Below are 72,089 nucleotides of genomic sequence, written 5' to 3'. Positions count from 1 at the left end.
CATCTACAGTTCCATCCAAAACAGTATGTTGTGAACCCTCCCCAACCTCTACTATGGTGGGCTCAACAGTGACATAGAGATCCAAAGCAAAAAATCCTTTCACCACCATTTGCTCAACAATTTCCCACATCATCTTCACTTGGGTGCCACTCAATAACTGTAGTGAATTGTAGAAAACATGGGTGTCTAGAACCCGTTGAGGTGCTCAATACACGATGGAAATGTTATGCCTAGAGTGGTCTAACCTCATCACCTTCAATATTCTTCGTTGCAATTTCATAAGGCCTATCCCACGCTTCACCCTAACACAATTTTGCTTTTGGTTTGAGCCTTGGTATGACAACCCATGCAAGTCATGATAATACATCTCTCCATCGTAGTACACATAGAAAAAGTGAAAATCCATCACCGACCTATTATTAACAATATAAAAGTTGTCATAATGTAAAACCACTTGCAACAGATCTTGCGTATGATAAAAACAATTTATATTCAAACTCAATCATAGACATATAAATAATTGAATAATTGAATAATTGAATTTATAAAAACAATTAATAGTATATCGAGTTCTACGTTCTAGTTAACTCAATTTATAAAATTTCTCTCATAAAAAAAATTATAAAATATATTATTGTCAAATAATGGTTTTTAAAATCAAATCACATCTAAAAAAAATTATTAGTGTTTTGACATAATTGAGAACCATAATCAAACTGACAATTCAAATACAATCATATTTACATTTTAAATATATAAAAAAATTAATAATAAAGTCAAGTTAAAACAACATTGTGTTATGAGTTATTATTACCATATAACTAAGGCGATGGACTACCACACAAACTGACATCATGTTCATGTCCAACAATCCTTAGAGGTACTGCAATGTGATTGTAGCAAAATAGACCATACATTGCTCTTAAAAGGATCCAGTTTACTAGTGTTGGTGTGCATTGGCTATGGTTAAGTTTTTTTTTTGATACATATATAGTTGATGATTTATGTATTTGAATCTTATATATTTTTATTGGAAATAAAAAAATGCAACAATAAATTAAGTTATAAGATTCTTAGCAAGTTAAATTTTTTATTACAATAGATTAGTTGTTTAGAGTAGCACAACCAATTACTTTTTCATCTGCTATTCACACGGTGGTTCTGAATAAAAAAATCTTACTATGCATGCTCTCTATTTGCTATCATATGGTCAACCTTGATTTTTTTATACTTGTGCTCCATTTATTTTGACAAAGATTTTGGGAACTTTTTTTTTTTGTTTTTTTATATCAGTTTGGGGGCATCACTAACCTGTAAATGTCCAACAGGGGTGCATTATTTCTTTGTGTGAACCAAGTGGTGTGTTCATTTTGTCTTTATAGGTAGGCGGTGACTTGTTCTGTTGACGAATATATGTGACATATGAGTTTCATTAGACACCAAAAAGTATTAGCGTCTTGATCAGGAGTATCTAAACCCATTTGTTTCTTTACTTTATTAAACTCTTTTGGTGAACATAAGGACATTGACACAAAACTAGGATAGTTTGATGATACTTTTTTCTTTATTCGAATAATGGAGGTTTGAACTTTGAAATATTACTATTCAAAGACATTAAAGACTCGTGGATTTTATACATCGAATAATATGTACAAAAGATGAATGTGTTCATGATTTTATTAAAGATGAGTACAATTGCAATTTTATTATTATTATTATTATTATTATTATTATTATTATTATTATTATTATCATCATCATCATCATCATTATTATAGATACGTTATGGTTTAAAATCTATATGCCTTATTCCATGAGTTTATTATAGTCCTATTAGGCCAAGAATTTTATAATAGACATGGTTAAGTAAGATTAAAATAAAGTATATAGAATTTAAGTTTACAAAAAGTAGAAACCTAGATGAAAAGAATACATGCGAACGATTCTATTTAATATGTCGTACATCTATAATTGACTAGAAAAATTTGGAATTAATGTATGTTTTTGTCTCTACTATGATAGGGTTCAAAATTTATGGTATCTTACACAATAATTGCATGCCTTTCACTAAGTTTTTATATTTTGGTGTAGATAAAATCCAAACGTAAAAAATTTCTTATTTGAGTATAAAATACTATATTAGTTGAGTTAATTAAAACACCAATTGCAACTATTTCTATCTAACATATAAAAATTGTGAATATAAAAATACATTATTGCTCAAATACTATATTAGTTGAGTTAATTAAAACACCAATTGCAACTATTTCTATCTAACATATAAAAATTGTGAATATAAAAATACATTATTGCTCAAATACTATATTAGTTGAGTTAATTAAAACACCAATTGCAACTATTTCTATCTAACGTATAAAAATTGTGAATATAAAAATCTGGACTTGCTCACTCCATATGGCAGATTAAATATAAAATATATATGCAGCTGATGCAACATAAGAAGAAATCTATTTTATTAACTAAGTGACATTATAGTCCTATTTGGTATGTCAAAAAATATCACTTACAAGAGCATTTTGTTGAAATTTTAGATTACTTTTGAATTTTATGTTCGTGAAGACAAGCTTTGAAACTTAAATTCAAATGTGTAAATATCAGCAGTTGTACATAGTTAAAATTGAAAAACTAGAGGGCACAAAAACGCCTCATGCATAAAAATCTCATACAAACAAAGCATGTTGGTCACACAATCTAAAAAAAAGCACTTAACCATTACCTCTACGTACTGGTCACAGCAGTGTTGACCCAAACGTTAAATGGACAGCACGTTGGTCTTGGATGGAGAACTGACACTGAGACTCAAAGACTTGTAGATGGTGACCCAACTACCAGTAACTTCAACTTCTTACACAGTAATAGCGTTCTGACTCGAGTTGGAAAGATAAGTGAGTAGAGTTGGAAAGATGGTCACAGTTGGTCAGCTTCTTGCAGAAATTGGAAAGATAGGTGAGTAGAGTTGGAAAGATCCTTACTAAAAATAGCTGAAAGCTGACGGGGAAGGCGTTGTGAAGAGGTACTCGAGTTCCTCAAACTTGAGTACCATTCATTATGCATTCATTGCGTTAGTTGTAGTGGTTGCTGCCAGAAAAGTCGGTGTACGTAATAAGTATGGAACTTAATACTCGAGTTTATGGGACTTGAGTACTGTGTTAAAGTACCTGAGTCCTCCAAACTCGAGTATGGCTTGGGTATGGCTCATTAGATGCGTGTACAATACACAGCGTAGTACTCGAGTTTATTTGACTCAAATACTGTGTTACATTACTGGAGTCCACTAAAATCGAGTATGGCTTGGGTATAGCTCATTAAATGGGTACAAATCATACAGCTTAGTACTCGAGTTTGTTGGACTTGAGTACTTTGTTACAGTACCCAAGTTCACAAAACTCGAGTATGGCTTGGGTATGGCTCATTAAATGGGTACAAATCATACAGCTTAGTACTCGAGTTTAGTGGACTCGAGTACTTTGTTACAGTACCCGAGTCCACAAAACTTGAGTATGGCTCGGGTTTTTTTGTTTTTGTTTTTTAGAACTCTCGAGTTTATAATATAAATGAATGTCATTTTGAAAAAAAATGTGTATCACAGAGATCACTTATTAAATGGATTGGTAACTCTTTCAAGGCTACTCAACTGGTACCACTTTAAATTGTATCTTACAAACTTTTTAGCAGTCTACAGAGTTCTACCAAGCTTGTACGCACTGTACCAAAAAAAAAAAAAAAAACCCCCAAAAACACGCTCAACCTCGTATGCACTGCACTTTATGTAATGTGATTGGTTACCTCCAATCCATGCTCATTATATTTGAAGTTACACGATTAGATCTTGAATGTCAAATTCAAACAAATGGCCTCTCATGATCCAAGATGATGTAAAATTGGAAACCAATGAAAAATGGAAAAAAAAAAAAAAAAAAAAATTAACATGAGACTTACACAGCGTTATTATTACAAGAAGATGTCTCAAATGCCATCGGAGCAAAAGCATACAAACATGCTCTATACAAATATCTATTATGTTGGGCTGGGTTTAGGAAATACAACATCATTGTTTTTGGTGGGACTTGAAAATATTATTATTTTCTAAACAACCTCCATTGCTGCAGGGGCAAAGCACTTGAAAAATCCATAAGCTCTATGCTTGTGTACAGTTGTGGTGAAGAAGACTCTATACTTTTGACAAACTTCTTAGCCTGTCATGAAGGCCCATGGTGGTCACACAGCGCACACACTTGACCCTTCGGCATTTTCAGGTCTCTGCATCTTTGAGAGTAGTACCTTGACCAGTGTGTGTTGACAGAACCAATGAATGTGTACCACCTCAGAGCAGCATTGTGCACATGGCATGGTTCCATGCAATGCAAACCAAATCCCCAGAGTTGAATGCCTGAAGGATATAGTAGAGCCACTCAACCTTTGTCCCTGGAAGACTCTTAATCTGCAGAAGTTGTTCAAAGATGTCATTATCCAACATAGCAGGCAGCTAAACTGAAGCATATACATACATACATACATACATACATACATACATATATATATATATATATATATATATATATATGTATGTATGTATATATATAAATAAATTTAGTACCAAAAAAAGCCAGTTTATTTTAAAGATGAAATACATACTGCTTCAAATGGTGAATGTCATGTCAATGATTCTTGACCCTTTTATTCAGCTTGCATATTAATTTACATGACACCACGCACACACAAATTTCTCATCCTTGTATGATCTAACTATACGTGCCTCTTGCTTACATGTAGATAGAATTCTTGGAAAAGCTTCTTTTTACTGAACCAACCACGTGACTAGTAATACTATGAACTAACAGAATAGCCAGACATATATACCATTCTTTTTCCTTCTTTTTTTCGGGTAAGGTGGGGGGTGGTTAAGATATATACAGTTCCCAGAACAATGATTTTTAATCATTTCTTAGTTGTAGTTGTAAACTCTATCTTTGAATTTATATCCTCTTCTGTATGGCAATGAGCAATACGGCAATAATGGGAGAAAGCAGAAAAATAATATATGGGAGAACTTGATTCAGAGAACCCTCTTCAATCTCAGCTTCTTTAAGTAGGTAGTTGGATTTATTTTCAACAAACGCTTCAAAAAAATTCTGGTAACCTGTGTTCTTTAGATAAAAAGGACTGCTCGTTGTGACCTTCATCATCTCCATGGCCTGTAAGAGTTGTAATTTTCAGTTGAAAAAAAAAAAAAACAGGTACAGAAGAAAAGGAGGAAAAAAATGTGATTTTGTTTTGTAATGTGAAAGATCAATTCTAAAGAACCCGTAACACATGAGGAACTGGTGCTGGGAAAATAAATTTTGAAAACCATTAATTTGTCATGATTAGGAAAAGATTATACCCGCATAGCAAATAGCTATTTAGGCATTGAAATGCTGTCACTGTTCATGTTTGTTGAGGCTTCTTTGTTAGCTTTCACCCATAAACATAGACACTATATTATTCACACAACGAATTGGTGATTACCTGAAAGCTGAACACGAATTGTCTTGCTTTCTTGTTTACTTGAGCATTGGGTGGGACTGAAGCTTTTCATACATTAATTGGGCCTCATTCGACCTGTCAACAATTATTACAACTGTTAACATCACTCAGCACTTTCCTTTGCTAGTCAAGAGGCTACAAATACAATCTAACATACATCATTACCTGAAATTTTTTCAACTCATGCACAGAAAACTTTGATATATCCATTTAGGTATTGCAATCAATGGTATGTAGCTTTCAGGAAAAACTATGTTGTAGTGATAGTTGTCAGGCTTGCAAATTAAATTTAACTTCCACAATTCTCAATCCTGTTTCTGTCATTGTAATTTAACTCCATATGAACTCAAGAAGTATAATCCCATCTACCCTGACTTGGGAAGGACCAAAGTGATCAAAGTTTGACTAGGACTCTTAACAATTCATCTTATCCTTATACATTAGGCCATATAAATTAAGTCCTCCCATCTACTACACTTCTCTCATCTATATTTGCTTTTAAAAGTGTTGTTGTCTTTTTTTTTTTCTTTCTTCGCTATTCAATCTTAGTAAAAAATATTCACAGAACTAATTAATATAAATCACCATATGATGCTACCTTTTCTACTGTCATAACTGAACCTCCAAAAGTGCAGCAGCTGATTTTCAAAACTAGCAATTCCTTTTTAACAAAGATACAAAAATAAGCACCAAACCATCCCATTCAACATTGCAATTTCAAATACCTTATTCACAAAAAAGGTTTACAACGACTAGAGCAAAGCCTTGTCCATTACAACTTTTATTTTTTATTTTTGGAAGCACCATTACAACCTTCACACCAAGCAAATATAGTTTAAATATTTTTATATATCTCAATAACTCAGAATTTATTACAATGTTTGTAAGCTTGCAAATGATTCAATGACAATGGAGTATAACACACTAGCTGAAACCTGAACCACAACTTATATGTGACAAATGACAATACTTATGTATTCAAAAATTAACATGTGATGATGTTTGCCCCGTCAAAGATCCAACCTAATTATTTTTTAAAAATCATTTATAAATAAACCTACAAAATTTTGTGATGTACACATAACAAAGAAATTTTAATCAGTGCATGACATGTGTAAGATGGCATTAAATGCACATCACAGTGTGGGATGAAGACACCACAGTAATCCCAAAGATGGAAACAAGCTTATAAGTTCAATAGAAGTTGCCTTAAAGACAAAATGATGACAAACATATCTTTATTATGCATCAAAGGAACAACAGACTCATTCAATATTCCACGTAAAGCGCAATGAACAAATCCAGTTTTATGGCATGTTAAGGGATGTCATAAGGGGCATCTAGTAAAATCTCAAAAGACATATATACCTACTGAGCGAGTCCTGACAAATAGACCATTGTATCGCAGCCAACCCATGAAGGTCACTCTGCAAGAATAATATGCATGAAACAAAGCACAAAATATTCAGATGCTGTCATTCCTAAAGAAACCATTTCAAAAAGAGGGGGAAAAAAACCAGATAGATAAAGGTTGTACAATAACCTCACTTAAATTAGTGTACTTGCAAATAAAGCTATATTTGATTTTTAAGTTGACAAAAAATCATGCAGTAATTAATGAATCTTCCAAACCTCTAGGCAAAAATAGTTCACATATATTAGATATGAGTAAAGAAACCTTCCCCCTGGATGCAGAAGGGAGGATACAACTAGAGCTAGTAAATTGTAACTGGAAGTTCCTGATTCCCAGGAACACTTCTTTTCTTTCCTTTTTCTAGTTTGATATAAAAATGTATAAAGATATAGGAATAAAAAAGGAGGAGACACCCCTAGGAACCAATGTAGTCAAAGGCGAGCCGGGCGCTCGCCTTGGCGCCCGGGCAAGGCGAGGTGCCACTAAGGCGCCTCAAAGGCTCTAAGGCGAGGCGCTTTTAGTGAGGCACTCGCCTTTAGAGCCTAGGTGAGCAAGGCAACCGCCTTAAGCCATGAAAAAGGCGCTAAGGCAAGAGCCTCAAGTTTTTTTTTTTTTTTTTTTTTTTTCAAGTTAAAATTTTTTTTATAGAAGTTTGTTGTGAAACCTATTTTTAGACTATTAATTTCAAAAGGCATGTTATAAAACCTATTGTTAGTTAAATTAATTTACAAATTTTTTTTGTAAGACTTATTGTTATATAGAAGCTTATTGTAAAATGTATTGTTAGAACTAACTAATAGAGCCTGTAAGGACACAATTCGAGCTCCCGACCCACAATCAAAAGGGAAAGGGCTTGAAAGGCCTTTTTACAATAAATTTGTAGAGAGTGGGCTTGAAATCTAGATTTCAAAGGTGGTTTAAACAACAAAGAAAAATGGGCTTTGGGCCTAATGACACAAATAGGGAGTTATCTATAAGAATATGAATGAAAATTCCTCCTCGGACACAATCCGAGGATAGTTTATAATATTGCTTCTCAAGATAGATTACAATTATGAACAGTTAGATTTATCATATACTATTCTTTCTTTTTTCTCCAAAAAAAAACCCCTCTCCTTCCGAAGGTCCCTTCTCTTATTTATACTTCATCTTCCTCCCCTTCTTATCTTCCACCTCATGGTTATAACGCTGGTTTAGATAATTGTCCCATCCATTTTCCCTGAAGTCTTCTGGAGACAGGGGTCAAGTTCCAAACCTCATGCTCAAGTCCCATTTCTCCATTAATGCAGCCAGCATATCAGTTGCAGAGTCTTTAATGCAGGGGCGGTGGTAGCAGCTTTATCTTAGATACTCCACCACCCTTTCTATTATCCTCCACGTATACCGTGTCTTCCCGAAACCATAGGAATTTCTATCATATAGCCTAGAGATATTAAACCTTCCCTTCTATTACCTCGGCTTCAATATCGGAGGACAAAGTCTTCCGAGGACATATTTACTCAGACACTATCGCTTTTTTATCTAATATTTTCTTTATAAGGTATATTCACACACCCTTAGATCACTTGATGTCCTCAGATTGGGCTTTTAGCCCAAAAGATATTCTTGGGCCATCCTTCATAAATTACTGGGTCCAATGTCCCTTCAATAGCCCCTCGAGATTCTTATTTCTCCAATTCGGGATGAAAGGAGGATCTCGACATCTGTCTCCCTTTGTCCTGCGGACATTTGGCAATATTGCTGACAAGGATGATGATTTTTGAACTGCCCATCGCATGTTCCCGACGTTTTGGCATGCGAAGCGTCCTTGAATTAAATTCTAGCGCCTTTATGTTCCCCACGTTTAGCGATGTGACACGCATCCAACGGTTGAAAATTGCCCTTAGGCAGAGGCGGGAATTCTCCTGCTTCATAATTCCTAATGATATATAAATACCAATTTATTTCAAATCCTCTCACATATCACAACGCTCCTATAACGTACCTGCCACATTTTACCATCTACACGTGCTTTCTCATTTTACCAAATACCCTGTCCAAGGTGACCGTGCCTTCTTTTTTTTGTTTAAAGTAAGTTCTCCCGTACTCTCTCCCTTTCTTATCAGCTCTTTTTTTTTTTTCCCTCCCCTTTCTTTTTCTCTGTACTCCTTTATCCTTGGCTAGTCTATTTTCTTAGTTTTTCTAACATACCTACACCCCTTTTTTCCAAAAATAAGTAGATTTGCATCCCTATTGGATTCAAATGAAAAAATAGAGCAATTTAAGGCAAAATACCAAATTCCCTTGAGGGTATCTATTACGTACTGTACAGAAGAGGAGTATTTTGTAAAAAGAAAAACGAGAGAGGTAGTAATCCCGATGATTGCATTCATCGAAGGAGGGATGAGATTCCCCATGGGGACTGTAACTAGGGATTATCTTAGGGCTTTTAGACTAGCTCCGACCCAGTGTGCCCCAAATGTTTTTAGGATCCTAGGTTCCATAGATGCCCTAAATGAGAAGATGAACCTAGGGCTCACCCATCATGATGTAAACTGAGTTTATAACCTCCACTACCTAACGAAAAAAGATGAATATTACTTAATATCTAGGCATCCAGCAATTAGGTTAATTTAATGTCTGCCCGAATCCAATAAGGGTCTAAAAAATGACTTCCTGATCATATCAGGAGATTGGCACGACAGCCTACCCTATCCGATGAGGGAGGGGACCCCAGGTGAAGTTTTGGATCTATCTTAAAACCATTCCTTTTACATTTTTATCTATTCTTACCTTGTCTTTCTTTCTTTTGGACAACTTTGCAGACCCACACGTAGCGGATCGTCACCCTTTCCTCGTTGATTTTGGGAGATTGGACAGAATTTTACAAGCTGAAGTCTTTGTGCATATAGACGGCCAACTCCAAGCAGCTCATTTAATCCTCGACTACGATCTCATTTCCAAAGCTTTTCAGGCGCCGAAGTGTGTGATCAAAGCCAAGGACCCACGCCATCCCCAGATCAGCATTGCCGTTGAAGGTTTTCTGCTACCTGAGGGGGCTCCTATTCCTCAGGGTACCTTGGTTACCCAACCTATACAACCCCCACAACCCATCCCGGTAGGGATTCCCCTAATCCCTCTTTCAACACAACATACACTTGGTGAAGCAACCTCTTCCCAACCCGGCATAAAGAAAGAAGAAGAGATTGTTGAAGTATCCGATTCCGAGGACGAGTTCGAGGTTTTTAATCAACCTCACTCCCCCGAAGACCAAATTTCTATCCTTGGCACATCCTCTCAAACCCTACAAGACATCATCCAACAGCCTGATCCCATGGGTATCCAGCGCAAGCCAAAGCCGAGTCTCAAAGATCTGGAAGCTCAAGCAGGGACTCAAGAGCTTCCTAAGGAACCTCGCACTAGGGTCCAAGATAAGTCGCTGAAAAAGGCCCTGAATCTAGGCTTCCTCTTCCTCCCCCTCCTTCCCAATCTCAGCGTATCAACCCGGCTGACCACAAAAGAAAACGGGACCAGCAAAAAGGGAAAGAAGTGATGGAGGTAGGGAAGGGCTCTCTTCCTAAGGAGCCTGAGATTGAAAAAGGAGTAAAATTGGCCCGCACCGTGCAGACGAGGTTAGATAGACAGACCGAATCTCACGTGGCTGTACACGCTCCAATCTGGCTCCCTGATATGACTATGGATGACCACGCAGTCACTGTTGATGCATCCATCAGGAACTGCAATGAGGGAACAGCTGCTTGCGTAGCAGACGCATTGGAGCAAGCTTTGTTGTTACCCGAGGATATGGGTGAACTTAGAAAAAGAGAGACCAAAATGTCTTCATGATTTTGAAGAAGGAGCTTGCCATGGTAAGCATCTCTTCCAAGCCTTGTCCACTTCTATTCCTATTATTTTTATAAAACTTGTAACTTTGTCTTTACTATATTGTTGTCTTCCATTCATAGGCTATTCAGTCTGCTCATAGGACAGAAGAGATCGCCATTAGCTCGTACAAGTCTTTGAAGGCCAAAGAATCAAGGCGTGAAAACGCTCAAAGGATCTCAGACCTAAAAAAGAAAAAACTACAAGTGGTCACAGAAAAACTTGCTAAGGCAGAGAGTGAGAAGTCCAGCCTGGATGCCGCTCTTAAAACAACTGCGAAACAAACCGAGGACCAACGACTGCTGCTTAGGCAAACTGATGAGAACCTTGCTGCAGCGAGAAAGTTAATTGAGGATCTTTAAAAAAGATTTAAAGGAGTCTGAGAGGGTAAAAGAGGAGACCATCAAGAGCAAAGAGAAGGCCCTCCAAGAAAAAGAAAAGGCTGAGAAGACAAGAGAAGAGTCTGAGAATGCAAAAGACCGAGCTGAACAAGAAGATTATGAGGTCGGCGTGAAGGAGATCACAAAAACCTTCAAGGCCCAAGTCCCTGAGGTATGCAGGCATTACTGCCTCCAAGTGTGGAACGAGGCACTTTCTCGAGGTGGGGTTGAGGCTTCTTCTACTCTTTGGAAAGCAGAGAGTGTCTACTACCCTCCAGCCATTCGAGCCTCTGACCTTCCTCAAGTTGATGATGATGCTGACCTACAACTATCTGAGGATAAGGAAAGTGAGTTGGCTGAAGACTCTGCCTTTGCTGAAGGTCAACTCCCAAAGCAAGCTGATCCAATAGAAGGAAAGGCACTAAAGGACACACAGCCCTCAAGTGACCCCAAAGACTCTTCCAAGGACAAGCACGGTGATCAAGCAAATTCGACAACCTTGAAGGACGATCCAAAAGGCAAAGGAATAGCTGTTGAGTCTTCGGCGCAGCCTCAACTTCCACAAGACCCTAAAGGCCCTTTGAAGATAAAGTTGAAACAATGACTGTTCTCCTCTCATCTTTAGCCTTTCCTTTACTTCTTCCTAGTGTAATTTTGATAACTCGCAAATACTTTGTAATTCCAAAGAATTTTGAATTTAATGAGAACACAAGTTCTACCTCCTTTGTTTGATGTTTTTGCTTTTGTTTTGCCTTGATCATACTGCTTCATACTTGTTTTGCTATATTTAAAGCAGTAATCATTTTACCCTTATTAGTTTACTAAAGCTAAAGCAGCAACCTGGATTGAATTTAGGCAAATAACATGTACAACATGTCTGTAAATGCATTAAGTGATGCTCATGGATTTCTATCCATTTATCACCATCTTAGGGAGACTTTAAGATATACAATTTGAACGTAGTTGAATTTCATTTAGATGGGGCATGTCTAAGGACCAAAACGTTATTAGGCTCTATTCAACACTTAGTGAGATATCCATTTAGATAGGGCATATGGTCCAATGATCTAGGCATACCAAGCTTCAGTTTGATACTTAGTGAAAAGAATTGAAATGTTAATTTCCCCAAAGTAGATGATCCGAGGACCAGACATAACTAAGGTTCTATCTAACGCTTGATAAAAATGTCAATTTAGACAAGGTACGTGGTCTGAGGATCCAGGCCTACCAAGCTTTAGTTTGATATGTATACAAATGAAGATAATGAACGCAATATAATGTCAGTAAAAATGGCCGAAGTGCCTTACATTTAATAATAGTACCTTCGTAGGTTATTTACATTCCAGGGGTGTTGTACAACATATTCATTTAGATCTTCAAGATAATAAGCCCCTATGCCTGCAACTAAGGTAATACGATAAAGTCCTTCCCAGTTGGGCCCCAGTTTTCCCCATGCTGGGTTCTTTGTTGTACCCAAAACTTTCCTCAGTACCAAGTCCCCAGGTGCAAGAGGCCGTAGCTTTACATGAGAATCATACCCCTGCTTGAGTTAGTGTTAATAATAAGCTAGTTGAACCATGGCATTCTCTCGTCGTTCTTCAACTAAGTCTAGACTTCTCTCCAATAGATTATCGTTGTTGTTTGGAGTGAAGGAGTTCTTCCTTAGTGTTGGGAACCCAATTTCTAAAGGTATTACTGCCTCGGCTCCATAAGTCATGGAGAAGGGTGTTTCTCCTGTGGACCTTCGTGGTGTAGTTCGATATGCCCATAAGACGTGTGGCAGTTCTTCCACCCATCTTCCCTTAGCGTCACCCAACCTTTTCTTAAGCCCATTAACTATCACTTTATTGACGGCCTCAGCTTGCCCATTCCCTTGAGGATAAGCTGGAGTGGAATATCTATTCGTGATGCCTAGATCACAACAGTATTTTCTAAATGCCTTACTATCAAATTGTAGACCGTTATCTAAAATGAGAGTATGAGGGATTCCAAACCTGGTGACAATGTTCTTCCATAAAATCTTTGTTGCTTCCATGTCTCTGATATTTGATAATGGCTCAGCTTCAACCCATTTGGTGAAATAATCCGTTCCGACGAGGAGCCACTGCCTATTCCCTGCTACTTTTGGGAAAGGTCCAACAATGTCCAAGCCCCATTGAGCAAAAGGCCAAGGACTAGACAAAGGATTAAGAAGACCTCCTAGTTGATGTATGTTAGGAGCGAATCTTTGACATTGGTCACATTTCTTCGCATAATCCTGTGCTTCTCTCTGCATTTTGGGCCAACAATAGCCCTGAGTAAGGGCTCTATGAGCTAAAGACCTTCCTCTAGTGTGGCTTCTGCAAATTCCTTCATGCAACTCTTCCAAAAGTAACTCTGTTGCTTCTGGATGCATACATAACAAATATGGTCCTGAAAAAGAGCGTTTGTATAACTTCTGATCCTCGAAAAGCCAGAGCCGAGGTGATTTCCTGCGAACCTTATCTGTTTCGGACTTTTCTTTAGACAAGATATCATCTTTGAGAAACGTCACAATTGGATCCATCTAACTAGGCCCTATCCTAATTTGAAGAATTCAAGTGGCGTTATTACTCGTCCTATTGGGTTTCCACAGATCTTCAACAAGGATGACCCGAGGTAGGCTTTGCACCGAGGATGTTGCGAGTGTGGCCAAGGAGTCAGCATGAGTATTCCCACACCTGGACACATGTAATAAAGAAAAGGACTCAAATTTGGATTGTATATACCTGACCTGGGTTAGTTATCCTTGCATTCTTGAATCTCTTGCCTCTAGCTCTTCTTCCACTTGGCCTACCACCAATAGTGAATCCGAGAACATTTGTACTACCTTCCCTCCCATCTTATAAACCATGTTCATTCCAATGAGGACGGCTTCATATTCTACTTCATTGTTGGTGGTCGAGAACCCCAATCTCAAAGATTTCTCAAAAGTAATTCCCTTAGGGGATACCAAAACTAGCCCCACACCAGATCCTCTTTGATTTGCTGCTCCATCAACATATACTTTCCACAACGAAGGCTCTTTGTACGAAATCATGCCAACTGATTTTTTATCCATGCCTGATCCTTTAATATACTCTTCTAATAAGGGCTTAGCAAACTCCGCCACAAGATACGCAATGACTTGCCCCTTTATAGAGGTGCGAGACATATACTTGATATCGAAAGCCCCTAGGACAGTTCCCCATTTGGCAATTCTTCCTGTATAGTCCACACTCCGAAGTATAGACTTGAGAGGGAGTTGTGTTAAGACAACAACTGTATGAGACTGGAAGTAATGGGGAAGCCTTCGTGCAGCATGCACCACCGCCAGGATTGCTTTCTCCAGTGGTAAATAATTCACCTCGGCTTCATACAGAGATTTGCTCACGTAATAAACTGGCCTCTGTACATTATCATCATCCCGTATAAGAATCAAACTAACTGTATGATTAGCTACTGCAATATATGCGAACAGAACTTCATCAATTTCTGGTCGAGACATAACAGGTGGTTGTAAGAGATATTCTTTAAGCTGTTGAAAAGCCACTGCACACTCCTCGGTCCATTCAAAACTCTTCCATTTATTTAACTGAAAGAAAGGCCTGCACCTATTCGCGAACCGAGAAATAAATCGGTTGAGGGCAGCAGTCATTCCTGTTAGTCTCTGAACCTTTTTAGGATTCCAAGGTGAGTGTAAGTTGCTAATGGCCTTCACCTGAGCAAGATTGACCTCAATTCCCCGGTGAGTTACCATATAGCCTAGAAACTTGCCCGACCCCACACCAAAAGAACATTTAGAGGCATTAAGTCGCAATTTGTACTTTTTCAGCGTTTGAAAAGTGTTGCTCAGATCTTCCAAATGCGTAGAAACCGCTTTGCTCTTTACCTCCATGTCGTCCATATATACCTCGATAGTTTTTACCAACTGTGGCTCAAACATCCTAGTTATCATCCTTTGATAGTCAGCTCCTGCGTTCTTCAAACCAAAGGGCATTACCTTATAATGATAATTTCCTATAGGAGTGACAAATGCAGTCTTTTCCTGGTCCTCCACAGCTAAAGGTATTTGGTGATAACCTTGGAAAATATTAAGAAAACTCATCCGAGAATGCTCAACAGTAGCATCCACCAACTGATCAATCCGAGGCATTGGGAAAGAATCCTTGGGACAAGCCTTGTTTAAATCTATGAAATCCACACAAACTCTCCACTTCCCATTCTTCTTCTTTACCACCACCGTATGAGCTAACCATTCAGGATAAAAAACTTCTTTGATAGCACCCACCTTTTTGAGTTTGAGCACTTCCTCCTTAACAGCCTCAAAATGCTCTTTGGAGGATCGCCGAGGTGGTTGCCTCCTCGGTATCACAGCTGGATTGACATTTAAATGATGAGAAATAAAACTCAGATCAACCCCAGGGGCTTCGTAAGCATTCCATGCAAATACATCCATATTTCTCTTTAAAAACAAAATTAGCTCTATCTTCTCCTCCTGTGGCAATTGAACCCCCACCTGAAAGAACTTTTCAAGGTCATCGTCTATGAGAACCTTTTCCAGTTCTTCACATGCAGGTTCATCTACCTCAGTTGTGGCCAGAGACTTTGATTGCTACAACTTTCCGTTAGCTGAGGCCGAGGACTCCAGTTCAGGCTGACGCAGAATTGCAGCTGTGACACACTGTCGATCCACAGACTAACTCCCAAGCAGCTCCACCACCTGATCTTCAAAAGGAAATTTAACCTTGACATGCAAGGTTGAGGAAACAGCAACCAAGGTCTTGCCACAATAGCTGTATAGGGAGAATAGGCGTCTACCACGATGAAATCTACGTTTACCACTTCTGGGCCTAATTGTACAGGTAGCCTAATTTGCCCCTTTGGTATGACAGTCTTTCCCTCAAAGCTTATCAAGGGTGAGTCATAAGCCGTAAGATCCTCAAGCTTTAAATTTAACCCTTTAAACAAGTCAGGGTATATGATATCTATGCTACTGCCTTGATCGACCATCACCCTCTTCACATTGTAATTCCCTATTCTTAGGGGAACAACTAAGGCATCATCATGTGGTTGGATAGTCTCGATTTTGTCCTCTTCCAAGAAACCCAAAATTGGTAGGGCATTCGCCTTAATCCTCTTCGGCTGATCCCTTGATTCCTCGGCCAAGGTCCGAGCTACAGACATCACCCTAAAAGGAGTTGCGCTAATCCTTCCAGGTACCGCGAAAATAACATTGATTGTACCTAAAGGAGGCCTTGGCGAAGGGCCACTGTGGTTTGCTACCCCTGAGTGGTTTTCTTTCCCATTAGGCTGATACAGGAATTGCTTTAACTTTCCCTCTTTAACCAATTGCTCCAAATGATTCCATAGAGTCCGACAATCCTCAGTGGTATGACCCCTCTCCTGGTGATAATGGCAATGGAGATTTTGGTTGCATCTCAAAGGGTCCCCTGCCATCTTATTGCGCCATTTGAAGTATGACTCATGCCTGATTTTCTCCAACAACTGTTGCACTGGTTCCTTGAAAACGGTGTTGACACCTGTAGGGCGGTAGGACCAGCTTGTCTGAAAAAATCTCTTGCAGACCTGTTGTTGTTGTATCTGTCCGACCTGAAATCCCTCCTCTCCTGAGGGATAACCTTCGCCTTACCCTTTCCTTGCTGCTGATCTTCCTCAACCCTTTTGTACTCATCGATAAGATCCATGAGCCAACGCACACTCCTGACAGGCTTTTTCGTCAAAGATTTCCTCAAGTCATGCTCCGTAGGTAGGCCGACCTTGAAGATCCTTATCGCCACATCATCGAAGTCTCCGTCAATTTCATTGAACATCTCCCAATACCTGTCTGAATACGTTCTCAGGGTTTCCCCTTCCCTCATGGCCATGGATAATAATGAATCAAAAGGCCGAGGAACTCTATTGCACAAGATGAAACGAAAGCCAAATGCCCTAGTAAGTTCCTTGAAGAATTGATAGAGCTTGCCCTCAAGCCATCAAACCATCACATGGCCACGGGTCCCAGGCTAAAGGGAAAAATCTTGCATATCAAAGTCTCATTCTTGGAATGTACTGCCATTCTTTGGCTAAAATGGCTCACATGCTCCACAGGATCCGTTCGGCCATTGTAAATAGTGTAGGCCGGTTGTGTGAAGTGCCAAGATAGCCTCCCTTCTTCCAACTTGTGTGTGAAGGGTGACTTGGAGATTTGATGCAACGCCCTACCTATAGCATCATTTCCCAAGCCCCTAGAGAAATAGTTTTTACCCTACCGTCCATGCAGGTTGTCTTCCTCGTAAGAGAAATATTCATCTGGGGGAATTCTGGATCTCTGCCTATAATTGTCATCCCCGGAACCCTCCGAAAAGGGATCGGAGACAGAAGGAGTTCGCCTTCGCCTCTCATGACACAATTTCATTTTTAGGCTGTCAATTTCTTTCTGCATGGCTTTGGTACTTTCCTCGTGAGGAACTTTGCTTCCCCCTTGTGAATGACTCCTACTTCTGGTAGTGTGCGTAGTATGCACACTACCCTCCCGATTCTCTTCGTGCTCAAGATGCAAGGAGTGATCCTCATGTTGGGACCCCACAGACTCCGTACGGTGTTGTGGTCCTAAGCCCACCATGATGTTAAACCTCTTCAAAGACTAAATTTCCCACAGACGAGGCCAATTGTAAGGACACAATTCGAGCTCCCGACCCACAATCAAAAGGGAAAAGGCTTGAAAGGCCTTTTTACAATAAATTTGTAGAGAGTGGACTTGAAATCTAGATTTCAAAGGTGGTTTAAACAACAAAGAAAAATGGGTTTTAGGCCTAATGGCACAAATAGGGAGTTATCTATAAGAATTTGAATGAAAATTCCTCCTCGGACACAATCCGAGGATAGTTTATAATATTGCTTCTCAAGATAGATTACATTTGTGGACAGCCAGATTTATCATATATTATTCTTTCTTTTTTCTCCAAAAAAAGCTCCTTTCCTTCCGAAGGTCCCTTCTCTTATTTATACTTCCTTTTCCTCCCCTTCTTATCTTCAACCTCATGATTATAACGCTGGTTTAGATACTTGTCTCATCCATTTTCCCTGAAGTCTTCTGGAGATAGGGGCCAAGTTCCAAACCTCATGCTCAGGTCCCATTTCTCCATTAATGCAACCAGCATATCAGTTACAGAGTCTTTAATGCGGGGGTGGTAGTAGCAGCTTTATCTTAGATACTCCACCGCCCTTTCTATTATCCTCCACGTATACCATGTCTTCCCGAAACTATAGGAATTTCTATAATATAGCCTAGAGATATTAAACCTTCCCTTCTATTACCTTGGCTTCAATATCCGAAGACAAGTCTTCCTCGGACATATTTACTCAGACACTATCATTTTTTTACCTAATTTTTATTTATGAGGTACATTCACACACCCTTAGATTACTTGATGTCCTCGGATTGGGCTTTTAGCCCAAAAGATATTCTTGGGCCACCCTTCATAAATTACTGAGCCCAATGTCCCTACAGAGCCTAAACCATGTTAATCCTTATTTTGAATTAATTTGATAAACCTAATTTCTTCATGCTACACATTGAAAAACACTTCGTTATAATATTATAAAACACTAGGTATACATGATTGAGTTCTATATGTAAAATAAATATATTAAGAATTTGGCGCCTTGCTTTACTCGGGCTAGCACCTTTTTGTCGCCTCACGCCTCGAGCGATACAAGGCCTTGGCGCCTCAAGGTTGTCTTTCGCCTTTGACTACCTTGCTAGGAACTAGCGAAGAAAAAAGACACAAAAGGAAGAGCAAACAAAAGCAATAGCTACAAATATAGAACTTAGCCACAGACATTTTCAACGTTCTATCACCAACACGACTCCTAAGTCCACCTCTTCATTATCACTATTAAACTCATCAGTGAAGCATATAATCCTTTCTCAAGAGAAATCATTCATGTCCCCTAATAATGTCAAACTATTTTCATGTGAAGCCGTTGGCTTTCTGCTCAACTTCCCTAAAACAACACATTACAAAAATCCTTTTACAAAGATCCTATGAAACCACCTAGCTTTGAGTTTCCTCTAATTTTCCCACATCACCTATTTTACATCACCTATTTTACAAATGAAATAGATTCAAATTTAATTATGAGAATCAATTTCCTGATATCCTATCTCAATTCATATTTTAAGTATGTTCAATTATGGATAGTATATTTTTCTAGATTGATGGTATATATACTAACCAATCATACAAAAAGTTCATGCAAAATGATGTGACAGCATGCTTCACTCACCAAAAGCGCAGGAGGTGGATCATGTGTTACACATACATATATCTTGAAGATAGCTCCCAAATTATTTAGCACGAAAATTCAGTATGATTTTTTTTTTTTTTTTTTTTTTACAAAAAGCATTTCCCTATCTATAATATCTTCAAAATTGCAAAATTGGGTATGTATACTGCCAATCCTGTTCTCCACTCTAAATCATGAAGCCAGGTAGTGTATAATCAATATATATATAAAAGCAGAGACCTCAAGCGAAAATGCATGAGGCCCTGCCACGTGGCACTCTAAACTTTCATTTAATTTTTTTTACCTTTTTTTACATTAAATTTTTTAACTGCAACCCAATGATTTAAGGTAATTTATTTTTACTGTCACATACTGTCACAATTGTATTTTTCTGAAAAAAAAACACTACGCTGTCAAGGTAGATTAAAAGCCCAACTCATAAATATTGGCTAGTCAAGGTAGATTAAAAGCCCAACTCATAAATATTGGCCAACATGTAACTGTCAGAGTAGATTAAAAGCCCAACTCATAAATATTGGCCAACAAGTAGCTGAAAGGCTGTACGTTTGACCCTCCCCAACTTTGAACCCCCACCAAGGTGTCACCAACGTGTAGCTCAAAGGTTACAATCTGATTTTCCAACAATGTGTCCGTCAAAGGCTAAGCCACGCCAACTGTAAACAGCCCACCAACGTGTAAGTCAAAGGGTAACCCACACCAAGGAAGACCCACCCCACAGTTCAATAGATTAAAGCCTTTAATTTACACACAAACCTTCTTCTTCCTTCCCACCTGTAGATGAAACCCAGCCAAGAATTTCAGTCACAACGATCCTCTATTTCTCTTCTTCCTTCCAACTCAGTGATTATCTGTATAAACACTCTTCCACTTCTAAAAACAACGGTTTCCACTCCGACTTGGTGATTATTTGAAGACATAAATCCAGGAGCTTAAAAGATTTCACCGTTTAGTATTTTGTGCTTCAATGCAACCCCTTCCAACCAATTATACAATGCAATTAACACCAGGTAAATGCCACCTGATTTATGAAATTGAAGAGTTAGTTTCATTTAATGTTTGTTTTGCATGTTGTAAAATCTATTCTTTTATATATCTCCGTCTCCTTATGCCTCAAAACTTTTGCCACTATAATTTATCACAATTCATTTCACACAGGAATGTTTAGTTTCTTAATTTTATGTTCCTCTTAAATAGTTCGTTTATTAATTTATTTTTTAATCCTAAAATACTATGATCGTTGTTATGCCACTATAATCTTACATCTCATTTCACATTCATTGTTAATTTCATGTTTCTCTTCAATAGTTTGTTTATTGATTTGTTGTTTATTTAGTTTAGCCATCTTTGAGAAGTATTTATAATTCAATAGTTGTTAACCCACAGAAACAATGTTGATTTGTTTGTTGAACGAAAAAAAGAAAACACAAATAAAACAAAACAAAGGAAGTATTTACAATTGATTTCAAATTCCTTTTCGAAAACCACGAGGCCCCTTAACAGTTTTGAGCAAAGGAATTTATTGGGGGGAATGGAGGCTGCAAGACTTGCGCGGCAAAGAAGGCGTATGATTATGTACAAGAAAAGGATGGCCAAGGTGCATTCCACCAACATAGTGTCATCAAAGAAATTTGGAGGTGGAAGCCATAGGAGTAAAAAGCTTAAAGACATAGCAATGATCCATGATACAAATAGTTGTAAGCGAGCAAGACTCAACAGGCGAATGGTACTCAACCTTAACCGGACTCGGGAAAGTAGTTCAAATGCTCAATGTTTGCGGCGATCAACCCCTTCAGTTATAAATGTTTTTTCTCACTCGGTTGTTGGGCTTAATGGTGATGTTGCTACTACAACTACTTTGAAAGAATTCGGGATACATTTGCCTACAAATGCCAATGCCTTGGATAAGCATCTGCCTACAACTGAGCTTACAGGTACTAATTTCTTAATTTGGAATAATTGTACTGATATAGTAATTAGCTTGGTTGGAGTATTTCTTTGGTTGTCACATGCCTAAAAGTGTATTGAATCTTCATTTAGGCTTTTTATTGCATGATTAATTGTCTTCTAGGTAGTGTAAATGGCCTATATTATTTTGTGATTTAGCAGGGATCTATTAAAATGAAAGCTACCTTTTATAAAACCAGCTCACTTTGTGATCTATTATTCATGGGCTGGATATATTGATTTCCCTTGATAATGTTCATTCTTATTGCTTGCTATTTTAATTTAAATGATAAAGGGGTAAAACACATTTAATATATGTATATTTTTTTTTATTCGAAACACATTTTAGATTAAATGGTGATGGAGTTATCCCAGCCATAGTAAAATGTAATTTAAATCATTTTCTTGCTGCGTCTTATCCTGTGTGATTCCAACAACGTAGTGTGACTCTGATTTATTAGTGTTGTTTTCCTGGTGTTTGAATTTCCTGCAGAAATTTTTCTGCATAATTTTGTTTGTGATGGTCTTTGGTTTAGACATGGTTTGATATTTATGGTTTCAATTTTAAGAATTTGTGAATTTCTTTTATCAAATTCATGAAACTAAAGTCATTGTGCAAGCGTTTTTAAGTTGTGCTAAGATTGTGCGTATACTTCTACAGTTCTACCTAATAATTGGTTTTTATTTTTGCTATCTATGTCTTATTATATAATAATTATTTTTATCTATTGTTTTAGAATTCAATGCTAAGTGTATGACACGGTAAATGCTAGATGTTTGTCACATGACTCAAACATGAAGTCAATACTTTAACATGGCTATGATGTATTCAACATAGTGACCTTCAATGAATGGATATGTGATATAACAGTGAACACAAACATGGGTATTGGATTGCAGCAAAATAGTGTTTTCCTTTTCATGTGGGTTAAAATGAAAGGTAGTTTGAGTTATGATCACAAAATATAGGAAGTCTTTTGATGGTTTCATACTATTGTAATTAAGTTTAGTGTGATTGTCTTCCTTTAATATTGGTTAGAATTTGGGAATAGATGTGAAGCAGTGGATTTGTTTTTTGTAATTTGAAAAAGAGAGAGAAAGTGATAAAGTGGGAGAGACGTGTGGATTTGTAGAATGAAGAACAAAGAAAAAAAATGGTACTTATAATTGTAGTAGTGTTTCAGTGTTTCATAATGGGTTTTGGTAGAATTTTATAATATATCTATATCTATATCTATATCTATATCTATATATATATATAATAGACAAAGCTGAGAGAAAGTTAGTTCCTATATTTAAGGGCGTGCTGACAAATAGGATAACTACCTATTTAAAATTCAGACACGTGTACACTTTTTTTAAAAAAATCTGTATGGTACAATGGTTGGATTTTTAACCCTGCCACGTCTGACAATTAAAAAGCAAGAAGGGTTACATTAAAAATAAAGCCCGTTTAAAAAAAAAAGAAAAAAACCATTTCAGTTAAAAAAATCCTAGCCGTCTGTTTTCATCAGATTGTGTTCAATATCTTCTCTCTCTAAAATAAATGACCTACCGATACTGCGACACAGAGAAAGGGAAGAAGGGGAAAAAGAAATTGGGATCCAGTGGGCGTTCGTGCGGCCGGCCATCACGATTTGATCTTCTGCTCTGTTTCATCTCTTTTCTGCAACAAAACTTTTCTGAAGGTCAGCATCTTCCTTTTCTGTATATCTGTTTTCGATGAAAAATTCCTGTCGAATTTTTTAGGGTTCTTCTTTGACTCCTTTAGAAAAATAGATGGGTTGGTTCCTTTTTCTATGCAAAAATTATAATTTCGGGTTTATACTACATAATTAAGCATCTTAGTTTTTTATATATCTGTTTTTCAAAAAAAAAATTCCTACCGAATTTTCTAGGGTTGTTCTTTTGACTCCTTTTGAAAAAATAGATGGATTTGTTCCTTTTTCTATGCATAAAATATAATTTCGGTTTTATCGTCAAACCCATTTCCAGTTTCTGTTTTATGGTTTTTAACTTTTATTTTTATTTTTAAATTTTTTTTAATTTGAGGTCATATCTGACTTAGATTGGGTTATTCTTTTTTAATATTTGTGCTTCTGAACGTTTGTTTATTTAATTAATAACTTTTCAAGCATAAAAAGTTATTTAATTAATTTTGGTTTCTGAACGTCTGTGAGTCTATATTATGTCGTTAAATATTTAGGGATTAATTCTTAAACACTGTTGTGTGGTGCACATATTAATATTTCGATTAGTTTGTTTATATTTAGAATAAAACTTTTTATTCTTCTGTTTTGAACAGAATTTCAGTAACTGATACATAGTAGAGCAGAATGCTAATCTAGATTCAATTCTTATCCTTGAGCATAATCTCTTGCTAACAGAACTTTGTTATTTTTTTAAGGTTCCGCCTTATTATGGCTCACCATATATTCATCGAGAATGAACAATCACAAAACAAGTGATACCTGCTTTCAATTATCTTTTTACAAAGAACATACTGAGTATCAAGATTAGTACCCCATCGCTGTAGTCTTAATCTATTGTGGATATTTTTTCTTCCTAATACAGTTTGATGCACCTGCACAAAAATGTCATTGTTTTCTCAGTAATCCAAATTAGCATATTTTCCCTTCGATATTAGTTTGTAGTTTATATACTGTAGCTGTAGAAATATGTGTAAGTTAGAATTTAGTTGACTTAACCTATATCATCCTTTATGGACTTATAAATAAGTCTTTCTCTTTCTCCACAAATTTATTGGTTTTTTCCTTCGATATACTACTAAATCAATGCAGTTGTTCCAATAGAATTCATCTTTTGAAATAACTTTCAAATATTTACAACTGAAGAGTTCCTTTCTTTTATCCCAGTATTGTTAATTAATTCCATAAGAATTCTCACATTGTGTCAAAAAGTGTTACTGTTTGATGTTAATTTTGCCAAATTTTTTGCCATCATCATGTGGGAAATATCCAATAAATTGTTAAGAACTAAAACAATCTTTCATATTTTTTGCAACTTAAACCATATTACAATGTTTACTTCCGCTTCTTTTGTATTCTCGTTGTCATCTTTCTTTGCTGCAGTTTTAAAAAACATCTTACCCTTTCATTTTGTTGAATGCTGAGTTTTTTGCAGGTACAACACGGTTATTTTGCAAGAAGAGTTTCTGCATCAAACTAAGAGGTTTCGATAGCCTGATTTTCCCTCTATTTATTTCATAATTTGAATTAAATTTTCTTCGTTGATCTGTTTAGTTTTGATTAGGCTCTGACTTGCATATTTTATTCTACTTTTTCCTTTAATTTTTATTAATTTAATGTATTCTTATTTTGTATTTTACTGAATTGTTAGACTGTCATTACTTTTATTTATTTATTTATTTTGCTATGCTTTTAATGGCCTGCATTTGGTGCCTCCACCATGTTCACGTATTGAATTAACTTGATTTCCCACATTCTTAAACAAACGGCACTTTTGTCAATAAAAAATTGACATCCAGTCTGTTTTACTTCTTTTTTGTCAGCACCTGTACCCAAGGTCAGCATTTTGTTACTTGATGTGTTATATTCTTTACTTTGATGCTTTCTTTTTGAGTTATTATAACCCAGTTTTTTTGTGAGTGGCGTAATGGGGTTTACCCATTGAATATATGTAAGGAAAAACATGTTTGGCATTTAATAATGGTTGAATATTGATTTGTTATGAATATTAATGTTTATAGGACATGTTTGGTATTTAATAATGGTTGAATATTGATTTGTTATGAATATTAATGTTTATGGCATGGACAAGAATAGTAGAACCATCTATAAATCAGATTGACCTCTATATGTGCTGAATTTTGAAAAAACAGGCTGAACTTTTCATTTAAAAGGTGTAGTTATGTTTCCCAATTCATCTTGAACTAATTTAAATGACTCTACTATTTTTGTTATCTTTGGTGCTGGAATATTAGGCTTTGCAAAATCTGGGGCTAGGAGTTTAGCCGTTGTAGATGATAACGGTTTTGAGTATAATGATATTACTGTATATAAGGGCCGATTATATGTGATTGATACATTGGGAAACGTTTCGTGGAGATTTACAGAATATCCACCCATTCTGGCTTCTCTCAAATTTACTTTAGGCCTATGTAAGATAGAACACTTCCAAAGTTTTTTATTGAGTTAAAATAAAGGAAGACATTATGAAGTTGAGAAGGTGGAAAATCTAGAATATATTTTAAGTTAATGCTAAATTCTAATTCTATTGAACTATCTTAGCAAAAAAAAAAAAAATTGATGTAGATAGTATGGGGTTTGCTGTATATCATGTTTTGCGTCAAAGTAATGCTAGGATATTTGAAGCCGACTCAAGAATGAGGAAGGTAAATTACAAGCCATTGAGGTCAAGTCTCAATTAGTAACCAAAGTCCCATGTTGTTATTCGAAGATGCCTCTTTTTGTACTTGGCAAGTAAACTGAAATCTTTATTCATTAAGGAAGCGGTTTTTTCCTTTTTTACTTGGCAAGTAAGCTGAAATCTTGACTATTTCTGCAGAAGTTTTCACTGTGGCATGCCACTTAGTACTTACCACACATAGGATATGTACTCTCACTTTTGCTGATTGGTATAGCTTTGAGTGTTATCTCAAAGCATAGCTAATGTATGGTCTGTTAGTGTAGGCCTGTTAGCTAATGTATCAGCATAGCTAATGTTTTAAAAGTGTATCTCGAAATATGAAGTAGTATTTCTATTGTACAATTTTATTATAATTTCCCTTTGACACTTGATTTGCTGTCATCTTTAACAGCATAATCTAATAACTTTCTTTTTGCGGACCTGAATTTGAAGCAAAGAAATAGAAAGAGAATGTGTAATACAACTGTTAGAGAGAATAAGAAGGAAGAATAGCATTTACAAAATTCAATTTAATTTTCAATTACTATTTTCCATCCTACCTGTTTTGCTGTTTTTGAAGAGTGATTGAAAATGTAAAACTTTGAAATCTAAAAGTGTAATTTTTTTTATACAAAGTTGATTATCTCTTAGATTTTAAGTTGATATTCCACTCTATCTACATAATTACTAGGGTTAACTACTTTAAACTTTTATTTTAATGGTAGATAAATGCAGAAAATGTATTTTGTTGTTGTAACTTTATGGTTGTTGGTGGGTGAATTTCCATTAATAAAACAATGAATGTAATTGCTATTAAGTTGACAGAAATTGCATGTAATTCATTTAGTAGATCATGTTTGGTTGGAGAACACCTCTTATTCTTTGAGTTTAACACTGTAGAATACATTCAAAGATTGTGTGTGCAACAACCGATGAGACATGACCACAAAGCTGAAGCTGCAAAGGGGTATCAAACATTTGATTGATTTACAGATGCTTCTTTTAATTTGCTAAAAATTCTACTGTAACCATCCACCCCCTTCCATATTTTACCATCACATTAAGTAAAATATATTAAGTTGATATCCTTTTTACTTATCTCATATTTGGAATTACATTTTATTCATTTACTATAATCCTGTTTTAATTGGTTTTGATTTACATGTTTTACCTAACTTCTGTCTTTACAAATTCATTTCTTCAGTCAATTCTCCCTTTTACTTATTTCACATCCTCACCACTATTTTTTATTTTTTGAATTTGAATTAAAATCCGGATGTTTATTATCTCTCTTCCAATGCTTTGGCCTGAGATTTACTGTGTTTTTTCAGATTGAACTGCATTTTCTCTTATTGCCTTTGTTATTTTTCTTCTTGATAATTAATTTTATTATTATTTCATTATTGATGTATGCCTCTAATTTACTAGAATAATTATTAAACTTTGTGTTTTTTTAAGCTTTGTACTGCTGCTTATTAAACTTTGTTTCCTTTAATTTTTGTACTGCTCAGGCCTTTGGGCACAGTTTATTGGCAGGCTTTTATAAATATTGATGTTGTTAGTTTTGTTTATTTTGTTTATTCATTTTATTTTTATTGTGTTTACAATAGTGTTTTGGATTGAATGCTTATAGATGCTTTAATTCTATTTATTTATTTTATAACACACTTTCACATATGTATAAGATCTCAATTTATAGCAGCTCATTTCTGAAGTTTTGAAAAAAAAAAATGGAAAATGCAAGACAAGCACGATTAAAAAGACGGATGCTAATGTTGGAAAGACGATCCAGCAGAAAATGGCATGAAAGGAAAAATAGTTTACAAAATAAGCTTATCCAGGCTAGGAAACTCAGGGGAATGGTCATTGCTGAAAAGAGGAAAAAAAACAAGAGAGATAGAACAGCATTAACGCATGACTGCTCTATGGTCCATTCACCTGGTACAAATATAGATTTTTATGGGTCAACAGGTACGTTTCTGTTTCTGCTACTTTACTCTTATAAATTTTTTTAACATTTCTTCATTTAAAATTGAAAATAAAACTTTCTATTCACATTGGTTATTAACTATTGATGTTGGCATGGATCATTCCTATGAAGAAACTAGATTGAACATAAGTACGGATGATACTTTGGTAGAAGATGGATTCAATAATTGTGATATATCTCAACAAATCCAACAAGCAGAAAGTCAGAATGGTTGCGAAGAATTTCCAAGTAAATGACTTGACTTAAATTTACAAAGGAAAAAAAAATTATATTCTTTTTTGTTTATATTATTATTGTTGTTTTGATATTTTAAAATTCATATAGGAAAATATACTGAACCTTGGAATTTTGGCTCGCCTTCTTATATATGCAAGCATTGCAGTTCAATTTTATGGTATGAAGAGAGAACAGTTAAATCTAAGAGACCTAGGAACCCAAAATTCTCTCTCTGTTGTATGGAGGGTAAGGTTAAGTTACCTTTGCTTAAGAAGCCACCTCCTCTTATTGATGAGCTTTTAGATCCTCTTGGTAGTCAACGATCTAAAACGTTCAGAACTCAAATAAGAACTTATAATGCAATGTTCGCAATGACATCTATGGGTGGCAAAGTAGATAGTAGAATTAACAATGGAAGACACCCTTACATTTTCAAACTTAATGGCCAAAACCATCATAGAATTGGAACTCTTCTTCCTAATGATGGCCAAGATCCACAATTTGCACAATTATATTTCTACGATACTGAAAATGAAGTTGAAAATAGAATGAATATCTTTAGTAATGGTGAAGTTGATAGTGACCTTGATCCATCTATTGTTGATGCATTGGTCCAAACGCTTGATGAAACAAACACTTTAGTGAAGATATTTCGGATGTCTAGAGACCGTTTCTTTGATACTGATGTTCACCGTTTAAGATTGCGCCTTATTGGCTCACGAACTACAGATGGAAGAGAATATAACCTGCCTACATGTTCAGAAATTGCAGCAATTATCGTTGGTGATATCGGTGCTGAAAATGCTCATCGTGATATTATTGTTGAGGTAAAAGAAGGAGGGTTACAACGTATTAATGTGCTGCATCCTTCATACATGGCATTACAATATCCTCTTTTATTCCCATATGGTGAAGATGGTTTTAGGCTCGGCATTTTGTATAGTAATGTAGATGGATTCAGATCTAATACAACTGATTCTGTCACTATGAGAGAATATTATGCATATCGCTTGCAAGAACGTGAACATGAAGGACATACTTTGGTAAATGGTGGCAGATTGTTTCAACAATTTGTTGTAGATTCCTACACACGTATTGAAGAAATCCGGCTTATGTGGGTAAAAGAGAACCAAGACAAATTAAGGATAGAATTGTATAAAGGATTGAAAGATGTAGTTATGAGAGGAGATACCACCCCTACATCTTCAGGCAAGAGATTTGTTCTACCTTCAAGTTTCACTAGAAGTCCAAGGTATATGATTGAAAACTATCAAGATGCAATGGCAATCTGTAGATGGGCAGGTTATCCGGACCTATTTATTACCTTCACTTGCAACACGAAATGGCCAGAAATTGATCTTTTCCTATCTAGGAAACCTGGACAGAAAGTAGAAGATCGACCTGATGTGATTGCAAGAGTGTTCAAGATAAAGCTTGATCAACTCTTATATGATTTAAAGCATGGTCAACACTTTGGGAAAGTAATTGTAGGTATTCTAAACTTTATATTTTAAATATTTTTCCCTTCTTCTTTACTTGGTTTAATAGTAAATCTAAATAAATGTAACTAACTTACTATTTTGGTGGCAGTTGTCTACACTGTTGAATATCAAAAGAGAGGGTTACCTCATGCACACATTTTACTTTTTCTGCATCATGATGACAAGCATCCTACAGCTGCAGAAATTGATAGAATAATTTCAGCAGAAATTCCAGATTTGAATGAAGACTCTTTGGTTTATGAAGCTGTCAAACAATATATGGTTCATGGTCCTTGCGGCTCTATTAATTCAAAGGCAAGTTGTATGATTGAAAACAAATGTACAAAGCACTTCCCTAAAAAATTTTGTTCGCAAACCACTGTTGATGAAGATGGTTTCCCAATATATAGAAGAAGGAATAATGGAAGATTTGTTGAAAGAAATGAAGTCAAACTTGATAATCGATTCATAGTTCCATACAATATTGACTTATTGGTGAAATTTCAAGCACACATAAATGTCGAGTGGTGTAATCGTTCAAGATCTATCAAGTACTTATTTAAATATATAACAAAAGGACCTGATCATGCAACTTTGATTCTTGAAGAAAATTTACATATTGATTCTTCTACTGGAATGCAGCATATGACAGATGCTGATGAAGTTAAAACATATTTAAATTGTAGATATGTATCTGCCATAGAGGCATGTTGGAGGATATTTGAATTTCCTATTCACCATCGAGAGCCTACTGTTCAAAGACTGAATTTTCACAATGAGGATGAGCAACCAGTTGTTTTTGAAGATACTGATTATTTAAATAATGTTGTGAACAAGCCAGATATTGAAAAAACCAAATTTACAGAGTGGATGAAAGCGAATGCATTGTATGAAGAAGCAAGGGAATTGACTTATTCTGAATTTCCTACTAAATGGGTTTGGCATAATAGAGACAAAGAATGGAAATTAAGAAAATCTGGAAGATGTATTGGGCGTATATATTATGCTCATCCTGCAAGTGGAGAACGGTTTTATTTGCGGATGCTACTCAATGTTATTAAAGGACCTAGATCATTTGAGGAAATACGAACTATAAATAATGTTGTGTATCCAACTTTCAGATCAACATGTTATGCACTTGGTTTGCTTGATGATGATAAAGAGTGGCATGAAGCTTTGAATCATGCATCGTGCTGGGCTTCAGGAAAACAGCTACGAGAACTTTTTGTTACAATGTTGATTTTTTGTGACGTTGCAGACCCATATAAATTATGGATTTCAAATTGGCAGTTGTTATCTGAGGACATTCTGCATCGTCAAAGAACAGTTCTGCGGTATGACAATCTACATCTTGATGACTTCCAATTACAAAACTATGCACTATGTGAAATTGAACAGATTTTGATAAAGAGTGGCAGGTCTTTGCATGAATTTGAGACAATACCATATCCAAATACATTACTTCTCAGACAAAGTAACAATAGAGTATTACAAGAAGAATTGGATTATGATAGAACTCTTTGGCAGCAGAACATATTAAACTTCTTGCTGGTCTTAATATTGATCAAAGAAATATCTATGATGAAGTAATTAATTCTGTTTCAGAGAATAAAGGTGGTTTTTTTTTGTTTATGGGCATGGAGGAACTGGAAAGACTTATCTCTGGAAGACTATTATATGCCAATTGCGCTCAGAAGGTAAAATTGTCATTGCAATTGCTTCATCTGGCATTGCTGCATTATTGTTGCCTGGAGGGAGAACAGCTCATTCAAGATTTCAAATACCAATAAATGTGACAGACAGTTCAAGTTGCAGTATTAAACAAGGTTCACAAATTGCAGAACTTATGTCAAAAGCAAGTCTTATAGTTTGGGATGAAGCTCCTATGGCACACCGAAATTGTTTTGAAGCTGTTGACCGGTCATTAAGAGATATATTGCGTTTTTCGAACTCAAACAGTGCAGAAACACCTTTTGGAGGAAAAACTGTTGTTCTTGGCGGTGATTTTAAACAAATATTACCAGTGATATCTAAAGGACGAAGAGAACAAATAGTTGAAGCATCAATTAACAAGTCATCATTATGGAATAGTTGCAAAGTTTTCATTCTGACAATAAATATGAGGTTGACACAAAACCCAGGTGATATTGCAGCAAGGGAATTTGCTGAATGGATATTGAAAATTGGTGATGGTGAACTTAGTAATAGTGAAGATGAAACATTGATTGAAATACCGCATGATTTACTAATTCACCCTGGTGCTCATCCTTTCAATGATATTGTGAAAGCTGCCTATCCTGACTTTGATACAAAATTCAACAACTCCAAGTATTTAGAGGAGAGAGCAATTTTAGCTCCAACAAATGAAGTAGTTGAAGACATAAATGATTACATGATTGATCTTATTAATGCTGATGAAGAGACATATCTTAGTGCAGATTCATTATGTAAAGCTTCAAGCAACATTCTAGACCAAGATGTCATGTATCCAATAGAATTTCTCAATTCATTGAAGTTCCCTGGTATTCCAAATCATAAACTCAGATTGAAAGTAGGTCTGCCAATAATGTTACTTCGGAATTTAAACGAAAGTAATGGACTTTGTAATGGTACTAGACTTTTGGTCACTCAATTATCAAAATGGGTTTTAGAGGCTCAAATAATATCAAGAACTCATATTGGAGAAAAAGTGTTTATTCCAAGAATAGTCTTATCCCCTTCTGATTCCAAATGGCCTTTTGTACTAAAAAGAAGGCAGTTTCCAGTATCTGTTTGCTTTGCTATGACAATTAATAAGAGCCAAGGTCAATCTCTGCAGCGTGTTGGACTTCATTTAGATAGACCAGTTTTCAGTCATGGACAATTATATGTTGCCGTATCAAGAGTTACAAGTAAAGATGGTCTCAAGATACTCATTGTAGAAAATGATGATGCTGATCGTTTTCATACAAAAAATATTGTCTACAAAGAAATATTCGAAAATTTGCCTAAAGGTAACACATACTGTTTATTAAATTTATTTCAAATTGTTGATAATGTAAACTACATTGTCACTTATATTGTAAACAGTAGGTTTTTCTCCATTATTATATATAAATTTTACTAATGTTTAAAATGTTCTAATATTACAGTTTCATATCGCAATGGAGTAGAAAATTGTGAAGCAAATATCAGTGAATGTGAGATGGAGTTAACGGAGCAAACAACCATGATCTAACCAATATTGTTATGATCTTGGTTGATTAATAGGTAAGTTTTAAATTTTTTTTAAACAACAGAACATAATAACTTATAGATGTTGATTTATCTCAGTTCTATAGAATGTCTTTGAATTCTGAACTGTTCTGGACCATATATATGAACTGCTTCATGGAAAATCGATAGGTTTCTGATTGGAGGATAAAAGAGTTTACATATATTACATCAGAAACAACTTTGGAACTTAAAGATTGCATTGCTCCTTTAAATTGGCCTGCCCCCATGACAATATGACCTTAGAGACTTACAATTAACTGGTCTTCAACTAATTATGTTTAATTTTTCTAACAAATTAAATCAAACTTAGCTATGAGTTTTGTGCCTTGGTGATACTGTTCTGTCTTCCCGTTGGGTGAACCTGAATACATATTTCTCATCTCTCTCACTTGAAAAGAAAAAAAAAAAAAACCGAACTTCATGTCTTCAACTTCCTAAACTATTAAACCATGGCTAGAGTTTGGGCTGTCATTTACTTCTTATCAATTATTATGTTGTCTGCCCCCATTCCTTCTCTTCAACAGTGTATTCTGAAGGTCCGCACTGATTCGAACTTGAATTAAAATCTGGCTGTTTATTCTATTTCTTTGGATGCTTTCGTCTCCGATTATAATACCTGTTTACATGTTTTAATAACTTTAGGAAAATTGCCCTTAATTAATGTTTTATGCTTTCAAATCTAAAAGTTTAGTGTACAATTATTGAAAGCTTAGTTATTTGTGTTACGTTACGTTTTAATTTGTTTTTTTAGTTTCTCTCAAAATTTATCTTTCTCAATTTAATTTACAATAAGCCTATTAAATTATATTTGTTTTTGTTATGTTTTATAGATTGCTACAATTGAATTGTTATTTTTAGTTTTTTGGGTTTTCACTGTGAAGAAACAGAATGCTTATTAGGTTTTAGATTCATTAAAACACTGATTTCAAGTTTCTCAATATAAAAAAACTAATCGGTTCAGAATTCTGATGTGACTATTTTTATTCAGTATTTTCGGTAATGGATTTGTGTTGAATTTATCTCTTTTGAATTAACATCATTCGGTTTCTTTTTCAGCTGAAATGAAGTGGAAAGTTTCTACAATCTATAACCTTTAATTTCATCAAAACAGAAGTAGAATTAAAGGTATTAATTTCTTTTCCTAATATTCTTTTCAATTATGGTTTGTTGTCCGTTTAGGAATTTTGACTTATAACTCTTTTCCTCCCTATAAGTGGAAACACCCATCAAATGAGATCCTACATGAGTTTTAATTGTTAGTAATCCTTTAAAATCATTTCACTTTAATTGTCAAATTTTGTTTTCCCTCTTACCTGTTCTATTTTTTGTAAGGGGGATTGAAATTATTGAATTTTGAAATCTGAAATTATAATGTTTGGATGGAATTAGATTTTTGTAGTCTAAGGCATGTCCATGGCTTCAAAGCATCAACTTTGATCTTCCTCATGTTGTCTCTGTTGCTGCAGAGATCAGCGGAGTTGAAAATGTTGGGGGTGATATGTTTGAAAGTGTTCCAAAGGCTGATGCTGCTTTCATATTGGTAAGTTCATGCAAATGAAATGGTGCCCTGGGTGTATAGGTCATTTATGTGTTTAGGAAGCCACTAAAGAAGACCTGCTGTTCACCTAACTGAAACACACACATAAAAGGTTTTGTAAAAGGTCTTCAAGTAGTTTCAACTTTCAAATCTTTCATACCTCCGAAATATATGCTATTAAGCCTATTAGATAAGACAATGCTATGAATTTAAAAATAAGAAACATGAACAAGAGTTACAATACACGACACACAATATACAAAAATTATAGTAATTAATTAATACGTCTTTCGGTATATTTTAGTAATTTTAAAAACATATTTATATTTAAGTTTTCAAAATAAAATCATTGAAATTATGTTTAAAATAGAAGGAATTTTTAAATAAGAAGTTATAATGTTTTTTTCTTCCAACGCAGAAAATTATCCTAGACATATTTTTGTTTGTCATGCTTGACAAGGACATGTCAAGGATTTTATTGAAACGTCCGAACTTCTTTAATTTAAAATAGCAATATTGTTACTTCAACCGTAAGCTTAAATTTTACCTTGGCCCCCATACTCTATTAGAATCAAAATTGGTTTTATATTTCTCAAGTTTAATTAAGTACACCCTTTTTATGATATCTGGTTCTTTGGCTTAAGTAGTTTACTTTGAATATTGCAGTGGGTTCTGCATGATTGGGCAGACAAAGAGTGCATCAAAATCCTTAAAAAATGCAAAGAAGCAATTCCAGGGGACAAGGGAAAGGTAATAATTGTTGATGCTATGATCCAAGAACAAGAGGAAACGGACAAGCTGACTGATGCAAGGTTGATGCTAGACATGGTGATAATGGCCCATACAACTACGGGCAAAAAGAGGACCTTCAAAGAGTGGGGATTTGTTCTTGGAGAAGCTGGATTTAGTAGATACACAGTCAAACCAATTCGTGCTTTGCAATCAGTAATTGTGGCATTTCCATAATTTATAGTAGCTAAGAAATAAGGATTATCTCTACTTTATAATTTGAACTACCATTGATTCTCTTTCGCTTTGTTGTTATGGCTACCTAATTCAATAAAACCAGTTTAAGTTGATGTAGTTTGCCTGGTATTAAGTGCATCTATATGACTATCGACATTTTCTTTGCTTTTTTGTTTTTATTTCCTCTTCTTTATTATGTGTCTTTCCATTCTATTTCAATTAAAACATTGGTGAAACGAAAATTTCGGAAGATATTTTTTTTTTTTTCCTTTCTTTGGCTAGAAAATATAATTCATTAAAAAAAAAAAAAGTTAAATCTGTTCCACGGTTTAGAAAATAATTTTGTAGTCTTATAATAATTTAACAAACTTTCATCAAATAATAAACATTTCCACATATTACTTCAGTACATTCAAATAGTAAGAAGTATATTTACTCACCTAAAATATGAAACTATACTGAAAAACATTTTCTATTATCAAATTAAACTAGCAACATGATTCACGCTTACAAGTTAAATATTTTTCAGCAACTTATGTATGGCCATTGTATTTGGACAACCGGGTTTTAACTTCTATCTTAATGACCATAGACATTGTAATTGTAAAAAAGCCCAATCCATTTCATCTAATAGAAATCTATGGAGTTACGTGGTTGGATTTTTAACACTGCCACGTCTGACAATTAAAAACCAAGAAGGGTTACATTAAAAATAAAGTCCGTTTAAAAAAAAAAGAAAGAAACCATTTCAGTTAAAAAAACCCTAGCCGTCTGTTTTCATCAGATTACGTTTACTAACCACTTAAAATAAAAACAAAAACACAAAGATGGCTACACGGAGAAAGAAGAGAGATCGAGAGAAAACAAAGAGAAATAGAGAGACAGAGATAGAGAGAAGGGTGATGAAATAGAGAGAGGCCGAGAAAGAGAGAGGGTTCTTTTCTCTTCCTTTGCAATTTTCTTAACACTGATGCTTGCGATCCAGAGATAGAGAAGAAGAAAAAAATAAACCTTGAGATATAGAGATGAGAAGGAGACAGACATTGAAAGAACTACCACCGGTAAGTTTTTTTTTTTCATTCTTTCTTAGATCTGGGTTTGGGTATGAAATATGAATTAGTTTTGAGAAAATTGGTTGGATTGATTTTTATTTAAGTATTTGGGAAACTTTAGGTTTTGATTTGATATTTTGAAATTTGGGGTTATATATGATTTAGGTTTGGAGAAGGCAAAAACAGAGAAATAAGAGAGAAGGAGAGAGAAAAGGAAGAAGGGGAAAAAGAAATTGGGATCCAGTGGACGTTCGTACGGCCGGCCATCACGATTTGATCTTCTGCTCTGTTTCATCTCTTCTCTGCAACAAATTTTTTCTGAAGGTCAGCATCTTCCTTTTCTGTATATCTGTTTTTCAAAAAAAATTCCTGCCAAATTTTCTAGGGTTCTTCTTTGACTCTTTTTGAAAAATAGATGGGTTTATTCCTTTTTCTATGCAAAAAAGCAAATATTTTTCAGCAGCTAATGTATGGACATTGTATTTGGACAACCGGATTTTAACTTCTATCTTAATGACTATAGACATTGTATACAATTAGAGCCAATCTCAAGCCCAGCCTCACTTTTAAGAAAAAAATGTCATTGATTGCATGATACACTTTTTTTTACTGAAGTAAATTAATGGGCCGGCCCGTTGGAATAAATTAAACAAGTCCAAAATTGATGAATCAACTCTTTCAAGTAGTGTACTTATTCAAGTGACGAATCACAACATAAAATCTTCAAAAAGTACATTGATTCGGACAAACACACAAACACAGACACACACAAATAGAGAATCTCTTCCTCAATTGTTTCAACCGCCATTCCTTCACTGCAACAACAAACTATTCAGAACACTTCTCTGCAACAATAGACTATTAAGAAGGTGAGCATGATTCTTTTTCTATTCAATTACCCTTCCCAATTGTTTATAACTGTTCACAATTCATTTTCCCTCTTTTATTTCCATTTAAAAGATTTTTGTTAGGATTTCACTTTTCTTTCCTAATTGTCTTTAAGAGTATAAATTTGTTAATGATTTTTCTTAAACTAAAATTATGGTTTCTCTAGAATTATTTACTGTATATTAAATTCTGTTTTGCTGCATTACTTAATAAGTATTAGGTTTGAATACCTTTTTCTCTATTTTTCCAGTTAGTTTTTCAAATTCTTAAAATCTTTTTGTTTCATTTTTGTATTGAATAAATATTTTTTTTGTTTTACAGATTTTAAAGATGAGTATGGAATATACAACTTTGAAACAGATATCAAGGGACAAAGATAATTCAAAACTGAAAGTTAGAGTTTTACGAATGTGAGATGCAATTAATATAGCAAACAACCATGATCTGATCAGCCTTGATATGATATTGGTTGACAAAGAGGTAAATTCATAATTGATTCCCTTTTAGAATAAATTGTACTAATATTATTTTATTAAAACTTGAAACCAAATAATGTAAATTGATTGTTATTTACTGCTCCTATTGATTATAGAATAATATTACTTTATTAAAACTTGCAACCAGTCAATATAAACTGCTCCTATTGATTAAGGAATAATTCATTTGAAATATTCGTAGGGAACATTGATACATGCAAGCATCAGAAAGAATCTTGCTCAAAGTTTTCGTCCACAACTAAATGAAGGCAGCATATATACAATTACAAATTTCTTAGTTGAAGAAAATAAAGGGAACTATCGTCCAGTACATAATCAACTCAAAATACTTTTCAATTCAACAACTTCGGTTTCAAAATTCAACGGATTTGATCATTCAATTCCTCAATCCCAATTTGAATTTGCTGATTATGGAACAATAGCTTCCCGTTGCTATGACAATACTTACTTGACTGGTAATTTTAATTGTTTTACAATCCAAGCATCTACTTTTACAGAACTAAAAAATAATGAATTTCATATGTTAATACTGATTCTTACTTTAAAAAAAAAGTGTTCTTACTAGATGTGATTGGCATATTGGACTACATTGGAGCCATTGAGGAGATCAAAACAAGAGGGCGTCCAACAAAGATGAGAAACATTCAACTGTTGTTAGAAGAGTAAGATATATAAACATCTTTTCAAACTCATATGTTATAATTTTTAAATAACTCAAATTTACATATATACAAATTCAGGAGCAAATCAATTCGAACAACTTTGTGGGGAAATACTACACAACAAATAGATGATGATTTCTACAAAACAAATAAAGGGCCATTCATTCTAATAGTCACTTCAACTATTGTGAAATCTTTCAGAGGTAACAATTGATTAACTCATTTATTAAATACATAATATTTACGTATCAATAATGCTTATAAATTTTATAACTTTTTTGTAGGTGAGTATCAGCTATCGTCAACTTTTGCAACAAAGTTGTACGTCAATTTAGACATTCCAGAAGTTGCAGAAATTAGAAACAAGTAACTACTATTACACTTTCTCTTTTCAACAGTGTACCTACTTAGCAATATTCCTTAAGAAAAAAATGTTTATTTCAGTTTGCTTTCATATATATACATATAGAAACTGTTCTGTTTATTTTTAAATGAATTATACCTAATTTTTTGTTAGATACACCACAATGAACATAACCGTAAAAGATATACTGCCAAAGGAACTACCTAAACCACAAGATGAAGAACTTGCCGTACATAATAAAAAAACAGTGGCTGAAATAAAGAACTTGGAATGGAACTCAAACACAAAGGTATCAACTATACTCTCACATTATGAATTTATCATAATTAGTAATTGTTTATATGTTTTATAATAAGATATAATTTTATAAACTGAATAAACTTTGTATTATAGGACTTACTGGTAACATGCAATGCCAAAATCATTAATATCAACAACAAATATGGATGGTATTATGTTGCATGTCTTATATGCAAGACGAAAGTGAAACAAGTCAAAGGAGTTCTATGGTGTGAACGTTGTAAAAATCAGCCAAAATTTGCAGTCCCAAGGTAATTATTCTACTAACAACTTTATAAATTCTCAAACACACAAAATATATATAATATTCTATTAACAACTTTCTATTTCAAACAGCTATAGAATTCAAGTCCAAGTACAAGATGAGACCGGTTCAACCACATTCATATTGTTTGACAAAGGAGCTGAAAGAATTATATCTAAAACTGCAAAAGAACTTGCAGAGATGCAAGAAGAGGTAATTTCATATATAAATGTCAGCCCCATATCTTTATTATCTGAAAAATGAAGTTTTAATACATTTTTACCAATGTTGTACACACAGATACACACACATATTGCTAATTGTATGAAACTTTTTTCAAACAGATTTTCAAATTAGATGGGAATACAATACCAAAAGAAATTCAAAAAATAATTGGCAACGAATATTTGTTCCAACTGCATCTTGATGAATATAATTTGAAGTATGGAAAAGAAAATTACACAGTTTCGAAGATTTTGGACATAGAAATTTCACATAAGCAAAATGACTCATGTAAAGTTGAAGAGCATCAGGTAACTAAAGCATAATTACTTACTATATGATTCAAAAATTAATTTACTCATAATTTACTATATAAATCTAACTGATAATACATAAAAATGCAAATTATTGCAGGACACAATGGAGGAAATTGTAAAAAAATCAAGGAAGGACAAATACATAGCCAATCCAAAAACAGAAATAGGACAAACATCTGTTGAAAGACCTGAAAGAATACCGCTCCAAATGCTTCAAAAACGCCAAAAAAGTGCTAAGCAAAATCCAGCAAAAAAGAAAAAAAACTGAGCTCTAATGTATATACTACCTTACTGTACAAGTGTTTGTGTATTTCATTGTATTGTTATTTTTATTTTCTTTAGAAGAGTAAACTGAATGTTCTACTAAATTACTGAAAATTGTAATATTCACCAGGTATGATGAGAAATATTTATATGATAAGATTTTTTAACGTAGTGTTGTATGTTATAGTATTATTGTCCTCTATTTTATTTTTCTCCACTTTATAGTGGACCTCTGAAGGCTTATTATTTTGATAAAGGTATTTGGTTACAATCTGCTTTCTTTAGGATATTTGTGTCACATTTGGTTTGCTTTTGTTTAGAGTATTTGGGTTAATTGGTTTTGGGTATTTGTCAATGATGTTTTTAAAATAAATAAAAAGAAACTCAATTATGCCTTTTCTATTCCTTTTTCTATTCCTACAAATAACCATAAGTCCAAAAGGCCCATTGAACATCCTCTAGGTTTGAGTTTAATGGCAGAGTGAATTACGTCCATGGAAATAATAGTGATTTTAATGATACAATGTGAGTGTGTTGCCTCACTGTTCTTCACTCTCAAGCTGGGTTAGGTGGCCCCTATGGGCTCAGAGCCTAGCGGCCTGCTTGACCTGTTTGGCATAGTCGTGGTGGTACAGTACTGTTGTACAAGGTCAAGCTATTGGGGTAGGAAGGGGTCCCCAAACTATTGGGCTTGTGTCTAACTTATTGGGCTAATATATCTATTACAATCGGGATTAGGAGTTCTCATTATTGTTGGTGTTGGTGCTTGATTTCACCTCACAATGCTTTCACTCTCAATTTTAAGGGTGTAAATGAGTCAAGGCAAAAGCTAGGTATCAAATGTTTATGATTGTTAATTTAGTGTTATTTCAACTAGGAGCTTGGCTCAAACTTTTTATTAAAATGAATTACATCCTTTGGTTTAGTTCAATTTTTCATCAAACAATCTCGAATATATTCAAAAACATCTACTTAATTGATTATTTTTTTTTCTCATATATAGTAAAAATCACAACTAAATTTTTTTATCTTTTCATAAATATATGTTAATAATTAATGACTGAATTTTAATTGAAATTATAATATTTGAGCTAATTAGAAAGAATGATTTATGTTCATGAATTTATTAATACTAGAGAAATGCACATGTTTTGATCCTAGGCACTTTGAGATGTACATATATATTCTTGATTGCCGTCTTCATTTGTAGTTGATATTTCTCCACTTTGTTGTTTATCATATGGTTCTCTTCATTTTAAAACATATTCACCAAATTGCAAGTTACAGGATACAAATACAAATGATCCCGCGCATTGCGCGGTTAAACACTAGTATATATTAAATGTGGAAGAGGCAGAAAGTCCTTAGGAAAAACCTCTTTTTAAAAATTTAGCTAAAATTATGAGTTAAAAAAGAAAATACATAAGAGAGAATGAGGGGGGAAAAAAAAAAACCTGAAATGTGGATTAGGCGGAAAGGTTGTTAGGGAAACTGAAAATTGTTTTCCTGGTGTTTGAATTTTCTGCAGTAATTTTTCTGCATAATTGTGTTTATGATGGTCTTTGGTTTAGACATGGTTTGATATTTATGGTTTCAATTTTAAGAATTTGTGAATTTCTTTTATCAAATTCGTGAAACTAAAGTCACTGTGCAAGCGTTTTTAAGTTGTGCTAAGATTGTGTGCATACTTCTACAGTTCTACCTAATAGTTGGTTTTTATTTTTGCTATCTATGTCTGATTATGTAATAATTATTTTTATCTAAAGTCAATACTTTAACATGCCTATGATGTATTCAACATAGTGACCTTCAATGAATGGATATGTGATATAACAATGAATACAAACACGGGCATTGGATTGCAGCAAAATAGTGTTGTCCTTCTCATGTGGGTTAAAGTGAAAGGTAGTTTGAGTTATGATCACAAAATATAGGAAGTCTTTTGATGGTTTCATACTTTTGCAAAATGGAAGGTTTGTTGGAGTCCTATCAGTTTAAATTATTTTGGTTGTTTTAGTAGCACACCTCTAATTAATGGCATTTATGTATAAGAAACTTTGAATTTTCTGCAGTAATTTTTCTGCATAATTGTGTTTATGATGGTCTTTGGTTTAGACATGGTTTGATATTTATGGTTTCAATTTTACGAATTTGTGAATTTCTTTTATCAAATTCGTGAAACTAATTATTTTTATCTAAAGTCAATACTTTAACATGTAATAATTATTTTTATCTAAAGTCAATACTTTAACATGCCTATGATGTATTAAACATAGTGACCTTCAATGAATGGATATGTGATATAACAATGAATACAAACACGAGCATTGGATTGCAGCAAAATAGTGTTGTCCTTCTCATGTGGGTTAAAGTGAAAGGTAGTTTGAGTTATGATCACAAAATATAGGAAGTCTTTTGATGGTTTCATACTTTTGCAGAATGGAAGGTTTGTTGGAGTCCTATCAGTTTAAATTATTTTGGCTGTTTTAGTAGCACACCTCTAATTAATGGCATTTATGTATAAGAAACTTTAAACTTATATTGATCTATCAAAAATAAAATTAGAGCAACCTCATACTCTGTGAGATCCAGATAATGTTTTATGTTGTCTTTTGGCATTGAAGCTATTGAATCTTTCATTATTAGCAATGAAAATAACATATGGCTGGGACATGTGCAAAATTTATACTGATTCAGAAATATTATGTTTGATATATTTGAAGGTGATTACATAATGAGTAGGGCTAATCGTCATGACTTTCACATTGAAGTACATTCAAAATCAAACTTTGCTTATAATCAATGATAATTAGATAATTAAATAAGAATATTTATTAATAATTGTGTTGTGACTACTGAAATTCGCATTTGAATACACTACTTAACCTCACCTCCAACAGCCATACATAATAGAAGCATCACACTTAACTTGGTTTATTATTATTATTATTATTATTGGGGCAGTTATGGTGTGTAGTTATATATGACTGTGTACTATTAACTCGGGGAATTGGTTGTTCTTGCTCTGCATATTACTAACTATGAATATTAGGCCCATAAAGGTTATAGGTTTCACCGCAAAGGCCTGCTACCTTCTATAGAACTAGCTCATGTTGTCGTCTATTATTCATGCCATGATTTCCCTTGACAATTTATTGTTATTGCTTGCTATTTTTATTAAAATGATAAACAACTGAAACACATTTATATATGTATATTTTTTTCTAGCCTCGAAACTCATTTTATATTAAACTTTGATGGAGTTATCCCAATCGTAGAAAAGTGTAATTTTTAAACAACTTCTGTAGCCACCAATTTTTTTGGTCTATTGGTCATACCTTGCATTCTCCTTAACACTGTTAACTATAAGTGATGAAGAATTTGAAATTTTGGATATTCAAAAAATTCAAAATCAAACCTTGCTTTACTCTACGAATATTAGATCCATAAAGGTATTGTAACATGGAAAACCACCTTTAGAAGCTTTGAAGTATAACCTGCTCATTTGATTTGTGGAATTTGTCTGAGCCACCAATTATATCCTGAGTCTACTTAACTTCCATTTGCAGTTAGACAGAAGTTTTTATAGCTGTCAATCCTCATGTTTCCTTAATTCTCTTGAAGTGTTACGATTAGTATTGCATATTAATAATTTTAATATATCATCTTCTATAGTTCAGGTTTGGGAATGCGATATAGAAAACCAATTGACATAGACCTGAGTAAAGGGTCAAAAGTAAGTGCAAAAACTACTATTTCGGAATTTTATATTCATTGTTATTTTCCATTTTTCTCATTTTCATGCATGCAAAATCACATTAAAGTACTGTTATTTGTAATTTTAAATATTAAAAACAACAATTAAATACTTTTAAATAATTAAAATACTATTTCAAGATAGCATCAATGACAATATACCAACAATAGGTTCAAAATTGTGTCTCCATGTATATTAAATACTTTATTAATTGTGTATACATTTTCTAAAAGTTACTTTGATAAAAGTCCTTCATATATTTTCAACTTACCTTATTTCTATTTCTCTTCAAAATTTGCTTTAAATCCATTTTTTACAACATTACTTGGGACTGTTTTCCCCTTAAGTTGGTTTCAGCACCTATGTTTCAAATAAAACTATTGCTAAACTAGGTTGTCAATGAATTGAAAATAATATTAATTTTTTACATATGCTTTTGTATTTTCTATATTTCAATTACATAATTTCATCTAATTATGCTTCATTTTTCCCTATCATCTAGGAAAATTTACAGAGCTGTGGAACTTTGGCCCGCCAAGCTGTGTGTGTGAATATTGTAATGCAATATTATGGTACGAAGAGAGGAATCGTAAATCCAAAAACACAAAGAATCCTAAATTCTCAATATGTTGTCGAGAGGGTAGGGTGAAGCTACCTTTGTTGAAATCACCACCTCCTGAGCTTCAACAACTCCTACAACATTCAGAACATTACAAGGCTAATATAAGGAGGTTCAACTCCATGTTTGCTATGACTTCTATGGGAGGAAATGTTGATGTCCATGCTAATGAAGGACGAGGCCCTTACATCTTTCGATTGAATGGGCAAAACCACCACAGAATTGGGTCCTTACTTCCAGTTGTTGGAAAAGACCCATCTTTTGCACAGCTGTATATATACGACACAAAAAAAGAGATTCATTATAGACTAAGTGCTTTGGCTGGACAGGAATCAGAATATGACCTTGACATTGCTATAGTTCAAATATTATTGAAGATGCTTGATGAGAACAATGTCTTGGTTAAGACATTCCGTATGGCAAGGGATAGGTTCAAGGACTCTGATATGCACAATGTACGCTTGCGATTAATTGGATCGCGATCAAGTGATGGTAGGGAACAAAACATGCCTACTTGCTCTGAAGTTGCTGCTATAATTGTAGGTGATTTGACCGATGTAAATATCCATCGTGATATTATTGTTGAGAAAAGAAGTGGATTGTTACAGCGGATAAATGAACTGCACCCAAAATTCATGGCCTTGCAATAACCATTGTTATTTCCGTATGGTGAGGATGGATTTCGAAATGAAATACTTAAAAAAGGTCTTGGTGGTGTTGCGCCTTTGACAGAAGAATATGTCACTATGCAAGAATATTATGCATATCAATTACAACAACGTGAGAATGAAGGTGAAACATTGATTCTTGGTCGTAGGTTGCGACAACAATTTTAGTAGATGCTTACACATGTGTTGAGGAGTACCAACTAATTTGGGTCAGGAATCATCAACTTCAACTGAGATCAGAGGTGTACTTTGGAATAAAGGATGCTGTATTTAGAGGAGACACTACTCCTTCATCTATTGGGAAAAGAGTTGTTCTTCCTTCAAGCTTTACTGGAAGCCCTAGATATATGATTCAAAATTACCAAGATGCTATGTCAATTTGTAGATGGGCTGGGAACCCGGATTTGTTTATAACTTTCACATGCAACCCTAAATGGCCAGAAATTGAAAGTTTCCTTTCCTTAATTCCATCTCAACGGCCTGAAGATAGACCAGATATCATTGCAAGAGTTTTTAAGATCAAATTGGATCAACTACTACGTGATCTAAAACATGGCAAGCATTTTGGAAAAGTAATTGCAGGTCTAAAATACAACTCATTACTGTTTGATTGTTGTTCTTAATGGTTTAATCTATTTAATTATTGTAACATTTTTTTTGTGTGAATACAGTTATCTACACAGTTGAATGGCAAAAAAGAGGCCTCCCCCATGCTCACATTCTTTTGTACCTATACCCAGATGACAAACACCCCACGCCTGCGGATATAGACAAGATAATTTCTGCTGAAATACCAGATAAGATTAGTCATTTCACAGTACATGATTCATGGACCTTGTGGTTTTGCCAGCCCAAAATCTCCATGCATGGTTGACAATAAATGTAGGAAGCATTTTCCAAAAAAGTTTTATAGTGACACTGTGATAGATGAAGATGGTTACGCAATTTATAGGAGAAGAGATAATGGGATGACAGTTGAGAAGAATGGTGTTGTGCTTGATAACAGATTTGTGGTGCCATACAACATTCACCTGTTAGTTAAATACCAGGCTCACATTAATGTTGAGTGGTGCAACCGTTCCAAGTCCATCAAATACTTATTCAAGTATGTTAACAAGGGTTCTGATCGAGCAACATTTGTTTTGTATGAAAACTTACACACAGGTGCTACAAGTGAAGCGCAACATATAACAAACATTGATGAAATCAAAACATATCTAGATTGTAGATATATCTCAGCTTCTGAAGCATGCTGGAGACTTTTTGAGTTTGATATCCAATATAGAGAGCCTACTGTACAGAGATTAAGCTTCCATATTGAGAATGAGCAGAATGTTACATTCAAAGATTCAGACTACTTGGATAATGTTTTAGAAAGACCAGATATAACAAAAACAATGTTCATTGAATGGATGAAGGCAAATGAAATGTATGATACAGCAAGAAATTTGACATATTGTGATTTCCTTACGAAGTGGGTTTGGCATAGAAAACAAAGAGAATGGTGCCCAAGGAAATCTGGCCGATGTATAGGGAGGATATTTCATGCTCATCCTGCAAGTGGTGACCGCTTCTATCTTCGAATGCTCCTTAATGTGGTCAAAGGTGCAAGGTCTTTTGAGGAAATCAGGACTATTAATCATGTTGTGTATCCAACATACAGAGCAGCATGCTATGCTCATGGCCTTTTAGATGATGACAACGAATGGGATGATGCTATCAAAGAAGCCTCTAATTGGGCTTCAGGAAGGCAGCTACGAGAATTGTTCGCAACGCTATTGTTATTTTGTGAAGTGACAGACCCACATGCACTATGGATGGCTAATTGGGAGTTGTTGTCTGATGATATACTATATAGGCAAAAACGTCTCCTGATGTATGACAACTTACATTTGACAGAAGAACAAATACAAGACCATGCTCTTTTTGAAATTGAACAAATATTAGTAAAAAGTGGAAGATCTCTGAAAGAATTTGATGGCATCAAATATCCAAATGTGTCGACAATTAGAGAAAACAACAACCGATTGCTACAAGAAGAGTTGGATTTTGATAGGCTTGAATTGGCTGCAGAACATAAAAAACTTTTGAATGAGTTAAATGTTGAGCAAAGAAAAATATATGATGCTGTAATTCAAGATGTGGCATACAATAGTGGTGGTTTATACTTTGTTTATGGTCATGGAGGAACTGGTAAAACATATCTTTGGAAAACATTAATTGCTTGCCTCCGTTCACAAGCCTATCAAGATGTGCTTGCTGTAGCTTCTTCTGGCATAGCAGCTTTGCTACTCCTTGGTGGTAGGACTGCTCACTCCAGATTTCAAATCCCTATCATTGTGACAGAGGAATCGACTTGTGGTATAAAACAAGGAACACATGCTACTGAGTTAATGACAAAAGCGAGTCTTATTATATGGGATGAAGCACCTATGGCACATCATAATTGTTTTGAGGCTGTAGACCGTTCATTGAGAGATCTACTTCGATTTACCGACATAAACAGTGCCAATAAAACTTTTGGAGGAAAGACAGTTGTATTAGGTGGTGATTTTCGACAAATACTGCCAGTTATCGCTAAAGGGCATAGAGAAGATATTGTTGATGCATCAGTGAATAGATCTTATTTATGGAACTTTTGCAAGGTATTTGTACTAACACAGAATATGTGTCTTTAACAACCTAATGCTGATTCCAACAACTTTGCAGAATGGATACTCAAATTAGGTAACAGAGAGCTTGGTGAAGTTGACAACCAATCAAATATAGTCATACCTCCTGACCTATTAATTGATGTTGGAGATGATCCAATACAAAGCATTGTGGCTGCAACATATCCAAATCTTCACAACAACTATGCAGATGGAAAATACTTGGAAGAGCGATCTATTCTAGCTCCAACAAATGATGTAGTCAATGAAATAAATGACTACATCATACACTTGATTGCTTCAAATAAGGAGACATATCTCAGTGCAGATTCAATTTGCAAGGCTTCAAGATACATTCAGAATGAAGATGTACTTTACCCAGTTGAATTCTTAAACTCCTTGAAATTCCCTGGCATACCAAATCACAAACTACGTCTTAAAGTTGGTCTTCCAATAATGTTGCTCCGAAATATTAATCAATCAGCTGGCCTATGCAATGGGACTCGATTAGTAGTTACTCAATTATCCAAATGGGTGATCGAAGCTAAAGTTATAACTGGATCACATGTGGGAAACAAAGTCTTCATCCCAAGAATAGTACTTTCTCCATCAGACACAAAATGGCCATTTGTTTTAAAGAGAAGACAATTCCCAATTTCTGTTTGCTTTGCCATGACTATAAATAAGAGCCAAGGGCAATCACTAAAACATGTTGGACTTTTCCTGCCTAAACCGGTTTTCAGTCATGGGCAATTATATGTTGCTGTTTCTAGAGTTACTACTAGGAATGGTCTTAAACTCTTGATAATTGATGACGATGGCAAAACCTCTTCAACGACTAAAAATATAGTCTATAAAGAGGTCTTTAGAAATATACATATAAATATGTGAAACTTCATTGAAGAAAGTTCATCATTCATTGCTAAGTTTCTAACTGCATTTAGTTATTACTTTATACTTTTTGTAAAACAAAAATTTCATGTTCCAAACTTCTTTAACAAACAAACATTTAAATTTGATAATGCAAAACATAGTCAATTCTGCATTTTACCAAAATAAATTATTTCATTGATGATTATTATAATTTTACTTACTTTTATATATGTTTTTTATGACAACTTCTCTATTCAACTGTGGGAATAGCTGCAGAACTACTGATACCAAGTCAAAATGGCAATGTGTTGGACTCCTTTGAGCAAGATTTCAATGGATAGAGACAATTGGACAATCAAGGTCAGAGTTCTTCGTATGTGAGATGCAATCAACACAAAGAACAATGAGTTCATAAGCCTTGATATGATACTTATTGATGAAGAGGTAAGTATAGAACTCAATTTATATTGTGCTAATTCAATTTATTATGTAGATTCAATTATTTTAAATAATTATTTTACCAACTCATCATATAATTCAACATCCATGGCTATTTTATATATTCACAAGAAGAATAATAGAACACACTGACATTTCTCATTATTCTAGGGCTCAAAAATACATGCAATTGTTCGGAAAAATCAAGCACGAACTTTTAGACCACAATTGCTTGAAGGCCGTGTTTATACCATCAAGAATTTTAGGGTGGAGAGTACTAAAGGCGAGTTTCGACCCGTGCACAATGATATCAAAATTTGGTTCATGACCATTACTACAATCATGGAGTCCAACGAAGATATGAGCTCAATCCAAAAATACTGCTTTGAGTTTGCTGACTATGACCAAATCCAGAATCAATGTTACAACTACACATATTTAATAGGTAAATACAAATCTGCAACTATTTCACAATTCCTCTAATATAGTTGTATCCTAAATTAATGATTAAAAATAACCTAACTAGATAATTGCATATAAATAGATGTTGTTGGAAAGTTGGTAGCAGTTGGAAATGTTGAAGACCCTCAAGTTAATGGCGCACCAAGAAAATTGCGCAATCTGCAATTGCTTTTGAAAGAGTAAGACAAATTTTTTGATGTCATTATATGTTTATATAGAAAAATCAATTATAAATAAAAAATAATAATAATAACAAAAAAAAAATCCTTAATGATTTTAACTATACCAGGGGAAAAGAAATTAGGCTTTCGCTATGGGGAACAACTGTCTGGCAAATCGATGAAGATGTATATAAGAACAATCCAGGACCTTTTGTCTTAATTGCAACTTCAACTATTGTCAAATCATTTGGAGGTAAGTATAAGTAAATAATGTTACCAACTATCAATTTTAATGTGCTTAGTACTGTTATCAAGTTAATAAGTATATTAGTTACTAATCTTAGGCCATAAATTTTACAATGGGAAATGTAATCACTAATTATAAATTTTTTATACTCAATCTTATTCATTTTCAAATCAATCTAATGATACTTTTAGAGAATTTCATGCTCATTAAAACATGTCTTCCTTTTTCTCAATTTCAATTCAGTACGATTTTGTTTATTATAATGTATTTTGCAATTTTTGTAGGCAAATTCTCTTTGTCATCAACAAGTGCAACAAAAGTATATCTAAATCTTGAGATTCCCGAGGTTGCTGAAATAATTGACAGGTTCATATTTTAAAAATTATTAATAACAAAAAAAATGATAAATAGCATTTTTTATCTCACAAAATAACATTAACATTCTTTTGTCATTTTTAAAAATTCAATGATAGGAATGGTAAAAAAACACAATCCTATACAAGAAATACCAAAAATACAAACAAAACAGTTTCCAGAGGAGGATTTTTCTTCAAACAATATGAAGACAATACCAGAGCTCAAATGCATTGAATGGGATCCTACAAAACAGGTTTGTTAATCATTTCAAAGTAGACTCCTCATTTACATGAAAATATAATAATACATCATTTACTAAAAAAAAAACATATTAACTTCAAAATTCATTGCAGGATGTTAACTACTATTGTGTTGCAACAATAAGCAACATTGATACAACAATGGGTTGGTATTACATTTCATGCGTGTTATGTGGAAAGAAGGTCAAACCACAATCAGGATCATTTTGGTGTGCAAAATGTGAAACAAAAACAAATTTGCCTATCCCAAGGTTAGAGGCACACACATTAACTACCAAGTTTGAAAAAAATTTATAAACATATTCGTCTTACTATAATTACTATACAATTGCAAAATACTTCAGATACAGGATTCAAATTGAAGTTTTTGATTCAACTGACAAGACAACTTTTGTCATATTTGATCGAGATGCTGAGAAAATCCTAAATAAATCTGCAAAAGATCTTGCTGAAAAACAAACTGAGGTACAACTTATTTAGATTATTAAATTTATTGTAAAACTATAGATTATAATATATATTAATATTCCTAATATGCAGGTAGATATTGAAGATGGAATTCCATGTGATCTTAAGAAAATTTTAGGAAGAAAATACATTTTTCTACTTCGCTTGAATGAATTCAATCTGAAGGATGGTTTTGAAAATTACACAATTGCTAAGATTTTTGATGCACCTTCAAATGAGAAAAAGGTATGGAACAAAAAAAAACACAAGCCAGTATGTTATATTATTTCTTTCTCTACGCTATACTGATGTAAATAACTTGCTAAAATTTAATATGAGCGCAGATACCTATGCAAAATCTTAGCGACAACAAATCTGCCGGCACAAACTTTGAAAGATCCAGCCAAGAATCTTCCAGTGTCATTTCATCAATGATCAACACAAATGATGCAACAAAAGGAGAAAATGATAAAAGCTCACAAATTGAACAAATAGACCAAACTTCAAACGTTGAAGATGAAGAAACAGATGATGATAACATACCCCTCAACATGCTTTACAAGCGTCGACATACTTCAAAAAACAAAGCATTCAAGAAACAAAAAAAAAAATTTCGCAATAAAGCTCTTTATTACATCACAAAATAAATATCAATAATATGGAATGTATTACCATGCTTTTATCAACTTTTTTCAAGCTCTTTATTACATCACAAAATAAATATCAATAATATGGAATGTTACCATGCTTTTATCAACTTTTATTATATAATATTACTCTAAAGTTGATTCTTTTTTCCCGATTACTTCAACAAAATAATTATAATGAATATATGTTTGCAATTTATAATTGTTACTTCTTATGATAAACTCAGTACTAACAAAGTTTGATAACAAATATGTTATAATATATGTATAATACTCTTCATAAAAAATTGCATAAATTATTACAACATTACCCGTGCATCGCACGAGCAACTTACTAGTTTTCATTAATCTTCAACGACCATATGCACAACAAATCCTAACTCATCCTACCCATAAATGCCTCAACTATCCTAATTTCACAGTAAATATCAAAGTTAACAACTTAACATCAGATAATACACCCTTTTTATAAATAAATAAACACATAATCACAATATCACTCAAATAGAAAATCTATAAAAATGCCCCTTCATATTTATGAGTTTCCATTTGGGATGGGGAGGGGAAAGAGAGAGAGATGGACAAAGATATATAAAGCGAGATCTCTTTTCAAGTACACAAGCAGCTCAAACAGTTCAAACAATAAATTACCTTGAATGTTAACTTATCCATAACCTTTTCATAATAGGGCAATGCTTCCTTAAGCTTTCCAATATTCATTAATGAGTCCCCATCCTTCAATGCCTATAAACATGATAATGCATTATGACTCTCAAAAATGAAAAATGCAATAGAATATGAATTTACTGGCTGTTAAAGAAAAATAATAACAAAAGCACAAGGGTCAAACTGAAAAACTAGTTTCCAGACCCAGTGACAGCAACTTCTCTCTAACTGAAAGTTGCTATTTTCCAACCATATCATAAAGCCAAACTTTATTGAAAATTGTAGATTATCCTATCCAAATTCTCTCCTTATTAGTTAAACTTTTTCCATATAAAATATTCGGACTTGACTTTTGATTGTTTGGCTGAAATTCAAGCTTAAAATTTAAATCTTCAACTCCTCAACCTACCCCCAAAGAAAAAAAAGAGGGGGGGGGGGGGGGGGAAGATTTTGGAGCCAATTCAGATCATTGGAAATTACACCCAAATAAGAAATGAACAGAGCATTTGGTAAGAATTATTTGGGTTACAAATTCAAGCACCAAGACTAAGGCTACAAAACTACTATAAATGCTGTCTCCACTACCACTGAGACCACCACCCGCGGATACCCTTTGACAGCCCTTCATAGCCAATAACGTTTTTGCACCAGCTAAACTACAGAACTTACTACTTGGCAGCGGCATTGCCACTGTTAAATATCAACACCAAGTTGTTAACTCGTCTCACGAAAACCACCACTAACCAGCTTTAGCAAGTTGTAACAACCACAAAAACCATTGACACTAATAAGTCATCACTCTCAAGTCTCAACACCCCATCCAAACCACCAAGGCCATCACTAAAATTTTAGTTTAAACAACAAACATAATTTTAAATTCAATTCAAATACTGTGAAAAACTATAAATGGAATGATTTTCTTGGACAAAGATCTTAAATCATGACAAAAACATGATAAAGTCTAAGACCAAATTTGAATTGCTTGATACAAATGCACTTATAGCATTTATTCAAGAACATATGTACAAGCTCATAAAAATTAAAAACAAGTTAAGAAGATGATATTTTGATAGAAACATACCTCTTCACATTCAGATTTTAACTTTGGATCAATGTCTAAGCCCATTTCACTCCTCTAGGCAGCAAGTAACTGTCTTGTACGTGTTTCTTTAGCAGTTTTTTCTTCCGCTGTTTCAAGCACCTCCCCAGGGCGTATAACTCTTCCACCACCAAACTGACCAAGAACAGAAAGAAATCTCTAAGAAAAACACCTTTTGGTGCTTTTGTGACTTACACTAAAAAGCGGCATCCGCTATGAAACAAATAACAATCCTCTATAATGAAAATACACATTACTTTAGGGGAAAAGATAATTGATAATTACTTAACAAATATATTTATAATTGTGCTAACAAATCAACAAAATAAGTACAAGATGGAGTGACTCATTTGATGACAATGTAGAAAAACATCTTCCGAATGTTTCTGTACTCTGCTATTCAATGCCATGGTCAAATAAGATATAAGAGATGGGGTCTTCAATGTTATGTGCTTGTAAAACTTTGAAAGTTACTTAGGAAGGAATTTTAAAAGAAAATAGAGAACATGAAGCAACAAATATATATGATACACCTTTTCTATAAATAACCAAGAGACCATTCTATCCTCCATTGTAAGATATAAGCATATGACTAGTGTCATAAAATGATGCTTAAAGGTTGAACTGAAGCTCGCACTTCTTCAATTATTTCAATATTTTAATTAAAAAAGGTGGAAACAAAGAGCTCCAAACCCTTCAAATTTATGCCAGGAATTTGATTGATATATATGCATGCAGGAGAATCCATCTTTCCCTCATTTGTGTGTTTACCTTGTTCCTGGATTCCTTGATATGTATATAGACACACATACACATACACAGCATCAGGGGAAGACAAGTTCTTTAACAAAGGTCAAATATTTTGTGGGCATTTCAATAGTTATAAAATCATTTACAGCAACCCATCTGATTGCTTTTTATGGGTGTAGTCTGTCCATGGACAATTTGACATGAATATAGACACAAGGGTTTGTACAGGCATTCTAGTAAATATTTTCATCTATATCAATCAAGGATTTGTGCAGGCACTGACCCAGTTAATTGATTTCTTCAATGCTTGAAGAATGAATGCACATCATCTATGTAGCACAAGTAGTTAACATAAGGAATGTAATTTATAACTTCAGAGGCCTAGCTGGTATCAGAACTCAGAAGCCAACATTGAGATTAATGAGTAATTATAACATGTGTTAGATTCAAAAATCAAATATTTGATCAACATTGACAAGTTTGAAGCTTCAAAATAGTTCAGAGCCCTAGCTGGTTCTCGATGTTGTCATTTTCTTTCTTTCTTTTTTTCACTTGCTTTCTATAATTTCCATCTTGATTATACATGTCAGAAACTTGAATGAGAGACTCTAAACTAAGATAATTTACTGTCTATAGCAAACCTTCTGAGTATATAACATGTTTTCCAACATAATATCATCACTTTAACAAATTACTAAACATAAGAGACTAACATCCTCCAAGCCCACAAATTCAGAACATCAACGAAAAGCATGTAAACCAAAACAATTGACAAAAACATATCAAATCACTACTCTATCATCAGTTCTCATAGCAATTACCCTACCGTTTTTGAGATATTGTTCGGTCTAGGAAAGACTCCCCATGAAGAAACCTTTGGCTTGTAAAGATTAGAATCATCTTCCTGAGTCAGCTCAGGCTTAAATGAGGTTGTGTCTTCAAAATTTCTGGTATCCCCAACAATAATCTCCACCTCAGGCAAGTCCCCTTCTGGGAAAGGGTCTACAACAGGAGACAGCCCAGGTGGCAATCCCCTGCTCCTCTTCTTATCCGCAAATTCAAGTCCCATAAAATCAATGTTCGAAATAGACAGCTCCCCCTTCTTATTAATTGTTTTCTCCGCAACCTCATTTCCCAGATTACCCCCATTTCCTCTCTTCAGTCCTAAAAATAAATGCACAGAGCTAGTTTAGCTCAAATCACTCAACCAAATATGTCATTTGTCATCAAACAACAATTCAAACTTTTAATCGGCCATAACTACCTCTAACAACCTATCAATTAGTCACATGCCCCAACAATTGAGCACATGCTCTAATTTTAATATCTTCTACACTACTAAGCTAGCATAATACTGCCCTTATCAACATACACATATGCCTAAGTAATTACATCCGGTCTAAGACCTTTGACTGGTCTCACCTTTTGGTTCCACCAATGCAAATTGACCATCGAAAATCATCCCCGTTTTCTTCTCCTCACTGGTTCCTTGACTGGTTTCACCTTTCCTGAAAAGAACACAAGCAAATACTAATATTCAAATCATTTAACCATAAAGAGATGCATATGTAATCGATATAAGAGGGGGAGAACCATGTCCAGTCCCACAGTCAGGAGGATGTGTCCGTGTCCGTTGCGGCCTTCGCGGTCGATCCTCACTGTGTGAAGCCTCTGATTGGGGGGGGGGGGGGTTGGGTATCTTTGTCTGGATGGCACCAGGGGTAGGCATGAATCTCATCTCATCTCTACCACATACATCTGCGGGGATAGTACCGGTAGTCAGTGGGGGAAAGGATGTGGGTGGGCAGGTATCATCGCGAACCATGGATGGGGACCGACATGTCTGGGCAAACGTATGGGATGGACTCGCATCATCATGTGCCATGGAGCCCATGTCATAACCAGTGTCCAAACATATCTCATCTGATGTCTGACTTGCCTCCTCCATGGTGTGGTCATGTACGGGTGTGTGACGCCCACCTGATGTGTGATGGCGACCAATTATGGGATGCCAACTAGATGTATGAAGCTGACTAGATTGACGACCTTCATGCCCTTGACGTCCACCTGCTTGCCGACCACGCCCTACAGCCGGTTCACTTACGTTGCCCACAGTGCGTGCATTGTCCAAGGTCAATTGACTGATCTCTTCAACAAATTGCAAGGCATTAATACAGTCGGTGTAGATCTCAGACCCTGGTTCAAACTTCACCATAATCCTCAACTATGATTTAACCTGTCACAAGTATATAAGAGTAGTGTTAGGATTTGGAACTAAACTATGCGAAGCGAGGTACATTTATAACAGAACGGTCTTTGTAAACTTACAAAAGTGTCCCAGTACAAGGTCTCTTTTGTAATATGCCGAACAGTGATGGGACGATACCACACCATATACTTGTCATTGTAGCTCATTACCCCATGAAAGGGCAGTGCTTCGGCAATTGTGGCATGCGCAGCCCATCTAGCAATATGAGTGGCATGTTCTTGAACCCAGTTTTTTTCGTGCTTGCCCTAGAGTGTTATCTTGTGAAGTTCAATTGAAGTATCGACATTGTCCGGTACGCCTTGCTTCATCCCAAACTGTCGAAGAACACGTTCGGGGTGATGGCCATTAACCACCCAAAAATGTATGAACGGCACGATGGACCTCCATATGTGTTGGCTTGCCGTATAATATGCGTGCAGGGAACCCAAATAATCTTTATATGGCTCCTAGACAATCTACAATGATCCAAAAAATGCAAACAACCATATTAACAATATAATTAGAAAAAAATGTGTAACGAATGTCACCAATACATGCCAAAGTGGTTCCCACTTGTAAGGCACGATACCTGATTTAGCCAGAGCGAAGCAAGCGACACACGATAGGCACGTAGGACGTGCATTGGATAGTCAGTTGTTATCTTAGACTCTTTCCATCTATCAAACAACACAGACATAACCTTCATATTAGTTACTTACATAATTTCGATGCGAAAAAAATTAATGCAGAAATGTAAAACAATAACTAAGATGAAGATCCTACATACCTGATAGCAAGTGGACCTGGGGGCAGTGCCTAGTGTGGATGCTTCATCACAGGACATATTTGTGGAAACCTCGCCCACGCCCATAACTGCACTAATAGTAGTGCACCGCCAATTTGCTTGGCTGTCTTCTCTGATGCCTTACAGAGGTGTCTATATAGCCAACTTAGTGTTGCACTACCCCAACTATAATTCTTTCCATTGCTGATTGGATTGAAAAATTGTAGATACATGATTGAGAGACATTCACCAAACTTGTCCATAAACAGTATACTACCCAACATTTGGAGTATGTAAAACTGAGCATACTGCTGCACACACACCTCAGTGGCGTCAGCAAGAAGAGGGTTGCGAAACTGCTCCTCTAGCCATTTGGCTTTTATCCTCGGCCCTTCCAACACTGCAGTGTTCTTTTTTGTACCAACTGGTCTGTCCGGTGGAGGGGGGTACCTAGCAATTCGATGCAAAAATCACACCAGTTGTCCATATGGGTAAATCCCATCACCGACAAGCCATGTACAGGTACCCCTATTATGACATCTATGCCTTGTAGCGTGATGGTCATCTCACCATGGGCAAGTGGAATGAGTGCGTCTCTGGCCGCCATCTCTCCACTAAGGCCGTGATCAGTGCATGGTCAAGGTCCATATGTGGGACCTAAAGTAGCCCATCTAACCCTGCATCTGTGATATAAGTGGCAATCCGTGGATCTAACCCACCATCAAACAGACCTTTATCTTGATGACGACAAGTTAGTACACCTGGCACTTCCTGCAAACAAAGCAACTTAGTATTAATAATAGCATTCACTAACCACGTAATAATTACACTTTAAACATAAATGCCCAAAATCTTTCTACTACATATATTGACTACGATTTTGGACACAAGTGCATACCTCGCCTGCCAAAGGAGCATCCCAAAGCAAACTTGAATGATGCATAGTTGCCTCGTCAAGACAGTCCCTATAGAGGGTCCTGCTCGATGTGGGTCCATATCTGGCATAAATTAAAGGTGATTAATGGCCCATTAGCATATTTATCAAATACCCATAAGCATATTCATCAAATACCCATAAGCATTCAGTTTAATACATACACATATATATATATACACACACAAAGAAAGGAGATACATTTTATGGCCTCATTCCTAAGCCACTTGCATTAGATATTAAAATGAACGAATACAAATATATTTTCTTTTCTCAAGTTCAACAAGTCTACACACAACTACCAATTTAACAAATAAAGAAACATAATTCAACACCCCCTTCACAACCCCACCACCACCATTAAAATCAGCCCTACCAGTTTGGTTCAACAAGGATCCCATCAACCACACTTATCCCAAAACTCTAATAAGGAAACTGTTCAAAGTTTTTTGTTTTCCCAAATCTCTAAAGCAACCAAACCAAACAAAGCATTACAAAGCCAAACTAGCATTACAAAGCCAAAAGCATTACAAAACCATAAATAGGAAAAAATAGTAGAGAATCCGAGATGCGTTAGAGCAACCTCTTACAATTTTTCTTCAACCACACAACAATCACCTATGACCTATCAAGTAATCCAGCCACATCTTTCATGGTCAAACTTAAGAAAACGTAAAAATCTAAGACTATACTCAAAAACAAAAAAACCCACCTAATAAAAACGTAATTTTTAAAACCCACATAAAGGCTGCAACTTAAAATTTTGTAATCTTAAATAGAAGTGTAATTTAAAAACTCATGGAAGTGTAAACCAGAAAGAAACATCAAGCAATTTTTTAAAACATCTTATTATAATCTAAACCAACCAAGCAATTTCTAATCCTAAAACATATCACAAAAAAAATGTAAAAGATAAGAAATCAATTAGAAAAGGGATTAAAGCTTCTCACATTAAACAGCCAGACCTTACCTACATAACCAGGTTTTTTTTAGCTTTTCTTTCTTTATTTATTTGTTTTTATTTAAACAAGACATCAATCCAGTGGTCTCCCGCATAAAAATTACAAGAAATTTTTTAAAATAATATCAAATGCAATGAAAGGCTCAAAAAAATTTCTAGTGCCCCTGATTGAAAATCCTTTCATTTGCTTCAAAAAAGGCAGAAGATAAACTGCTGATCAGGCCCTTCAGTGTATGACTAGCGGGCTTGTAGAGGAACTAAAAGAACAAAAGAAGAACAAGCTTCACAAACACAAATTGCATGCTCAAAATTGTGTTCAGATAATCTTTTTTTGATAATTAGGTAGTTGGGGGAGGGGGGATTTGGATTTGAACCTTGGATGTTTGCATTTGAAACACCAAGAGGTGCCAACCAATTGAGCTACAAGGATCTTCGCATGTGTTCAAATATTCAGAGCTGACAAGTATTTATCTTCTGCAACCCATGGTGCACAAAACTAGTTCTTTTTTTAATTTTTTTTTTTTTTGCATTTGAAACACCAAGAGGTGCCAACCAATTGAGCTACAAGGATCATGTGTTCAAATATTCAGAGCTGACAAATATTTATCTTCTGCAACCCATGGTGCACAAAACTAGTTCTTTTTTTAATTTTTAATTTTTTTTAGGTTAACTAGTTCAAATATTGTTAGATTGTTGACTGCATATCCAGGATAGTAGCAAATGAAATGCAAATATAAACTAACTACAAATAGAACCCACACAATCAATCACCATGACAGCTAGCATGATGGTCTAAAATCATCAAGCTTTAATACAAATATTTAGAAGAGCATATAGACCATATCAATATTTGTTCCTGTTGTTTCAGTTGCAGCTTTACTAATAACCGTAGGAGTTAAAACTTAAAATCAAGAGTTTTTTAGTGGTATCAAATATTGAAAATTTCTTCTGGTTATTTCAAGTCCAACCACAAAAGCTAAAAACCTATGCATGTCATTTGCAAGATATTCAATTTAAATCACGGTTTGTGGTATTTACATTTGTAAAACACCAGCCATCATCAAGGATGTTAGATTACATGATTAAATTCACAATTTCCTAACTTAAACCTTTTGGGAAATTTTGTAATCTTAAACAGAAGTGTAATTTAAAAACTCATGGAAAAAAAAATACCAAAATGTTAATCTTTGAGTGCGAGAATGCCCGAGAGGAAAGTTCTTGTTTTCCGCTGCCGATGAGATGCGCTTGTCTCCGGTGGAGTGAGTGCAAGGTCGCCAACAAGAGGAGAGATTTCTGCCGCCGATGAAATGGGCTTGTCTTCGGTGGAGTAAGGGTTTGGGGTTTGTACGTTTGGGTGTGAAGAGTGAGAGTGTGTTCATGTATGTGAGTGGTGAGTGAGAAATGAGATAAAATTTGAACTTTCTATGGTTTTAGTGAGCAGTACTCGAGTTTCATGGACTTGGGTACTGTGTTAACAGTACCCGAGTCCATGAAATTCGAGTATAATGGGCATGATACACTGAACAGATGGTGGCCAACCCAGATTGGTACTTGAGTTTCAAGAACTCGGGTACTGTTAACACAATACCCGAGTCCATGAAACTCGAGTATCAAATGGCATTATGCCCTCAATAGATGGCGGCCAACCCAGATTGGTACCCGAGTTTAGTGGACTCGGGTACCACAGTATACAGTACTCGAGTCCACTAAACTCGAGTACTAAGTGGTATTTTTAAATCCAGAATGCCATGTTGGCATGCCACGATGGAACTATAAAATCTTGTACTCAAGATTCGTGAACTCGAGTACTGGAAAAAGTGGTATTTCCCCAATTATTTCCGAAACAGTGTTTTTTGCCTAAAAATTTTGTGAAAATGTGGTATGGGGCCGATTTGGCCCAGGTCTTGAATAAAGATATAAATTAGGCCCAGTCCACCTATTGGTTCACTAGGCCTAGATTGAAATCATTGCAAATGGATCACACACTTACGAATTTATATGTATTTATACTAAGACCTCGAGGGAGGTGGACCATACCGCAGAAAAATCAATTGAGAAATGACCACCTCTTCGCTAATGTATCTTTAATTATTTCTGCGTCCCAAGTAAATCACGCAAAAAATACGGGTTTGTTTGGATACCTCTTATTTTGTTGAAACTGAAAATTCATTACTGAAAGTACTGTAGATAAAAGTAAAAGTTAGTTGAAATAGTACAGTGGGGTCATGAATAGTGCCAAAAAGTGCAATGGAGCCCATAAATAGTAGTAAAAATAAGCTGAATAGTGAAATAATTTATAATTTTAATCCACATCCAAACGCACATGCAGTATCTAATACCTTTGTGCTTATCGTAACTAGTAACTGGAGCAAAAGAGGTTGTTACTTGTAAGCATATTATTTACCCCCCCCCCCCCCAAAAAATTGTAAGCATATTTCAAGTTTCAACTTTCTTTTTCTCTTTCTCTCTCCCTCTCTCAAAACTAATTATCCAGGATTGAAATGACATTTACTTATTTATTTTTATAATAATCTCACATTTATTTTCTAACAACAAAACTTTGTTACCTGAATCCTTGACAATAACACTTTCTTTTTTTCTTTAGAAGACTTCATTTGATATTCTATACTCACAAGTCATTACTCATAACTTATTAGGGATAAAGGTATCACTTGGCCAAAAGTGCCATTAGCATCGGACATCCAAATTTTGCTAGACAATTTAAAGAAGCATGTGTATGTGCCTCTAGAAATCAGACAGCTATCTTAGTAGCAATCAATTCATTTTAAGTTTTTTAACCTATGCAGCCAAAAAACAAAAACAAATCATTTTAATTTTGTTGAAATTATCAGAATGATTAATGTTTTATATACAACAATTTTTAAAATTTTTTTTTTTTTTACAACGGTGGACTTGGCAAGCTTCTACTAGGCCTCATCTGAATCCACCACTAATATCATTTATTTACCTATCATTAACAACTTATCAACTTGATAATTGTGAATCATTTTATGAAATTTGGTGTCTTATTGTATTAGAATTATGTTTTGTAGATCAAAGTTCTTGTTCTTATAATTACTAATTCAAGTAGCATCGGTTTTCTTTTTCCTTTTACTAACAATAAATAATTTAACTACCATAAAAAATGATATATATATATATATATAATTATAAGTGATGATGCTGAGATCGTTAGTCAAGTAGGTTCGTCCAAATAGGTTAGCACGGGCTTCGCCTCTATACCTGCAAGATTAAGAATGGAATCCTCTCTGAGTGGTCGCTGGTGTGGTGTCGACCACGGAGACTCCGATGGTAAAGTCAGCGACTAGAAATGGCAAAGAGGGCGTATAAGAATTAGAGTGAATAAAGTATCTCAGTGTATGTGTATGTATGTACCTTGTTTAGTTCTGAAATGTGTCTTATATACATCTTCCTCCTTTCTAGCCATTGTACCATATTCACGGTGGTGTAATTGCTTCTTTTGTAACACCTCTAGGCTCATTCAATGTAGGCTTTGATGGGTCTCCAACGATCTTCTTGGCTGATTTGTAATCATCTGAGGCATTGAATGCTCCTCTTTATGGCGTTTCTACCATTGTCTGTGTTGGGAAGGGATGGATGATGGCACTTGATGGGCTCGTTTGGGAAATCATATTTATCGAGCCTATCAATTGCCCCCCCTCTAGTCTTGTGGTCGTCCTTACGTGTAATGACGATCATAGAAAGATGGATGGTTTTTTTATTCAAACGTGACCCTTGAGATTTCGTTTTAGTCGCATTTAATGCGTAGTGGTGGTGTCGTACACGTTGTGGCCACATGGCGCATTCTAACTGGTGAGTACCTTTGTTTGGTTCAAGGGCTTTAGGTTTTCCCATTGGTTTTCAATTTTCTAGGCATGGTTTTTAAAAACTCTTTGTTTCTTCTCCACTTTCTCGCTTCTTGCCATTTTCACATCTCTTTATGAGCTTCTCAATTTTTGGTGTCTCCCTTTTTCTTTGAGCTTGAATTTTTGAGCCTTGGAGTTTTTAAGGTACGATTCTCTTTACCTTTCTTTTTTCTTTTCTTGTAGCACCATTCTTTTCCCCTATTTTGGCTTTGTTTAGATACTTGTTCTTCCTTTTTCCTTAGTTTCCATGCTTGGAAATTCTAAAACTAGGCAACTCTGTCCCTCTGTCTCTTTTCTTTTTGCGCGATTAGAGGCGTCTTTAGGTTCTTTCCGTTGCCATTGTCCTTCAATCGAAGAGTTTGCAGTTGGGGGTCATGGTCTAGGTTTGGCATTGACTGATCTGTTCCCCTTATTGTGTCAATCTGTAGACTGATTTGAGGAGTTAGTAGGTCGTCAAGGGATCATGTCTGAGGTGAGGTTCAATAAAGTGGAGACTGGGTTGTCGTCTAGCGACAACCCTATTGAGGTGGAGGAGGATACCACTGCTTCTGGCCCAAGAGAGGTTAGGGCCTTTCATGCCCTTGGGGAAATGTGTGGTCTGGACTCTCACACCCTCTCCAAGTTTAGGTATAGTTCCAATTCCTTGAGAGGGGGTTCGGATTCGTCTTCCTCACGAAGAGGAACGAGCCTGTCATTTTTCGCCTGGGGAAATGTGTTTCTATGAGGGCGCTTTCTAGTGTGGCCTTAGGTTTCCCGTCCACCCCTTCATCATGGAGCTTCTAAATCATTTCAAATACGTGGAGGATTGTGATCAATTTTATAGAGATATGGATGGCCGTCATTGAAGGGACATGATTAGGGTGGACAAGTTCACATATTTGTATCGTCTAAAGGAGTCAAAGGAGAATGGCTACTAAGAACTCGTGCCCTGGGTCAGGAAGGCTAGGATCATCATTGATCTACCATCGTCCTTTCGATATTGGAAATCGAGGTTCTTTTTTGTGTCGGGGACGGATGGGATACTCCTTCCAGTGAACTCTAAGGTGATATTCCTAGGTTGTTTTGTCGTTGGAGAGCCCCAAGTCTAGGTGCGTTGTCCTTCTGCAAGTCCTTTTTCCTTCTTCTTTTTTCCCTAGTTCATTGCTAATCTTTCTGTTTGTTGTGTCTGTGCAGTTAAGAAACGTCTAAAGCTCAAGAGCGGGTACAAGAGGTGCGTCAAAGCAGCTACTGAATACGCCAAGAAAATTGACAACTTGGACAACCTGCTTGATCTGATAACTTTGGCTCGTCACTGCCTAGGTCCAGAGCCTTCCCCCTTCATCTTGCGCGCCATTGAAATTGAGGAGAAGAGTAAGTGTTTATTTCAGATCGTCAATGCCTTGAATTTTCCTTTCTCTTTTTTTTTTTTTTTAACAAGTGTTTCTCTTTCGTAGAGATGACGACAAAATTCAATCAAGAGATGTATGCCAAGATGAGGGCCAAGAAGACCGAGCCTTTCTCCAACCTCGGAAGAGGGTGGTGTGTGTCGTGGAGAAGAGGACTCCCGTCACTCCTGTCACCTTCGTCCCTGAAACTACAAGGACTGCTTCTCTTGCCACCTCAGTGGAAGATATTACCCCACGCCCAAAGAAGCAGTGCGTGGTAGACAAGGGCAAAGAGAAGGCAGACTCACGCTCGTTAAGCGTTTGGGACGATGTCGACCTGGCAGTGACGAAGGTGCAGGATGCCTTCATTGCTGAGGAGCTCAAGGTCTTTTCTAGTATACCTTCCAACGAGATTGTGGGTCGTCACATCCACAAGCTTGTCTAGGTGATGTGCTTGTATCACTTACTCTTTCCTCTCTCTTTTTTCTTTTTTATTTTTTGCATAGATTTGAAAGTTGGGTGTTCTGTGTGATCTTCTTTTCAGGTGATGGGGGAAACCATCCACATTACGTCGAAGTACTTGAGCCAGGAGGCGAAGGCCACATCAGTGGGGTCCAAGGTGGAGGTTCTGGAGGCAAAGAATACAGAGCTGAGGAAGGATCTCATTTCTGCTATGGACGAGGCCAACACCACCAAGGAAAAGGCTAAGGTTCTGGCTGACGATCTGAGTGCTGAGAGGCAGCTGACCTTGGAGAAGGACGAACAACTCCAGACTACAAAAGAGAGGGTCAAGACCATTGCTGCCAAGGCCGTCGAAGCCTGTCAACAAACTGATGAGTATAACACTATGCTCTTCAGTTAGTACTACAAGGGCTTCAAGCTCCTTCAGCAGTATCTCGTCAAGCACCTAACTGGCATAGACTTGGGGAGCTTGGACCTAGAGGAGGTGGATAAGGAGATGGAGACGGCTTCTCAGTTCGTGGTTGCTGCTCCTGAGGGGAATGATCTAGAGCCCACTCCTGCTAGTGGCGACGAGGCTGCTGTGTGAACCTATCCAGTACACATACATATATGTTTTTTTTTTCTTTTTTTCTTTTTTGGGTGCCCAGTGTGTTTTTGGGCTTTTTATTCTAATTCCAAAACAATGCTCCTTGCCTAGTATTTTTTGGACCTTTAACTCCTATTTATGGAAAAGATATGTTTATGCTATTGCTTATTTTTGTACCTTTGATGGTTCGTTCCTTGTTATGCTTGATGTTTTTGGCCTACATGTGACTTGTGCTTTTGCTAGAATCTTTGTCTGCTTACCCCCGTTTGTGGGTACGTAGTCATTTTTAGGTGACTCACATCGTGCTTAGGAGTTTGGCCACTTAGGCTTCGTTAGTGACTTACATCCGTCTAGCGGAATCTTATCATTTAGCCATTTTAGGTGACTTACATCCAACTAAGGAATTTTGTCACTTTGGCTTCGTTAATGACTTAAATTCATCTAGCGGAATCTTGTCACTCAGCCTTTTTAGGTGACTTACATCCAACTAAGGAACTTTGTCACTTTGGCTTCGTCAATGATTTACATCGGTTTAGCAGAATCTTATCACTTAGCCTTTTTTAGATGACTTACATCCAACTAAGGAATTTTGTCACTTTACCTTCGTCAGTGATTTACATCCGTCTAGCAGAATCTTATCACTTAGCCTTTTTTAGGTGACTTACATTCAACTAAGGAATTTTGTCACTTTGGCTTCATTAGTGATTTACATCCGTCTAGCGAAATCTTATCACTTAGCCTTTATTTTAGGGGTATAATAGGTTGGAATATCAGCTGAATAGTGCTTTTATTTCTTTATTTCAAATGTGGATACGATTGTCTTTTACATTTATTGATGATACTTATTCAAATGCTTAATTTTCCATGGCTGTGGCAGTTTCTTCCTGTCCATCGTCTCTAGGTGATAGCTGTCTTGTCTTGAGTAGTGGATGATCTTGTAGGGGCCTTCCCAAGTTGGCTCAAGCTTCCCTTGAGTTGGATCCTTAATAGCTGGCGAGACTTTGCGTAGGACGAGGTCTCCTATGTTGAGTCTTCTGAGCTTCACCCTCTTGTTGTAGTATTCGGCCATCTTCTACTAGTATTTCGTCATCTTTTGAGATGCTCCATCTCTCACTTCATCTAGGCAATCTAGGTTGACTCTCAACTGATCATCATTGTTGTCTCCGCTTAAAACTTCTCTTCTTATGCTGGTGACTCCTACTTCGACTGGAATTACTGCCTCGGTGCCATAGGTGAGCCTGAAAGGAGTTTCTCTTGTCGGGGTTCTTGTCGTAGTTCTATATGCCCACAGGACATTAGGTAGTTCATTTGGCCATGCGCCCTTTGCTTCCTCCAACCGAGCTTTGATAATCTTCAGTAACGTCCGGTTTGTCACTTCCGTCTGTCCGTTGGCTTATGGATGTCATAGGTATGATAATTGGTTCTTGACCCCTAATCCTGAGCAAAAGTCCCTGAAGTTTTGGCTGTTAAACTGTCGTCCGTTACCTGATATGATCGTCCGTGGTATCCCGAATCTATAGACTATGTTCTTCCACACAAAGTTTTGGATCTTTGCCTTCATGATAGTTAGTAGTGCTTTTACTTCAACCCATTTTGTAAAGTAGTCAATAGCTACCAGTAAGAACTTTACCTGTCTCACCTTGGGGTAGTGGGCCTATGATGTCAATTCCCCACTGGGCGAATGGCCACGAGGAGGTTATGGGTGTCAACTTCTCCACTGGGATACGCTGAACATTTCTAAATCTCTGACACTTTTTGCATCGCTCAACAAACTCTTTTGCGTCCTTTTGTATAGTAGGCCAGAAGTAAGCTGTCGGACGATCTTACTTACCAAGAATCTTGGGCCTGCATGGTCTCCGCATATCCCTTCGTGGGTCTCCTCCAAGATGTACTTAGCCTCACTTTTGTAAACACACTTCAGGTAGGGCATGGAGAAGCCTCTTTTGTACAGGGCATCGTTCAAGATAGTGAACTTGGCTGCTCTCTTCCTGACTTTCCTGGCCTCCTCGACGTTCTGTAGGAGTCGTCCATCTTGAAAGAAAGATAGAATTGGGGTCATCCAGCTGCTTTCGCTTTGAATTGCGAAGGTGTAGGTCTGTTCAATGCTAGGACGCTTCTGGACTTCCATCTTTAAATCTATGCTCGTTGATCCTGCTTCTGACGACACCTGCTTCGCTATCTCGTCTACCCCCATATTCTGGCTCCTAGGACCTGTATGAACTTTACCCGATCAAACTTTCGGGCCAGATGCCTTGTCAGCCTCAGGTATTTCTGCATCCTCTCCTCCTTTGCCTTATACTCTTCCTTTATATGTCCCACGACCAGCTTAGAATCACTCTAGAGGAGCAAGTTTTTAGCACCCAACGCCTTTCCGACCCATAGACCCGTCAGTATTTCCTCGTACTCTGCTTTTTTGTTAGTGGCGAGAAACTGAAGTTAAACACCATATTGAAGCGTATCTCCTTCTGGGGTAATGATAATAACCCCTATTCCGCCCCTCTTTCAGGTTGACGACCCGTCAGCCTTGATTGTCCATCTATCCGATTCATCCGTTGCCCTATCTTCGTCAGGGATCGTGAACTCAGCGATAAAGTCTACTAGTACTTGTGCTTTAATAATTGTCCTGGGGTGGTACTCAATGTCTAACTGGCTAAGTTTGATTGCCATTGAACAATTCTTCCCGCAGTCTCGGGCTTGTTCATTGACTTCTTTATGACCTGATCTGTTATCACTAGAATAGGATTCTCCTGGAAGTAGGGCCGCAGCTTTCATGAGGCTACAATTAAGGTGAATGCAATCTTCTCAATCCATGGGTACTTTGCTTCGGCTCCTTGGAATTCTTGATTGACATAGTAAATTGGGAGTTGTGTTCCATTCTCTTCCCGAATTAAGGCTACACTCACGGCTGTAGCCAATACTGCTAAGTATAAATATAGGTCCTCCCCTTCTTTTGACGGGTTTAGGAGAGGTAGATTGCTCAAGTATTGTTTAAGCTCCTAGAAGGCCTTCTCACATTCCTTCGTCTAGGTGAAGGCTTGCTTTAAAGTTTTGAAGAAGGGCAGGCATTTGTCCGTCACTTTATAGACAAACTTGTTGAATACTGTTATCCTTCCTGTTAGTTTTTGGACTTCTTTCACCGTCCTTGGTGATGCCATCTCCAGTATGGCTCACACCTTTTTTGGGTTTGCTTCTATCCCCCTCTGAAACACCATGAATCCTAGAAACTTCCTAGAAACTTCCTAGACCCCACCCCGAAGGTGCATTTGCTGGGGTTTAACTTTAGCTGATATTGTCTGAAAGTAGTGAATATCTCCTCGAGGTCGTCCAGGTGTGCAGATTCTTCCTTTCTCTTGATGAGCATGTCGTCTATGTATACCTCCATGTTTCTCCCAACCTACTTATTGAACATCCTATTCACTAACCTCTAATAGGTTGTTCCTGCATTTTTCAGTCCAAAGCGCATTACCTTGTAGCAGTAGAGCCCTTGGCTTGTGATGAAGGCAGTCTTCTCCTGGTCTTCTTCTGGCATCTTGATCTGGTTGTATCCCGAGAATGAGTTCATGAATGTGAGGAGCTTATGTCCTACCGTGGAATCCATCAGTTGATCTATTCTTGGTAGGGGGAAACTGTCTTTTGGGCAGGCCTTGTTTAGGTCTATGAAGTCTACATACATCCTTCACTTTCCATTCACCTTCTTTATCAGGACGGCGTTGGCTAGCCAATTTGGATAATAGACCTCATGAATGAAGTCTGCTGCTAGCAATTTGTTTACCTCGTCCATGATTGCCTTATTTCATTCAGGAGCAAAGACTCGTCACCTCAGCTGGACAGGCTTCTTCTCAAGATCTACATTCAGTTGGTGTTGGATAACCTCAGTTGCTATGCCGGACATATCCTTGTGACTCCATGAGAAAACGTCCAAGTTGCCCTTAAGGAATTGGACTAATTTCTTCTTCATTTCTTTGCTCAGAGTCGTCCTTATCCTTGTAGTCTTCGTTGGTTCCCTATCTACCAACTCCACGTTTTCCAGGGCTTCCACATTTTCTTCCTCTTTCTCCTCGATCATCCACGTATGGTTCTCCTTTGCGGCTAATATTGCTTAGTAGCATTCCCTAGCCAGTACTTGATCTCCCTTGACTTTGCCTATGCCATTCTCCATCGAGAACTTTACCTTCAGGTAATAGGTGGACGTGGCTGCCTTCCAACGGTTGAGTGTAGGCCTTCAAATTATCAAGTTGTACGAGGAAGGACAGTCTACCACCAGGAAATCGAGCTGACGAGTCAATTGTTGGGGATAAGATCCCACCGTGACCATCAGTATCACTATGCCTTTGGGATACACCCTATCTCCACTAAAGCTGATGAAGGGGGACTCAAAAGGCTGCAATCTTTCGGGATCTACCTTTAGCTGTTGAAAAGCAGAGAGGCAGATAATGTCGGTAGAGCTACCATTGTCTATAAGGATTCTCTTGGTGTTGAACCCCTTTATCATGAGCACTATAACTAGAGGGTCGTCATGAAGCTGTTTCACCCCTCTAGCATCTTCTTCTGAAAATAGGATGTTCCTGTCCATTCTTCTTTGCTTCAGGGTTGGTATCTTGTGGATGTTGTTTACCTGCCTCTATTGTGACTTCTTAAGGGATCTAAATGACCCACCTATGGATGGTCCTCCTGTGATCATCTTTATCTCCCCTATCGCGCTCTGTGGATGGTTGAATGTTTGGTCCTCGTCCCTCAGAACAGCTTCGAGCTTAGCCTTGTTATCACCTCTGGATCTATTAGAGTCCTCATTCTTCACAAACTTCTGCAGCTTCCCTTTCTAAATGAGCTCCTCTATTTGCTCCTTCAGATCTCTGAAATCTTCTGTGTAATGGCCGTGATCCTTGTGGAAATGGCAGTACTTCTTCTTGTCACGTACATTAGGTGATGAGTGCAACGACCCTGGCCACTTAAGGTAATGCACGTCCTTAATCTGCATTAAAATTTTGTTAACGGGTATAATTAAAGGGGTGAACTTTACCATCTGAGGGGTTTTTTTGTCCTTTCGCTTGTTCCTGTCAATGCTTTGATAGTCTCCCCTTTCTCTTTTTCTTCCCCCCGGTCTTCTCCCTTTTCCTCCTTCTCCCTGGGCTTCTCCTCGTCCCTTATTGCTACCAAAGCGTCTTCGGCGTTCATGTACTTCTACGCCTTCAGGAGCATTTCAGCCATCATCTGAGGAGGGCTCTTCGCAAGTGTGACCATGAACTCTCTAGACTTTAATCTGGCTTTGAAGGTCATCAGCTGCATTTTCTTATCTGCTTCATCCACCTCTAAGGTTTCCCTGGTGAAACGCTTCACATATAACCTCAAGGTCTCCTTTTCCCCTTGCCTGATGGTGAGCAAGTGGTTTACTGGCCTTTTTGGGTGTTGTCCATCGACGAAATTGCGTAAAAAGGAGTTTCCCAATTGCTTGAAGTTGTCGACGGACGACGCTGGTAGCTTAGTGAACCACTCCCGTGCTGCTCCTTTGAGAGTGGTGGGGAAGGAATGACACAGTATCTCGTCAGGGGGTTGTTAAAGACCTAGAGTTGTCTTGAAGGTGTTGAGGTGGTCCAGAGGGTCTTTCAGACCGTCGAACAACTCGAGTTGTGGGAGACGAAACTTTGAAGGCACTAAGCATTTTAGGATCGCTGTTGTAAAGGGCGAGTCTGTCCTCCTAACCATCCTGTCTAAGCTTCAATCTATTTTTTCCCTTATTGCACTTCTCAGCTCATCCATTTCCCTTCTCATTTCCCTGAGAAGGTCTGAGTTTGCTCCCTCAGGAGTAGTTGTTCGTCAGTGGTCGCTCCTTATTTGGCTGTCTCCTTCGTCATTCCGATGGATCCTAGAACGATTATCTTCTTGGTGAAGTTGCAACCTCATCTCTTGGTTCTGTCTCGTAAGTTCCTCTACGCTGGCTGTGAGTGTTTGGATTTGCAGAGTTAGTGCTACAGAATCTTGGGGCGTGCTGGACTCCATTGGACTTTAGAGTTTGAATGGAACTACACTCTCAAACCTAAGTACGAAATTGTCGTTCCCACAGACAGCGCCAAACTAATGATGCTGAGATCGTCAGTCAAGTAGGTTCGTCCAAATAGGTCAACACGGGCTTCGTCTCTATACTTGCAAGATTAAGAATGGAATTCTCTCTGAGTGGTCACTGGTGTGGTGCCGGCCACGGAGAGTCCGATAGTAGAGTCAGCGACTAGAGAGGGCTTATAAGAACTAGAGTGAATAAAGTGTCTTTGCGTATGTGTATGTGTGTACCTTATTTAGTTTATTCATCAAAAAAAAATGTACCTTGTTTAGTTCTAAAATGTGTCTTATATACATCTTCCTCCTTTCTAGCCATTGTACCCTATTCATGGTGGTGTAATTGCTTCTTTTGTAACGCCTCTAGGCTCAATGTAGGCTTTGATGAGTCTCCAGCGGTCTTCTTGGCCGATTTGTAACCATCCGAGGCATTGAATGCTTCTCTTTATGGCGTTTCTATCATCGTTTGTGCTGGGAAGGGATGGACGATGGCACTTGATGGGCTCGTCTGGGAAATTATATTTATCGGGCCTATCAATAAGGCTAAAGCAAATAAAAACATCCAATTAGAATCTTCAATTGGAGTCCATTTTTGCATCAACTGTACTAA

The 72,089-nt window shown here is 36.1% G+C and overlaps 5 protein-coding genes across 7 annotated transcripts; 3 read left to right on the top strand and 2 right to left on the bottom strand.

The window, feature by feature from the left end:
- The first annotated feature begins 21,040 nt into the window (after positions 1-21,040).
- On the top strand, positions 21,041-32,749 carry LOC142616925 (uncharacterized). Its single transcript, XM_075789666.1, has 5 exons — positions 21,041-21,443; positions 28,160-29,542; positions 29,642-31,006; positions 31,227-32,525; positions 32,664-32,749. Exons 1-5 carry the CDS (start codon positions 21,041-21,043, stop codon positions 32,747-32,749), a joined length of 4,536 nt encoding a protein of 1,511 aa, XP_075645781.1.
- A 4,806-nt stretch (positions 32,750-37,555) lies between these two features.
- Positions 37,556-40,143, top strand: LOC142617952 (replication protein A 70 kDa DNA-binding subunit A-like). Its single transcript, XM_075790924.1, has 10 exons — positions 37,556-37,710; positions 37,909-38,182; positions 38,293-38,389; positions 38,468-38,592; positions 38,674-38,755; positions 38,907-39,042; positions 39,147-39,304; positions 39,390-39,510; positions 39,642-39,830; positions 39,934-40,143. The coding sequence occupies exons 1-10, from the start codon at positions 37,690-37,692 to the stop codon at positions 40,102-40,104; spliced, it is 1,374 nt and encodes a 457-aa protein (XP_075647039.1). The 5' UTR covers positions 37,556-37,689; the 3' UTR covers positions 40,105-40,143.
- A 4,464-nt stretch (positions 40,144-44,607) lies between these two features.
- LOC142616923 (uncharacterized) lies at positions 44,608-48,686 on the top strand. The gene is made up of 5 exons (XM_075789665.1): positions 44,608-45,033; positions 45,294-45,726; positions 45,816-45,984; positions 46,097-47,691; positions 47,854-48,686. Exons 1-5 carry the CDS (start codon positions 44,608-44,610, stop codon positions 48,684-48,686), a joined length of 3,456 nt encoding a protein of 1,151 aa, XP_075645780.1.
- A 786-nt stretch (positions 48,687-49,472) lies between these two features.
- LOC142615514 (uncharacterized) lies at positions 49,473-55,381 on the bottom strand. 3 transcript variants are annotated; one of them, XM_075788253.1, is made up of 5 exons: positions 55,029-55,381; positions 53,435-53,587; positions 52,339-52,431; positions 49,855-49,961; positions 49,473-49,736 (listed from the first exon to the last, which is right to left on the bottom strand). In XM_075788253.1, exons 2-4 carry the CDS (start codon positions 53,477-53,479, stop codon positions 49,869-49,871), a joined length of 231 nt encoding a protein of 76 aa, XP_075644368.1. In that variant the 5' UTR covers positions 53,480-53,587; positions 55,029-55,381; the 3' UTR covers positions 49,473-49,736; positions 49,855-49,868. The 3 variants fall into 3 exon arrangements, with proteins under 3 accessions (XP_075644368.1, XP_075644366.1, XP_075644367.1); XM_075788251.1 differs by lacking the exon at positions 49,855-49,961; XM_075788252.1 differs by lacking the exon at positions 49,855-49,961 and having other exon boundaries at positions 49,473-49,727.
- Positions 55,382-69,650: 14,269 nt separating this feature from the next.
- LOC142616922 (uncharacterized) lies at positions 69,651-70,001 on the bottom strand. Its single transcript, XM_075789664.1, has one exon. It carries the CDS (start codon positions 69,999-70,001, stop codon positions 69,651-69,653), a length of 351 nt encoding a protein of 116 aa, XP_075645779.1.
- Between the last annotated feature and the right edge of the window lie 2,088 nt (positions 70,002-72,089).

This window comes from Castanea sativa, chromosome 11 (genome assembly GCF_040712315.1).
Source record: "Castanea sativa cultivar Marrone di Chiusa Pesio chromosome 11, ASM4071231v1".
Taxonomy (NCBI): Eukaryota; Viridiplantae; Streptophyta; class Magnoliopsida; order Fagales; family Fagaceae; genus Castanea; species Castanea sativa.
The sequence above is the reverse complement of the archived record's forward strand: the minus strand, read 5'-3'. Positions and strand labels throughout refer to the sequence as shown.

Excerpts from the sequence above, each read along its gene's own strand:
- LOC142616925 (XM_075789666.1), top strand. The coding sequence starts at position 21,041 with ATGGAGGCTGCAAGACTTGCGCGGCAAAGAAGGCGTATGATTATGTAC. Across the intron at positions 21,444-28,159 it reads GCCTACAACTGAGCTTACAG|GAAAATATACTGAACCTTGG; the intron begins GTACTAATTTCT and ends AAATTCATATAG. Across the intron at positions 29,543-29,641 it reads CTTTGGGAAAGTAATTGTAG|TTGTCTACACTGTTGAATAT; the intron begins GTATTCTAAACT and ends TTTTGGTGGCAG.
- LOC142616923 (XM_075789665.1), top strand. The coding sequence starts at position 44,608 with ATGACTTCTATGGGAGGAAATGTTGATGTCCATGCTAATGAAGGACGA. Across the intron at positions 45,727-45,815 it reads TTTTGGAAAAGTAATTGCAG|TTATCTACACAGTTGAATGG; the intron begins GTCTAAAATACA and ends GTGTGAATACAG. Across the intron at positions 47,692-47,853 it reads AAAGACAGTTGTATTAGGTG|AATGGATACTCAAATTAGGT; the intron begins GTGATTTTCGAC and ends ACAACTTTGCAG.
- LOC142617952 (XM_075790924.1), top strand. The coding sequence starts at position 37,690 with ATGATATTGGTTGACAAAGAG. Across the intron at positions 37,711-37,908 it reads TGATATTGGTTGACAAAGAG|GGAACATTGATACATGCAAG; the intron begins GTAAATTCATAA and ends AAATATTCGTAG. Across the intron at positions 39,511-39,641 it reads TTGCAGAGATGCAAGAAGAG|ATTTTCAAATTAGATGGGAA; the intron begins GTAATTTCATAT and ends TTTTTCAAACAG.
- LOC142615514 (XM_075788251.1), bottom strand. The coding sequence starts at position 53,479 with ATGGGCTTAGACATTGATCCAAAGTTAAAATCTGAATGTGAAGAG. Across the intron at positions 52,432-53,434 it reads TAAAATCTGAATGTGAAGAG|GCATTGAAGGATGGGGACTC; the intron begins GTATGTTTCTAT and ends TCATGTTTATAG. Across the intron at positions 49,737-52,338 it reads TGGATAAGTTAACATTCAAG|CAATTGCAGATTGCGCAATT; the intron begins GTAATTTATTGT and ends CTCTTTCAAAAG.
- LOC142616922 (XM_075789664.1), bottom strand. The coding sequence starts at position 70,001 with ATGGACAGGAACATCCTATTTTCAGAAGAAGATGCTAGAGGGGTGAAA.